Source organism: Rattus norvegicus, chromosome 4, assembly GCF_021556685.1.
Source record: "Rattus norvegicus strain SHRSP/BbbUtx chromosome 4, alternate assembly SHRSP_T2T, whole genome shotgun sequence".
Taxonomy (NCBI): domain Eukaryota; kingdom Metazoa; phylum Chordata; class Mammalia; order Rodentia; family Muridae; genus Rattus; species Rattus norvegicus.
In genome coordinates, this window is record NC_141537.1 from 98,162,934 (window position 1) to 98,235,022 (window position 72,089).

Below are 72,089 nucleotides of genomic sequence, written 5' to 3' on the forward strand. Positions count from 1 at the left end.
CATGCCATTAGGACCAACTCTATATTACTGCCCAGGCAAGTTACCTTGTCTGCTGTCCTGAGTGCTGCACCTGAAGAAGACAAGTCCCACTCGCTTGTTTATGATGTCAGCACAATGACCCCTGCTTGCCATAGGTGGTAATGTGTGAGGAGGGCCTTTCTCTCTCTCTCTCTCTCTCTCTCTCTCTCTCTCTCTCTCTCTCTTTCATTCATGCACTGCAGGATAATAGTGTTAAGTCAAGCTCTCTCATTCTTGCTTTTATCCTCTGTGCCAGATCACCAAAAACTCCTGCAATGCATAGACTTTGACTTTCCCAAGTACTGCTAGTGGCTAGGGTCAGGGTCAGCTTTCCTACTCTCATATCCCTATGACCATCTTTTTTGCAATGAGCAGGTGAGGGGCAGAGCCAGTTTTGTACTTCCCTCAGACATCAGCATGTTCCCAGGGCAGCAACTGAGTCTGGGTATGTCTATGTGGATTTTGATGGTAACTGACCCTGTTGCTATAGGGCAAAGAAGCCCTCTATGGTCCCAGGTGCATCCTCAGCTACTCCCATCATGCTGTTCCTCATAACTCTTGAGTCTCCAGTTTTGCCTTTCTTCTTTGTGTCCACATCCTTCTGCTTCTCTTTCTTTTAATTCCCCCTCCCCCCTCTGTTTCTCTTTCTTTTTCACTTCTCTACCACTTTTTTGCTTTTCTTAGCTCTGCCTGTGATCTCTGAGTATCTGGGGTTGTTTCAGCAGTGGTCTCAGGAGTGCTATTTCCTTCTCATATATTCTGGTTCTAGTCAGATATCATCTGAGGCATGATCTGTTTCCCAAGCTCCTCTTAGCTAGATTGGTGGTCATCTCAGTTTAGCTCCTTGTTTGGGCCCCATGTTGTCAGTGTGGTGGTCCTCCTGCACTTGCTCCTTGCTCTGTCTGCCAAAGCTTCCCCTTGAAAAGGTTGTCTTTTACTGCTGCCTATGGACGATAGTCCTACGTGTGGTTCTTCTAGTTTCTGTCTTCCTGTTATTGGAGACTATCTGGACCTGCCTGGCTTCAGTCTGATTGTCTTTTTAGGATTACTATTTTCAGGGAATGCTAGACTACTAATTATTCAGATGTTTATAGGTCAGAATACTGATTAGAGACATATCCTTTCTCTTCTGTGCCACCTACTCACACATTTCTTTTGTGGCACAAAAGAAATACATGCTATACCTGTAGGTGGTAGAAGTACACTGCAATCTTAATTAGTACAATTTATACAACAGAGAAGAATTAAGTAAGAAGATGTAAACTGCTTTTCTCAGCCTCATATTTTCTTACTTATGCTGTCATTTAACTTTCCACATAAATTCTAGACTGAGTTTACCAATGTTCAAAACTCTTTCAGACATATTATCGTCATTATAGTGAGTTTATTTGCACATTGGAGATAATATACATTTAAGTCATTTATGAGACTGGAGAGAATATCCAGTAGGTAAGAGCATTTCTGCTCTTGATAGGGGCTTGTAATTGATTCTTACCCACTACTGTCTTTATCTTCATTTCCAGAAATTTCAGTACCATCTTCTCTCCTTTGAGGGACAGTTACATAATGCCCTTACAAAATTGCACACAAAATATATATACATTTTTAAAGAACAATAGTCCACATTATGACCACAGATATATTCTCTATTCACTTCTGTGTCTTTTAATGTTCAAGGCATATATTGCTATTCTCAAAGGATATAAAGATTTCATAATATCTATTTTGAGGTTTTTCTCTATGAATTTGTATAATAATATTATTAGAAAACATGTCATTTCAATTTTCTGTTGGTCATTTCTTAGTACATTTATTGTATCTGGGGTTTTGTTTTTGATGCAAATGGCAAGAGAAGATATTTTGATCTTTTATGTAGTCTGAAACCTAAAATGTCCAACATTTTCACACTCAGTATATATATTTCCTGAGCTTTATAGACATCACATGAAACCAAGTTAGTTTTCTTGAATAGTAAAGAAGAACTATGATTTCTTCTTTATAGACTTTTTACTGCCATAGAAGTAATTGTTCAAATACTATAGAGATAATTACACAATGATTTTTTAATTGTCAAAAGGATCAACTATATGGATACAGTGTTTAATGTAAAGTGGTCACTGTCTTTTGAAATACATTCAACTTTATTATGGTGCCTCCCTGCAGGGGAGAAATAGATGTAGAAACTGGGGCAAATAGGAGATTAAGGGGGAAGATGTATGTATATTTAGAGTTTTCTGACATATTACACCATGAATAACCAAAACCTGTTAAACTCAAAAGAAAAAGAAAGAAGGAGCAGAGAATTTTTAGATTAAGTGATAGGAAGGCTTAAAGAGATGTCTCCACAGCTAAGATCACTGGCTGGACCTGGGTTCAGTTTTTAACATGCACAGGGTTGTTTGCAATCATTTACAAGTCCTGTTCTAGAGAATCTTTGAGTTATTCTGAGTTTCCTGGGCACAGACATGCATATTGTTTTATATAAATGAAATCAAAACATTCTTACACACAAAACAAAATAAAAGATTACTTAAAAAACAAAGAAAGCAGATTAGTAAGAGGAAGCTGACAAAGTAAAAAGTGGAAAACAATGTGTGACTCAAACTAGAGCTCTATTGGTGGGACACAGTGATGGGAGCACCATAGGCTGAAACAGACAGCTCTGTCATTCCTACCCACAGAAAAGGCCCACAATGCTTATAGTCCTTAACGCCATTGATGACATTTGATCTGTCAATTGTTCTTCTTGCTTGGGAGCATTGCATTTGAAGAGAAGCCTATATTATCACTGTACATATCAGAGATGAGTGTAGCCTGTATTTCTAGAAATAAGAAACAAAAATCAGGGAGCTAGAAGCACTCTCCACAGATTTTAGAATGCTATTTTCAAGCACCACATTATTTTACTATTATCTGTCATGATATAGAAGATATCTATACCTTTCTCTGAGACTTGGAGTCCTGATATGCCTACATGATGACTCTTTCTCCTATTTGTACTCTAGCAATAGCTTGGGTCTTTGGATATTGTTCCCTAGGGTGGAGTCATCCATTTTAGTTTGAGATAGAAGCTCAGTTGTCATGTTACAGTGACTGATCAGTATCCTGAGGCTGCCTCCTGAAAAATGAAGTTGTCTGTTAGGCTTTTAGTGCTGATGCTATTCAGGATTCCTGTTGAGGACAGAAAGAATTGAGAGAGGAGGATGAGTAGGGAGCATTAGCCCTGGGCCTCACTGTTGATCACATATGTTCTCTTTATGTATGAGAGGCATGGTCTTATCCTACATTACAGAACCTGTGAAGTTCATATCTGTGTGGAGGATCCAAATGGGTGATAATCTGTGATAAAATACAGATTATGGCATAGATGGACTCAATGGGATGTTTTTAGGGATGCCTACATGGCTCTTTTCATTTTTTGTTGTTGTTAATAGGGGAGTTTTAGTGTATTAGGAATTGTTTGTAAAAACAAACATCTCAAGAGAAAGAAACGTGGAGAAAGTAACAGCAAAGATTGATTACGAAGTGTGTCCATAACTATTCACTTCTCTCTCATAGTTTCGGCTTCCAGTGGTGAGGCTGTGATGACTCTAACAAACCTCTCCTTGCCTGTCAGCCTTGGAGATCAAGTCTCTATCTCTTGTAGGTCTAATCAGAGCCTCCTACATAGTAATGGATACACCTTTTGCATTGGAACGGGAAGAAGCCAGGAGAGTCTACACAGCTTCTGTCTACAAGGTTTTCAACCAATTTTCTGAGTTTCCAGACAAATTCAGTAGCAGTGGGCCAGGTATAGATTTCATATTCAAGATCAGCCGAATGCAGCCTGAGGACTTGGGAGATATTACAGCATGTAACATATTCGTGTTCCTCCCAGAGTGATGCAGACTTTAACTAAAACACCTTTCCTTTATGGGCCAGGTGTCAACTAAATTACTTCCTTTTGAAAGGGATATGTTCTAAGAAACTTCAGATTATTCTTACACCCGAGGGCTTTGGAATATGAGCTCTTTTTCTTTTTCTTTTTTCTTTTTTTTTATTAACTTGAGTATTTCTTATATACATTTCGAGTGTTATTCCCTTTCCCGGTATCCGGGCAAACATCCCCCTCCCTCCTCCCCTTCCTTATGGGTGTTCCCCTCCCGACCCTCCCCCCATTGCCGCACTCCCCCCACCAGTCTAGTTCACTGGGGGTTCAGTCTTAGCAGGACCCAGGGCTTCTCCTTCCACTGGTGCTCTTACTAGGATATTCATTGCTACCTATGAGGTCAGAGACCAGGGTCAGTCCATGTATAGTCTTTAGGTAGTGGCTTAGTCCCTGGAAGCTCTGGTTGCTTAGCATTGTTGTACATATGGGGTCTCAAGCCCCTTCAAGCTCTCCCAGTTCTTTCTCTGATTCCTTCAACGGGGGTCCTATTCTCAGTTCAGTGGTTTGCTGCTGGCATTCGCCTCTGTATTTGCTGTATTCTGGCTGTGTCTCTCAGGAGCGATCTACATCCGGCTCCTGTCGGTCTGCACTTCTTTGCTTCATCCATCTTGTCTAATTGGGTTGCTGTATATGTATGGGCCACAGGTGGGGCAGGCTCTGAATGGGTGTTCCTTCAGTCTCTGTTTTAATCTTTGCCTCTCTCTTCCCTGCCAAGGGTATTCTTGTTCCCCTTTTAAAGAAGGAGTGAAGCATTCACATTTTGATCATCCGTCTTGAGTTTCATTTGTTCTAGGCATCTAGGGTAATTCAAGCATTTGGGCTAATAGCCACTTATCAATGAGTGCATACCATGTATGTCTTTCTGTGATTGGGTTAGCTCACTCAGGATGATGTTTTCCAGTTCCAACCATTTGCCTACGAATTTCATAAAGTCGTTGTTTTTGATAGCTGAGTAATATTCCATTGTGTAGATGTACCACATTTTCTGTATCCATTCCTCTGTTGAAGGGCATCTGGGTTCTTTCCAGCTTCTGGCTATTATAAATAAGGCTGCAATGAACATAGTGGAGCACGTGTCTTTTTTATATGTTGGGGCATCATTTGGGTATATGCCCAAGAGAGGTATAGCTGGATCCTCAGGCAGTTCAATGTCCAATTTTCTGAGGATCCTCCAGACTGATTTCCAGAATGGTTTTACCAGTTTGCAATCCCACCAAAAATGGAGGAGTGTTCCTCTTTCTCCACATCCTCGCCAGCATCTGTTGTCCCCTGAGTTTTTGATCATAGCCATTCTCACTGGTGTGAGGTGAAATCTCAGGGTTGTTTTGATTTGCATTTCCCTTATGACTAAAGATGTTGAACATTTCTTTAGGTGTTTCTCAGCCATTTGGCATTCCTCAGCTGTGAATTCTTTGTTTAGCTCTGAACCCCATTTTTAATAGGGTTATTTGTTTCCCTGCGGTCTAACTTCTTGAGTTCTTTGTATATTTTGGATATAAGGCCTCTATCTGTTGTAGGATTGGTAAAGATCTTTTCCCAATCTTTTGGTTGCCGTTTTGTCCTAACCACAGTGTCCTTTGCCTTACAGAAGCTTTGCAGTTTTATGAGATCCCATTTGTCGATTCTTGATCTTAGAGCGTAAGCCATTGGTGTTTTGTTTAGGAAATTTTTTTCCAGTATGAGCTCTTTTTCTACTGTGTAAGTTTCATGCATTTCTGACCTCATCGGTTGCCATAACAATATTGCATCTACCTCAGGAGAATAGTGAACAGGTCCCTTGTCAACAACCAGCAATGATGGGGGTAAAGCTGATCCCACAGGTTTTGTTTGCCATTGTCACTCAGCACCCAGTAAAGAAGACAGGAAACTAAGACCCATTCCTTCATTAAAACTTAATAAATAAATTCAACATTTGTCACATTTTATCTTTTAATTTAAATTACAGTTTGTTTATATAAATATTGCAGGTCCTATTAACCTTTGCTTTCTGTTTGCATAAAGTATGACTCCTTAAGTTTCAGATTATGTCTTTATTCCTTAAGAAATGTATCTTTTCTGACAAGAAGCTGGTTCCTATTTTACTCTATCCTTTTCAAATAATATTGACTCCATGTTTTATTCCAAGTACACACACAGTTAACTTCTTATTATTTTCATGTTAATATTTTCTGATTGTTTTGAATAGTTTTTCCCACATCCCCATTTGTTTGAGGTTTGGTGTTTTTATATAATGATAATATTTTATTTTTTCCTTCACTTTTATAAATGCTAGTTAATTTAATGCAAATGTATTTTAAAGATAAATTATCTTAGAATCCAGAGAGTGATTATTTTGCTTTCATTTTTGATCTTTTCTGGTAATTAAATCTTTTTGTTTCAAAGGGAAATTTTACTTGTTATTTCTTGTTAGGGCATTGGCCATATGATTGATACTGTCCTTATTGTTATCTTATTAAGAAAGAAATTACTCTCATTGTCCTTCTGGTCTGACCATCCACCTTCCCCTGTGGCAGATCGGTTTGCTGAATCCCACACCTCACAGTCCTGCCTTTCTCCAAGAAGAATTGCTCTAACCAGGCACATTGGAGTTCTGCTCTATCCGGGGGGGGGGGGGGGGGGGGGGAAAGGAGGCCTCCCTAAGGCAGAGACAACACTGCTGCTTCCCAGGAAGCCTGCTCCAGTCTGAGAGTACCAGGCCAATTATCACCGCATATAACCAGATGGTAAAAGGCAAGTGGAAGAACATAAGCAACAGAAGTCAATGTAATTTGTGCACTGACAAGAGTTCACTTCTCCTACCATAGCAAGCCCTGGTTACTCTAACGTACCATCAGAGCAAGATTCTGACCTAAAATTCCACCTCTTGAAGATGAAAGCGACCTTTAAAGAGGAAATGCATAAACTCCTTAAAGAAATACAGGAAAAATAAAATCAAAATGTTGAAGTAATTGAACAAAAATATCCAAGATCTAAATATGGAAATAGAAACAATAATGAAATCACAAATGGAGGAACCACTGAAATTGAACACCTGGGAAAGACATCATGGGTTACAGATTTAAGCATCATGAACAGAACACAAGAGATGGAAAAGAGAATCTCAGGCAGAGAAGGTATCAACACCCCAGTCAAAGAAAACACAAAGTGTAAAAAGCTCCTAACGCAAAATGCCTAGGAGGTTTGGAGCACAATGAAAAGACAAATGTAAGAATAATAGGAATATAAGAAAATGAAGATTCCTACAACAAAGGGCCGGAAGCAATCTTCAACAAACTCACAGAAAAACACTTCTCTAATCTAACAAAAGATGGTCATAAACATATACGATGTCTATAGAACAACAAAGAGATTGGACCAGAAAAGAAATTCTTTCTCCACATAATAATCAAAAGATTAAATGCACAGAAAAATATTGAAAGTTGTAAGAGAAAAGGCCAAGTTTATATAAATGCAGACATATGGGTGTAGGATCAGACATCTCAACAGACTCTAAAAACTGGAAGATGTTGGACAGATCTCTTGCAGACCTGAAAATACTGCAGATGCCCGCTCAGATTACTCTACCCATCAAAAATATCAATTTCCATAAATGGAGAAAGCAAGATAGTTCCTGAAAAAACAAATGTAAACAATCTAAATCTTATGTATCTTTGCTGTTTTAAGCCATTTATGTACAGTCATGATTTTATTTCTGCAGATTATTTTGGTTTGGGTATTAGGTATACACATTTTCAGTGTTACTCTTCTTTTATTCCAATAGATCTGCTTTTTATTTTTATTTTTTTTATTGGATATTTTCTCTATTTACATTTCAAATATTTTATCCTTTCACAGTTTCCACTACTGAAATCCTCTATCCCATCTCCCTCCTCCTGGTTCTATGAGGATGCTTCCCAACCCACCCACATACTCCCTTCTGCCTCTGTGCCCTGGCATTCCCCTATACTGCAGCATCAAGCCTTCACAGGACTAAGTGCCTCTCCTCCCTTTGATGCACAACCAAGCCATCATCTGCTACATATGGTTCTGGAGCCATGAGTCTCTCCATGTGTACTCTTTGGTTGGTGGTTCAGTTCCTGGGAGCTCTTCTAATGAACACAAATTGCTTTACAATCATTCCATTCCTGATTTCTTCAAAATGTGCTTGAGAGTCTGCCTCAATTTACTCCATTAGAGGGAAGTACAGCTCTTGCTTCTTAACTACAGTGATTGCAACTCAGTCACAATTTCCATAAGGTCTTTTAATTATCTCTTTTCAATTAGTTATGTACTCATAGGTAGTTTCAAAAAGAAATAGACAGGAATTCTGTACTTTGCACACAATCTTCTTGGGTTGGTATCTTTTAAATAAAATTAATGAGGAATTGAAAGAATTTTCATATTACTAATGAACTGACTTGCATTTATTCGCTCCCAGTGCATGTCGTGTGGCATTTGCTGTGTCTCTAAGTATACTGGTCATGTAACTAGTCTGTGTGTTCAGAGCCATAATTATTTATTCACCTGCACTTCTACCACAGAACTCATTGGAGTCAGTACCCTTTCCCTATTCATAGCAAGGACTACAGAAAAAGCCTCACACAATATGTACAGTTTGCTATTGTTCTATTTTACTCTGTAGCATTGTCAAGCTGTGTGCGTGATGTATTAGCTTTTCTTTGCTTACAAGTAGCAGTCCATGGTATTGAAATACCCCACTTCATCGTGTTACTCGAGGAGGAACATTTAAGAGCTTACTTAGTTCTAGTTGCTTCTGGAAGAACTTTTTTTTGAAATTTATTTATTTATTTTTACACTCAAGATTTTATTCCCCTCCCAGTCCACCCCTGACTGTTCTACATCACATACCTCCTCCCCCTCCAACCCTCCACCCTCTTTCCTGTCTCTACAGGCTGTCCCCACTTCACCTAACCCACCAGACCTTTAAATGTCCTGGGGGCCTCCAGTCTCTGGAGGATTAGGTGCATCTTCTGTGACTGAACCCAGACCAGGGTGTCCTCTGCTGTATATGTGTTGGAGGTCTCATCTCACCCAGAGTATGCTGCCTGGTTGATGTTCTGGTGTCTGAGAGATCTTGGGGGTTCAGGTTAATTGAGACTGCTGGTCCTCCTACAAGGTTGCCCCCTACTCACCTTCCTCCAGCTTTTCCCTAATTTAACCAGAGAGGTTATCAGTTTCCATTTATTGGATGAGTACACATATCTGCATTTGAGTTAGGTGCTTGTTGGGTCTTTTGGAGGGTAGTCATGATAGGTACCTTTTTGTGCACACCCCAAAGCCTCAGTAATGGTATTAGATTTTGGGGGTTCCCCTTGAGGTGGATCCCACTTTGGGCCTATCCCTTGACCTACTTTTCCTCAGACATTTCTCCATTTTCATTCCTGTGTTTTGTTCAGACCAGAACAATTATGGATCAGAGCTTTGACCTGTGGGATAGCAACCCCATCCCTCACTTGATGCCCTGTCTTTCTGCTGGAGGTTGGTTCAGTAAGTTCGCTCTCTCTAATGTAGGGCATTTCATCCAGGCTCCCCCCATCCCTTGAGTCCTGAGGCTCTCTCACTTCCCAGGTTTCTGGTACATTCCAGAGTGACCTCCCAACCTCCTTCCTTCTGAGGTGTCCTGTTTGCATTCTGTCTACTAACCCAAAGAGATTCAGTCCTTTTCTCCCACCCAATACCAGATCAGGTTCTCTTCTCCCCCAACCCCCATCCTCTTTCTCTCCTCTGTCCCTCCCTCCCTCCCTCCCCTCTTTCTTCACTTTCACAAGTGGGACTGAGGTGCCCTCACTTGGAACCTTCAGCTTGTTGACATTTTGGAAGAACTCTCATCAAGCATTTTTTTACTTTTACTAGTTTTGGTGTGAAAATGAGTTTTCATTTCTCTGCAAAGGTCCCCAAGTTCTTTTTTTTTTAAACTTGAACTGTATAATAATTCTTCTTTTAGTGGTAGAAGCATTTGCGAAAGTACTTTTGAGTGTTATCACTTTATAGTCTCATTAAAAATATCTGATTATACACCTCTCTTGAATCCTTATAATCATAATGATTATAGTAAATTTTAAATCTTGCCATTCCATACGTAGCCTTAAAAAACTTTCTATACCAATCTATTATATTTTCCTTTTTAAAAAAATCTGAGTCTTCTTCATTTCTAATTCTGGTTGTTATCCATGCCTATACCTTTCTGTGTTTGGCTTAGACTCTTTATATTTTTAATGGTGTGATTTTATTCATTTTGAATTTTTTCTTTTTACATCCTAAAAAAATACCCCATTAATTTCTATGCATTGCATTTTAGGTTGTAATCCATCATTATACCCACTAGCTAAATTCTATTGTAGACTCAAATTTTTGAGGTCTAAAGAGGTAATATTTCCTCTTATGTAATTTCAATTAAGTCAGCAAATGACACAAAAATCAATTGATCATTATTTGTTTCCTTTCTGGCTCTATAAGTACATTTTCACTTACAAGCTATTATTTGATTAAATGGTAGATTTTAAGTATTGTCATTTTTGCTACAGTAAATAAGGACTTACATTTGTTTTAACTTATTATCTCTATACATCACTCTCTTGGAACATTTTATTAAATTAGTTATACGCTATCGAAATTATTGTGAATATATAATTTCATATAAAGTCAGGTTTCTTCTTGATATGTTTTCTTCTATTTTTCTTTCTTTTTGTAATTGCATGTTTTTTATTTACATTTCAAATGTTATTCCCTTTCCTGATTTCTTTTCTATAATTCCCTTATCTGATCCCCCCTCCCCATTTTTCTATGAGTGTGTTCTACCCAACCAAATCTCCTGTCCTGCTTCTCCCAATTTATTCCCCTAAACTGGAGATCCAGCCTTGGCAGGACCAAGGGCTTCTCCTTCCATTAGTGCCCAACAAGGCCATCCTGTGATACAGATGCTGTTGGAGCGATAGGTCTGCCTATGAGTAGTTTTTGGGTAGTGGTTTTTGTCCCTGGAAACTCTGGTTGGTTGGTGTTGTTGTTCTTATGGGATTGCAAACCTCTTCAGCTCCTTCAATCCTTACTCTAACCCCTCCAATGGGGACCCCTTTCTCAGGGCAATGGTTGGCTACTAGCATTCACCTTCGTGTTTGTCATGGCTCTGGTTGAGACCCTCAGGAGACAGCTATATCAGTCTCCTGACAGCATGTAGTTCTTGGCTTCGTCAATATTGTCTAGGTTTGGTGGCTATATATATATATATATATATATATATATATATATATATATATATATATATGGACTGTATATCCAGGTGGGACAGGCTCTGGTCATTGCTTTAGTCTGTGTTCTAAACATTGTCTTCATATATATTCCTATGAATATTTTTATTTCCCCAGTTAAGAAGGACTGAATTAGCTGCACTTTGGTCATCCTTCTTTATCTTCATTTGGTCTTTGAATTGTATCTTGGGTAATTCGAGGTTTGGACTAATAGCCACTTATCAGTGAGTATATAGCATGTGTCTGTTTTTGTTATTGGGTTACTTCCTTTAGGATGATATTTTCTTTTTTTTTCATTTTTTTATTATTTTTTTTATTAACTTGAGTATTTCTTATACACATTTCGAGTGTTATTCCCTTTCCCGGTTTCTGGGCAAACATCCCCCTCCCCCCTCCCCTTCTTTATGGGTGTTCCCCTCCCCACCCTCCCCCCATTGTCGCCCTCCCCCCCAAAATCTAGTTCACTGGGGGTTCAGTCTTAGCAGGACCCAGGGCTTCCCCTTCCACTGGTGCTCTTACTAGGATATTCATTGTTTCCTATGAGGTCAGAGTCCAGGGTCAGTCCATGTATAGTCTTTAAGTAGTGGCTTAGTCCCTGGAAGCTCTGGTTGCTTGGCATTGTTGTTCATAAGGGGTCTCGAGCCCCTTCATGCTCTTCCAGTTCTTTCTCTGATTCCTTCAACGGGGGTCCTATTCTCAGTTCAGTGGTTTGCTGCTGGCATTCGCCTCTGTGTTTGCTGTATTCTGGCTGTCTCTCTCAGGAGCGATCTACATCCGGCTCCTGTCGGTCTGCACTTCTTTGCTTCATCCATCTTGTCTAATTGGGTGGCTGTATATGTATGGGCCACATGTGGGGTAGGCTCTGAATGGGTGTTCCTTCTGTGTCTGTTTTAATCTTTGCCTCTCTATTCCCTGCCAAGGGTATTCTTGTTCCCCTTTTAATGAAGGAGTGAAGCATTCACATTTTGATCATCCGTCTTGAGTTTCATTTGATATTTTCTTGTTCATCCATTTGTCATAGAATTCAAGAAGTGATTGTTTTTGATAGCTGAATAGTACTCAACTGTTTAGATATACCACAATTTCTGTACCCATTCCTCTGTTGAAGGGCATCTGGGTTCTTTCCAGCTTCTGGCTATTATAAATAAGGCTGCTACAAACATAGTGGAACATGTGTCCTTGTTTTATGTTGGAGCATCATGTGGGTATATACCCAGGAGAGGTATATCTGGGTCCTCAGTTAATGCAATGTCCAATTTTCTGAGGAACCTCAATACTGATTTCCAGAGTGGTTGTACCAGTTTGTAATCCCACCAGCAGTAGAGGAGTGTTTGTCTTTACCACATCCTTGTGAGCATCTGTTGTCACCTGAGTTTTTTTCTCTTAGGCATTCTGACTTGTGTCAGGTAGAATCTCAGGGTTCTTTTGGTTGCATTTCCCTGATGACTTCGGATGTTGAACATTTCTTTAGATACTTCTCAGAAATTTGATAATCCTCAGCTGAGAATTCTTTGTTTACCTCTGTACCCCTATATTTAATAGGTTTATTTGAATCTCTGGAGTCTACCTTCTGGAGTTCTGTTTTTTTTTTATCTTGGATTTTAGCATGCTTTAAGATGTAGGGTAGGTAAAGGTCTTTTCCCAATCTGTTGCTTACTGTTTTGTCCTAATGACAGTGTCCTTTGCTTTACAAAAGCTTTGCAATTTTATGAGGTCCCATTTGTTGATTCTTGATCTGATTGCATGAGCCATTGGTGTGTTGTTCAGGAAATTGTCCCCAGTGCCCATGTGCTCAAGGCTCTTCCCCACTTTTCATTCTATTAGTTTGCGTCTATCTGTTTTTTTTGTCAAAGTCCTTGATCCACTTGGACTTCAGCTTTGTACAGGGCAATAGGAATGGGTCAATGTGCATTCTTCTACATGCTGACGTCCAGTTCAAACAACATCATTTATTGAAAATACTAATTTTCCATTGTATGATTTTAGCTCCTTTGTCAAAAATCAAGTGACCATAAGTGTTAGGTTCATTTCTGGGTCTTCAACTCTATTGATCTACCTTCCTGTCACTGTACCAATACCATACAGCTTTTATCACTATTGCTCTGTAATAAAGCTTGAAGTGAGGGACTGTGATTCCCCAGAACTTCTTTTAATGTTTAGGATAGTTTTGGTTATCCTGGGTTTTTCCCTATTCCAGATGTATTTGCAAATTGCTGTTTCTAACTCTGTGAAGAATTGATTTGGAAATTTGATGAAGATTGCATTGAATCTGTAAATTGATTTTTGGCAAAATGAACATTTTTACTATATTAATCCTGTCAATCCATTAGCATGGGGGGCCTTTCCTTCTTCTGAGATCTCCTTCAATTTCTTTCTTCAGAGACTTGAACTTCTTGTCATACAGATCTTTCACTTGTTTGTTTAGAGTAACAATTATCTATTTTATGTTATTTGTGACTATTGTGAAGGGTGTCATTTGCATAATTTCTTTTTCAGCCCATTTACCCTTTGAGTAGAGGAAGACTACTGATTTGATTGAGTTAATTTTCTACCCAGCCACTTTGCTTAAGTTGTCTATTAGGCTTAATAGTTCTCTTGTGGAAGTTTTGGGGTCACATAAGTATACTATCATGTCATCTGCAACAGTGATATTTTTAGTTTTTCCTTTCCAATTTTATTGCTTCGACCTCCTTTTGTTATCTGATTCCTTTGGCTAGGACGTTGAGTACTATATTGAATCAGTAGGGAGAGAATGGGCAGCCTTGTCTAGTCCTGGAATTTAGTGGCATTGCTTCACATTTCGTTCCATTTAGTTTGATGTTGGCTACTGGTTTGCTGTATATTCCTTTCACTATATTTAGTTATGGGCAGTGAATTCCTAATCTTACCAGCACTTTTAATATGAAGGGGTGTTGAATATTGTCAAATGCTTTCTCAGCATCTAATGAGATGTTCATGTGTTTATTTTTTTGTTTGTTTACGTAGTGGATGTTTCCTTGGATTGGGTTTGTGAGAATTTTTGAAGTATTTTTGCTCCTATATTCATAAGGGATATTGGTCTGAAGTTCTCTTTCTTTGTTGGGTTTTTGTGTGGTTTATGTGTAAGTGTAATTGTCACTTTATTGAAGGAATTTGGTAGGACTTCATCTGTTTCTATTTTGTGGAATAGTTTGGATACTATTGGTATGAAGTATACTATAAAGGTCTGATAGAAATCTGTACTAAGCACATCTTGTCCTCAACTGTTTGGTTTGGATTCATTTAATAACTGCTTCTACTACTTTGTATGAAAATGCTGGGTGTTCTTTATGCATCCAGTCTCTTTGCCTTGTCTTTTTACTGTGGAATTGAGTCCATTGATGTTAAGAGATATTAGGGAATAGCGATTGCTGTTTCATGTTATTTTGTTGTTAGAAATAGAATTATGTCTGTGTGTCTCTCTCCTTTTGGGTTTGTTGCACGAAGATGACTTTTTGATTTTTCTAGGGTATAGTCCCCCCACCTCTTGTGTTGGAATTTTCCATGTCTTATCCTTTGTAGGGCTGGGTTTGTGGAAAGATATTGTGTATTGATTTTTTCATGGAATATCTTGGTTTCTCCATCTATGTAAATTGAACGTTTTGCTGGATATAGTAGGGCTGGCATTTGCATTCTCTTAGGCTCTGCATGACATCTGCCCAGGATCTTCTGGGTTTCATAGTCTCTGATGTGAAGTCTGGTATAATTCTGTTAGGTCTGCCTTTATGTGTTACTTGACCTTTTCCCCTTGCTGGTTTTAATATTCTTTCTTGGTTTTGTGCATTTGGTGTTTGGATTATTATGTGATGGTAGGAATTTCTTTTCTGATCCAATCTATTTGGAGTTCTGTAGGGTTCTTGAATGATTTTGGACATTTCTTTCTTTAGGTTAGGGAAGTTTTCTGGTATAATTTTGTTGAAGATATTTACTGACCCTTTAAGTTGAAAGTCTTCCCTTTCTTCTATACCTTTTTTCCTTAGATTTAATCTTCTCCTGGATTTCCTGGATGTTTTGGGTTCCATCAGGGCCTTTTTATCTTTTACATTTTCTTTGACCATTGTGTCAATGCTTTCTGTGGTACATTCTGCCCTTGATGTTATCTCTTCTACTTGTATTCTGTTTGTGATGCTTTTGTCTACACCTTCTGATTTGTTTCCTAGGTTTTCTATCTCCAGGGTTGCCTCCCTTTGTGATATCTTTATTCTTTCTCTTTCCATTTTGAAATCCTTGAAGGATTTGTTCAATTCCATCACCTGTTTCGTTGTGTTTTCCTGTAATTTGTTAAGGTTTTTTTTTTTTTAATGTTGCCTCTTTAAGGACTTCTATTTGTCTACCTGTGCTTTCCTATATTGCTTTAAGGGAGTTATTTATGTCCTTCTTAAAGTCCTCTATCATCATCATGTGATGTGATTTTAAATCCAAATCTTGCTTTGCTAGTGTGTTTGGATATCCAATATTTGCTTTGATAGGAGAACTGGGCTCTGATGATGCCAAGTAGTCTTGGTTTCTGTTGCTTAGGTCCCTGTGCTTGCCTCTAACCATCAGGTTGTCTCTCGTATTAGGTTGTCTTGCTGTCTCTAACAGTGTGTTGACTCTCTTGTATGTCTGTATGTCAGCACTCCTGTAGAACTATTTTCTTACTGCTGGATCTGGGTAGGAAAAACTGTGGGACCAATTCAGCTCAGGGCACAGGCAGAAACTGGAAGGTTCCTTTTCAGTCTGCTACTGGGTTTTTGTGTCCTGATGCCTGAGATAGGTCACTCAGAGCAGAAGATTTGGTCTTAACTCTACCCTCCAGTGCGTCAGTGCTCCTTGTGACTGGCTTTTAGGTCTGGGTTCAGTCAGAAATTGGATGGTTCGTGCCTCTGACTTCACCAAGCTTCTCTTTGTGCAGATTTCTTATGATCTTATAGCTCAGGTCATTTCTGAGTTTCCAAGGATAATTTTGATTTCACTTTCTTTAAATTCAAGAGCTGTAATGATTATCAGAATCATAATTTGTCTCATGTATTATTTTATTTAAAAAGATGAAGATTTGTGGGCAGAGGAAGTAATGTTATAATTTGTATCTATAGTGTTCTCAGGTTCCCAGTTGAAAACTTATACTTTAGTATATTATACCATTAGGAAACATTAGGAAGTGGAAGAAAATAAGAGATTCCTTAGATCAAAAAGTAATTGTATAGTGTTTCTGAAGAAAATTTTTTTTGATTTTTCTTTTGTGATTTTCATTTTTTTTTGTACTTGTACTTTAATTGCTCATGGTCACTCTGTATCATTTTCATTCTTTCATTCTTTAACAAAGCCACTCTACTTATGTACCCTCTACCACCATGCTCTTTGTCAACTCAGGGCCAGAAGCAATACTTTGGAGTTATGATGGTTAGATATTTGATATTCTGTCAGAGAAAAGAACCATGTCATCCTTTAAACTTATTTCTAAAAATTGTCTCCCTAGAGATGTTCAAAGCTGACAATCAGTGTTTTATAGCAAAGAATAACTCTGAAACTTTCTCATCTTAAAGTTTTCACTTTGTAACCACCTGATAATAATTTGAGAAATGTTGGAATATTAAAGAAAACCACAGGCTTAGAGAAATCAAAGAAATCAAAGAGAAATCAATTGTCTCTCTGTTGCTAAGTGTCAGTGGACTCATAACTGATTAAAAATATAATTTCACAGACTGCTCCTGAGTTGCTGGTTCCTGAAGGATCCAGGCAGGTTCCTCTGAGCAGAAGTTGTGGTCTTACCTCTGCTCTCAGGAGTATTAGCACCCCTGGAGACTGGCTTTCAGCTCCAGGAACAGGCAGAAACCAGAAGAATCTTGTCTCTGACTGCTCCTAATATCCTGTGTGGAGAAGGGTCCAGCTGGGTTCCTCTTAGGACAGGAATATGAGCAGAAGTGGTGGTCTCTTCTGAGCTCTCAGGATTTTCCTCACTTTTGAGAGTCTAGCTCTCTCCCCCACAGGATCTTGGTATGGGGCCCCCATTGGAGGAGTTAGAGAAAGGATTGAAGGAGTTGAAGGGGTTTGCCATCCCATACGTAGAACAATACCAACAAATGAAAGCTCCCAGTCCTAAACCACCATCCAAAGAGTACACATGGTCATACCTATGGCTCCAGCCTCATATGTAGCAGAGGTCTTGTTGGGAACCAACGGGAGGAGAAGTCCTTGGTCCTGCCTAGGTTCAACCCCTGAGTGTAGGGGAATTTCAGGGCAGGGAGGCAGGAAGGAGTGGGTGGTTGGTTGGGGGTACACCCACATAGAGGAAGGAGGAGGGGGTAGGATAGGTGGTTTATGAACAGGAATCCAAGAAAGGGGATTAGATTTGAAATGTAAATAAAAAACATCTAATTAAAAAATATAACTTCCTTAAAGTTCTTGATGTTAACCATCTCCTGAATTAACCTCAAGTATAATGATATCTGTGGGTATCATCTAGACTCCACAGACCAGTGCCTAATGCTAACACTATTCTTACAAGAAAAATACTACTTTAGCCTGAACAATGAGCACTATTCCTCAAATTTTTTTCATTGTAGAAAACACTCCATATAACTTAACTATCTCTCTCTCTTTACTAGAAAAATAAACACATGTGATTATATTGATCAGTTGTGTATTTCAGAATGTTCATGTCATTTCAAACTCGTAACTATACCTCAAAAGTTCTTTTGCCATGTCAATTTCAACTTAAAACTTTTAGAGCCTAGACTTAGTTATAGAAACAAAGATGTTGTTGTAAAAATATAAAAAATAAAAGTACTATCTTTTATCCCCATTAGGCTTACTCACAGTGCCCCAAGATATCTGCTGGACATCTTAATTCTCAGTCATCAAATCCTCTCCCCTGCTTTGCTCCATCCCATATCACACTGCCAAAGGTGCCTCTCTGGGCCTGGCAGCAATCTCTCTACCTATCCATTTCCTAAGCCAGGTTTCCTTGCCAGAAGCACATATCCCAGTTCCATGGCAGCCCAAGATCTCTAGCCATTGCAAACTTTCCTACACTTAAATGGTGACATAAAGGAACACACAACACAATAACCTTTGACCCAATTGATAAGGTATTATTGCCCACCTAAATATACAAAGCACAGTACCAGCCATCCCTTAAGAACATTAACCCCAACCTGTAAATACACAGAGCGGAATCTTAATGTCACCTGCCATATTGTCCTGCCATGTCTTCTCTCTCTCCCTCCTGTCTCTTCCTCCTTTCTGTTCCAGTCTCCCCCTCTTCCTTCAGTCTTCTGTCCTGCCCATCATTCCTTCTCATCCAATGACAGGCCTCCTTCTATCCTGTACTTGCCCCTCACCTGTATTTTACATATTCAATTGGGTGAAATCACCTGAGTCCTGATTATGTGACTAGACAGCTGTCCGCAGGGCAGTAGAATTAGCATCAAAATTCAGATAACTCCAGGGCAAACTACAACATTTCCCCTTTTTTTGTCCAGTTAAAGGGTCTTTTCACTTATATATAAATTGAGTACAATTATTACCATTCTACAATTTATAAAACATACAATACACTCAACACCCAGTCCATCAATTTTGTCCATTACCTAAAGCACCTTGTCACCTATCCTAGAGGACTATAATTCTATACTTGACTTATATTCTGGTTTGAGATTGTACATCCTCTGAAAAAACACCCTTTCAAATTTATTATGCTTCTCAATGCTAAACAGCTTGGATTGTTAACAAGACTACGAGTCTTCAACTATGTCAGAAATCTTTGAATGACCAAATATCTATATACATAGGAAGTCTAACATGGTTTCCAGAACTGAGAGGTTGTAGAGACAAATCTCCACCAGCACAGTCCTCTGTTATAAACATGTGAGCACAAATCTTCAGCCTTCTGGCCCAAAATCAACTGACGGACTCTTAAAATGCAGATTTTTGAAGGACTGATCACCCTGTCCTGGCAGAGCTTATCAGTCAACTATTCTGCATAATTTGTCCTTTTCTGGACAGTATTAGTCTGCAGATGAAATAGGCAGTTTTGTTCAGTGGCTGCCTAGTCACAAAATATTGCCTCACCTGGAGGTAGAGATGTTCAAATTCTTCATTAATTCTGCCAAAGGGGAACTGTTAGGAGTAGATATGTCTCAACAAAAGATAAATAACTGTAAATCTCATATTTTGTGGATTTCTGACATTTTTGAAAACCATCTATCTATATAAGACAATCTGGAATGTGTATTTATATCTTAATATTATCTTGAAGCTACTCTCACAAAGTCAGCCATGAATTTGCTATTTGGGACTTAACTCACATGTGTAATCAACTCAGAAGTTTGTAATGACATCAATAGAAGGACTGGCTCTAAACGTTGTACTTTTAAACTCTTTTAACCAATAAATTCTATATCAAAGCAAAGATTGGATTTTAGCTTAGTTACCAAATGAGATTTTGACTATATAACTCAATTTAGCTAATTCCTCCCTGTTAAATTACAACCATTTCTGAATGCCTCATAAAAACAACTTTAGAATAACCTCTTTCAGCCCCCCAAAACTCCAGGGAATTGGGGTGATGATTCCTTCATAACTTCTTCAAGCTGTACAAGGGTGTTGAGATATCCTTGGTACTAGGGGGTGGGAAGAATGAAGGAAATGCTCTGATGTGTCCTGATTGGACCCAGCTGAAAGTCCTTGAAAGCAGGAATCCAAGTAGGCACATTCGGCAAAATACAACCTTCAAGAAAAAAGTTTAGAATCAAGATATCTTTTTGTTTTATTTTCCTGAATCAATTTTTTCAGGCAGTCTACCTCTATCAAATCTGATCAGTATGACTCTGTGAGGTTTCCAGAGCCTAATCACACTTTTTAAAAACACAAAGACAAAATCTTTCTCCTAAAATACTGTGTTCCATAGTCTATAACAAGAAAAGCTTGTATCTTGCACTCTCTCCCAGAATAATAATATAACCATAAAACTCAAAGTCACACCCATTATGAAGGTTAAACAATTTTTTTTTGTTCTTTTTTTCGGAGCTGGGGACCGAACCCAGGGCCTTGCGCTTCCTAGGCAAGCGCTCTACCACTGAGCTAAATCCCCAACCCCTAACAATTTTTAAAAAAGGAAGCAAGCTAATCAATGAGACTGATAGGCTTTTGTACTTTATGATATCAGGAAATAAACCCCAAATTCCTGTGGAGCCCACGTTAAGAAAATTTGATCTTCCTGTTGTGGTAAATGTCAAAAGTAACCACAAACCCTCATTAGTTGGCATCAATGAGCCATATGGACTTTAGTGGGGTAATTCATAAAACAAACTAAACACCTATCAATTCTAATACCAATAAGTAACATATCGAACCAGGACTTTAGTCAAAAATATATCCACCTGTTAAGCTCTCTAGACAGAGCCACAGATTTTTATTTAACCTTAATACCCTAAATATATATCTATCTGTTAAGCTCTCTACCCGGAGCCACAGATTTTTACTTAATCTTAATAACTTGTAAATATCACAATACTCTACTTGGAGTCAGTGACTAATTTTTCCCTAAGTTCCAATCCATGGATGAAAATCCCCGTGTGATTTGGGTAATCTCTTTACTCTCCTTAAAACAAACTTAAACACCTTCTATCAATTCTAATACCAATAAGCAATATATTGAACCAGGACTTTAGCCCAAAATATATCCATCTGTTAAGCTCTCTATCTGGAGCCACAGATTTTTATTTAACCTTAATAACTTCTAAAATACATGTCTGTATTCACTCTGTCTGGTGTTACAGACATTTATCACAACTCTTTACTTGGAGTTAGTGACTAATTTTTCCCTATCTAAGTTCCGAACCATGGATGAAAATCCCAACGTAATTAGGGTAATCTCTTTACTCTCTTCTTTCTAAAAATAAACTTAATCTCCTTTTAATAAACCTGTCATTAAGAAGTAGCTTGTCTAACTAGGATTTCAACCCAAAATTCCTGTGGAGCCCATGTTAGAAGGAATATGAGCATCTTGAAAGACTTTCTAAACACCTTTCTTTAAAAAGCAGTCTTTAATCTCTAACTCTTTGATCTGCCATTACTTATAACAGAGTAGGGGACCTACAGCCTGCCAGCCCAGGCTGCTTCCCTGTTTCTTTGTTTAAATTCCTGTGCTTGAGATATCACATGACTTAACATGGCACTGGCCTCCCCATACTTAGAAATTAAAATTTTCTCTCAACTCTTAGGATTACTAGTGGATTCTTGCCCCACATTGGGCAATATCTATTGTTGTAAAAATGCTGTCTTTTATCCCCACTAGGTCTACACCACAGTACCCCAAGATATCTGTTGGATATCTTAATTCTAAACAAAGTGTTTCACCTGCTTTGCTCCATCCCATATTGCACTGCTGAAGGCCTTTCTCTGAACATGGCAGCAGGTTCAGTGAGGTACATTATTCCCAATTAGCTCGTATTCTCTCCTCAAAACATGACCTTTTAAAAATCTGTTTTATTAATCAACTGAATAATGGGACACACAAACCTCAACAAGTACAGATATTTTTCAATATGTGTGAGTTAGACTATCTTAAGAAGCTGTTGAATGAGTGCACTCAGAAGCAAAGGCATCTTTGTACGGAATCTTGGCCAAGGATGGTTGTAGTAGTTCTGAGGTATGTGTGCATGTGGCTGTTGGGGTTTGGGGAGTCTCAACATTTACCATTTTCCTCTGAAGCATCTCGGGCTTGGAAATTTGTCATAGAAGCTTTTCTCATCTGCAGTTCAAACACTTTTCAGCAGGAATTTAGCTGAAGTTGAAGTAGCTATCTGGCATCTCAGATTGAACCAGGTTCTTTGCGTGCCAAGAACTCTTTCTCTTGGCAATGATGATGACCGTGATCTTTCAGAAATGATTCTCGGGTTGGCATCTTGACTGAGCAGAGCAAGCAGCCTGTCTTGGAATTTTGGAAGAAATGTGCTCAGCACATTGCTGTACCAAGAGGAAAAGTTGGACCTAGAGTTCTGAGGCTCCATAAACTATGAATTTTATAAATTGAGTTAAAACCATTGGGGTGAGGGTAAGGGGTTTCAGCAAAATGATCAGAAGCCACAGATCATTGCATGAAAAAAAAAAGAAGCTGTTGAATGTTTTCAGAAGGTAGCACTGCTCACTATTATAAGATCAGTGCTAACTATCCTAGGCAGGTATAATCCAAAACAAAGTTATGTAGTACTTAATACAATCTAAGGCCTATTTGGAAAGGAAAGTTGAATGTTTCTGGAATTCTTTTCATATTTGCACACAACATTAAAGGGTCTGTATAAGAATTCAGATCCCAGATGCCCAGTAAACCAGTGATTTACTTGTTGTTTTAGGTTAAGAAGAATTGTCATCCTCCTCTTACCATGAATTGAGATGTCTTGAGTGAATCTTGCTCGGATTTGGTTGCCATCATGTGAGAACTTAGACATGTCTTCCATGCTTCAAAAATCATAGAGAGACACAAGTACAATTATTATATTTCAGCAGAATAAGAGTTCAGAAGAGAGATGTAGACAGAGAGAAGGCATCATTACTAGTAATCCATCCAAAAACTGCTGCATGGCACTCCTAAGGTTGATAGTGCTTTGCATATTGAAGAAGCTGCCTTATGACTAGATATTTTTCCTCACATATCTCTTATCCCAGGGCCTTGGAAAATCAGCTTATTTAGACTCATGCTGCAATAATGTAGGGGCTGTCATAATTGGTTTCTGAAAGACACCAAGGATTACCTGTCTTGAGGACAAAATATTAAAGACTGGATATATTGTACTTCTCCTGATGATAAACAAAGTTGGACTGTTGAGACAAAGGCATAGATGTGTGATTTATGGTATTCAAATATTTGTGTTATAAAGATGCACAAATAATTCTGCATGGTAGTTGTTTGGAGACTTTGACCCACAAACAGAGAGTTCAGGGTAGAGACTGTATTACTATAAATCCCTCTCAAAGCTGCTGCATGATACTCCTGATGGGGATGGTGCTCTGTACATTGAAGGAACTGCATTATGACTAGGTTTTTGTTCTTACCCATTACTCACATTCAGGCCCTTAGAAAATCAGCATGTGGTGCCTTGCCTAATCAATATCTGAAAGACCCCAAGCGTTCCCTGGCCCCTGGACAAAGTATTGAAGACTAAATAGATTGTACTTCTGATGATCAATAAGGTTGGATGGTCACAATAAAGACATAGATATGTGATTTGAGATATTCAATATTTGTGTTATAGGGTACACAAACATTTCTGCATTTTAGCTTGTTTGGAGACTGGGAGCCAAATGCAGATGGTGAGGTTGCTGACTGAGTCGGGATAATTCTTCCAGCTACTTCTCAAGAAAAAAACTGAAAAGAGCAGTTTTCTGTTTTAATTCTTAATTCTATCAAGACTATTCAAACTTTTATGTTGAGGAACTATGGAAAATTATAGCAAATGTTAGAAAAAAGTAAATATGGAGAATGCCAAACTGTGCAAAATTGTACCCATTTAGTTGGTAAGTAAGAAAGTACCTGCATCTTCGCATGGAGTCAGAACTTCAAGTGACACAGGTTCTTGAGATCAGGGTATTATATGTGCACCTACTGTGTATTTCCTCTCTTTGAACTGTAGTTAGCAAACTTAAAACTGTAAAGTCTTATGTTTTAATTCAGTGAAAATTATGCTCAATTGTCCTTTCAATTTAAAGAAATGTCTACTACAAACAGTTCACAAAGTGAAGACATTAATTTTTTAACCAATCCAAATTATTTGAGTGAGTTAAATCTAATAGATTTTTGTTGTATATTCCCCGACAGCAGGATATTTCTTCTATATTACCCCAATATTTCTTTGAAATGTATTATTTAAGGTAATGATTACCTATATTAGAAGGGTTATCTATAATTATAAATGTTTAAAAGTACTCAACATGAACATGAGGATCCATGCTCAGTTTCCTGGGTTCTTTTTTTTTTTTTTTTTTTTTTTTTGGTTCTTTTTTTCGGAGCTGGGGACCGAACCCAGGGCCTTGCGCTTCCTAGGTAAGTGGTAAGCTCTACCACTGAGCTAAATCCCCAGCCCCAGTTTCCTGGGTTCTTGTTGCTATGGTTTCCAGGTAAAATACACAAAAATGGGAATTTCACTGATTAGTGTTGACTGGTATTTGGGCAACATCATCCTTTATAATGCTTAACTATGTGGATATTCATTATGTCTCAACTCCTAGGTACCAAATGTGACATCCAGATGACCCGGTCTCCATCCTCCATGTCTGCATCTCTGAGAGACAGAGTCACTCTTACTTGCTGTGCAAGTCAGAACATTAGGAATTATTTAAACTGGTACCAGCAGAAACCAGGAAAATCTCCTAAGCTCATGATTTATGATACAACCATCAAGGTTCAGTGGCAGTAGGTCTGGGTCAGATTATTCTCTCACCATCAGCAGCCTGGAGTCTGAAGATATGGCAGACTATCACTGTCTACAGTATTATGAGTATCCTCCTACAGTGATACAAGTCATAACATAAACCTCATGGGAGCTTAAGTGAGAAGCTTGGCTGCCCCATCTGCTTCTCCTCATGAATCACCCAGTCTAAGTATTTCTCAGATCTCACAGGACTTTCTAAGATTCTGGAGTCATGTCAGATGTAGTCTTATATGTGCTATGCCCTGCTCATGCATTATGGTCTCAGACTGGTGGTTTTAACAGGTTAGCTACCTGCTGGGCCTTATGGTAAATGCATGGTGACTCATTACCCATGTTGTCCACCTGAGTGGCCTCTTGAATGCATTGTCTGTCTCAGGCTCACTCATGGCCATGGCCCTGGTCATAGGCCAGGTTCCTTTAGTCTCTAGCTCCCCATCCTGGAAGACTTTCTGCTCTTGCATCATGACATTTAGTCTGTTATAGACTTACTTCTTTCAAGGAATGTTAGGCTACTAATAATTCAGACATTTGCAGGTCAGGACATCAGTGAGCTGAGCATCTGCATAGTTTTTCTCTTCTCTACCTCCTACTAACATACCTTCAATGCCTTTGGGAGGCAAGAATACACCACAGTCTGATTTTATACAATCATTCTGATTTTATACAACAAAGAAGAATAAAGTAAGAAGATAGAGTGCCACATTTATATGGTTCCAATTTTCCTAGTTCTCCTGTTTTTGACTATCAACACAAATTCTAGACTGAGTTTACAAACTTTTGAAATTCTTTGAGATATAGTATTTGTATTATATTGATTTTATTAGCAAACTGCAGATGAGATCCATTTAAATCTCATTCATGTGACTGGAGAGAAAACCCATGTTTAAGAGCATTTGTTTATCCTTAAAGTGACCTGAGATTGAATCTAAGCACCCATAAGGTGACCAACAAATATGTTGTTTATTATTTATTTATTTATTTATTTATTTATTTATTTATTTATATGAGTTCTTTGTGTCCACACAGACACACACACACACACACACACACACACACACACACAATACACCCAAAGAAGGAATCTGATATCATTACAGATGTTTGTGAATTATCATATGGGTGCTGGGAATGGAATTCAGGACCTCTGAACAAGCAGTCAGTGCTCTTAAGCACCTCACAGCTGTCTTAATTTCAGTTTCCCATACAATCTTCTGTCCTTTGATGGCACTAGACATGTATATAACGTTCTTAGGGACCTTCAAACAATGTATACCTTTTTTATCTTTTTTTAAAGGAGATATATTCTTTATTCACTTGTATGCCTTCAGTGTAAGGAGCTATTCTTCTATCCTCAGTATTTGTCTCTTTTATTGTAACCACTTTCAAATATCTACGTTAAATTTCCTTGATTTATGAATTTGTATACCAGTCTTTTATGCAAAACATTTTATTTAATTCATTTCATTGCTCATTTCTTACTCCCTTTCTTTTTTCTCTGCTATTGTTTTAGATAAAAATATCAACATTGGACATTTTTTGTCTTTTGTATAATCTGAAGCATAAATGCCCAATATTTCTCTACTGAATATTATATTATATTTGCCTATAAAGGCAGTAAGATATTTTGTGTCTATGCTTTCTTCTTTAAAGATTTAGAATGTAGATTTAATGAGTCTCATAGAAGTGATTTTAAGACACTATAGAAATAATTACACAATTCTTTTCCTTAATTGTCAAAAGGATGAACTATGTGGATTGATTATATAATATTAAATTGGCTATTTTCTTGGCAAATACATACACTTAGAGTACAGTGCCTTCCAAGAGGGAAACAAAGTGGTGAAGGTAGAGAATTGGAGGGGAAGAATTGGTCAAGGATCATGAGGAAGAGATACTAAACAAAATTTGCTTTATTCCTTTTGTCTACATCCCTGTCTCAAGTTACAACCCATTTAAACATCTTTATTAGAAAATTTTAAATAAAATAACAAAATTTCTTTATTATGTCAGAAGGTTTAGGGCTTATACCTGCTCATCTATAAGGGGCAATATTTTTGTTTCTGCTCACTGTATGCCTTCATTGTCGTCATTTACCATAACAACAAGAAGATCAAAGCACAAACCTGTTTCCTTCTAATGTTTCCATCTCAGTGAATATTTGATGTCTTCATTCCTCAGAACATATTTAATTTTTAAAGACAGTATGATGTTGTAGCCATCATGATAGCTATGATGTATATAGCTGTAAAGGTATATAAGCCTGGAGAAAACACAACTATTTATAAAGCTAGTGACCCTCAGATTTTAGGACTTTCAGTGTACATATGGTGAATAGATAGACTGACAGACAGAAAGGTAGATGATATGTAGATAATCTCTATGTGACTATCTATCCATCCCTAAAGCAAAACAGACCATTAATACTTGGAAAAGATCCCACGATTTCTATTCTCTTTTGCTCATGATATTATCTTATTCAATTTTTCATCCTTTAAGTACAGGATTATGACTTAAATTCATTAAGGAGATTGATGTGAGTTCTGGGGGAGAAGACATTTAGAGATTTCTGACATGTGATTCAATGAAAAGCCAAGATCACTAATTTGATCAGATCTGTGATTCATATACATACCTATTTTTATAACACATTGTGGTATAGCATTGTCTTTAACTGTGGTATACGGCAAAATCTAAGGTAATTGTTTGACAAAATAATTTTCTGTATAATCAGAGTGACAGTAGTCAGTTTTAAGGAATATAACCCATTGAGTCAACATTAGTGAAATGGTTAATGAGATAATAAAAAAGGTTAGTGAAGAGCGGATAATAATGTCCCACCCTTTCTTAAGGCAAGTTCGACAGTACATAAGAAAGGAAATACTTGAGGAAGTCCATTAGTGAAAGCATGGGGGATTTCCTAATTAAAGTAAATCTTTAGAATGATGAGAGCTCTGAACTTCACCTCATCCAGGAATCAAAGAGAGTTGAAGACTACAGAATAATACTCCAAAATAATGTATTTTCAGTTTTACAGAAGTAAAATTTGAAACCAAAGAGATTGAGGGGACTATTGGGGAAAAGTGGATGTTTAGAATTTTCTGAGTTGTGACACCATGGATGACCCAGGACAGTTAAATTAATAAGAAGACAGGAGAAAGAATATTGGAAATCTTGGAGGAGGTAATAAGAAGGGTTAGAGATATGAATACTGTTAGCAGCACTGGCTGTTATTGCAGAGGACCTGTGCTCAGTTCTTAGTGTGCACCTGGTGGTTCAAACCATTTATAACTCCAATTTTATGGGATATACTGACTACTTTTGACTTTCCTGGGCACAGCCATGCACATTGTCATGCATGAGTGCAAGCAAAACCACTCTCATCCATAAAATTAAAGAACCCTTAAAAACTGTGAAAGAAGATTAGCAAGAGGAAACTGAAAGAATACAGCGTAGAAAGTGGAAAACAGCTTCTAGTTCCCACGTGTGCCTGACAGAGCCCACACCCCAGTTGCAGCTCAACTCCTCAGGTATTCTGATACACCCAGCTTCACAGGATCACATGCTCACAGGAAGGACAGGCTCCAGTCAAAAAAGGAGGCCAGATAATGACCAGGGATAACCAGATGGCAAGAGCCAAGCATAAGAACATAGACAACACAAACCAGTTTATTTTGGCAACATTAGAACCCAGTTCTCCCACCACAGAAAGGTCTGGATACCCTAACACACTTCTGATGCAAGATTCAGATCTAAACTCTCATTTATGTCTCATAAAGGACACAGATAACTCTCTTAAAGAAATACAGAGAACAAAATCAAACAGGAAAAGGGATTGTACAAAATTGTCCAGGATTTAAAAATGGAAATAGAATCATAAAAGAAACCTCAAAGGGAGACAACCATCGAGAAGTAAAAGCCAGGAAAGAGAGAAGGAGTCACAGATACAACAGAATACCAACAGAATATAAGAGATAGGAGAGAGAATCTCAATGGCAGGGAGAGAATAGAGGACATTGTCACAACAGTTACGAAAAAATAAAAAAAGCAAAAAGCTCCTATCTCAAAACATTCATAAAATCCAAGGCAGAGTGAAAACACTGAACCTGTGAATAATAGGTATAACAGAGTTAAGATTCCCAACCCAAAGGACCAGTAAACATCTTTGACAGAATTAGAGAAGAAAACTTTTCCTAACCTAAAGAAAGCCAAAAACATACAAGAAGTCTACAGAACTCTGAATAGATGGGACCAGAAAAGAAATTGCTCTTTTCACACAATAATTTAAACAACACATACATAGAACAAAAAACAAATATTAGAATCACTAAGGGAAACAGGGCAAGTTACAAATAAAGAAAGACCTATTAGAATTACACTGGACTTCTCACCAGAGACTATAAAAGCCAGAAGACCATGGACAGATGTGATACAGATCCTAAGTGAACAAAAAAGCCAACACAGGCTACTAGATCCAACAAAATTTGCATGACTATATATAGAGAACACAAGATATTCTAAGAAAAAACAAATTTAAACATTATCTTTCCCCATACCAGCCCTACAGAGAGGATAATAGAAGAAAAAGTCCAACACAAGAAGGGTAACTACATCCAAGAAAAAGCAATAAATTAATCTTTGCATAACGAATCCAAAAGAAGGGAAATACACAAACATAAATCTAGCTCTCACAACAAAGATAACAGGAAGCAACAACCATTATTTCCTAACACCTCTTAACTTCAATGGACTCAATTCCCCAGTAAAGAGAAATAAACTGGATCCAGCATTTTGCAGCATGTTTTGTCTGTGTGAAAAAACATTTCAGAGACAAAGACACACAGTAACTCAAAGTAAAATGATGGGAAAAAATTTCCAAGCCTACAGTCCCAAGAAACAAACAGGAGTACCCACTCTAATATTCAACAAAATAGACTATCAACAGAAAGTTATCAAAAAAGATGGAGAAAGATATTACATACTCATCAAAGGAAAAATCCACCAAGACGACCTCTCAAATCTGAATATCTATGCCCCAAATGCAAAGACAACCACATTTGTAAATGAAATATTACTGAAGCTCAAAGCATACACTGAACCTCACACAATAATAGTAGGCGATTTGAACACCCCACTCTCATCAATGGACAACAAATCATGGAAAAAGAAACTAAATAGAGACACAGTATAGGAAGAAGTTATGAACCAAATGGCTTTAACAGATATCTATAGAACATTTTACCCTCATGGTACTTTCTCAAAAATTGGCCATGTACATGGACATAAAACAAAACTCAACATATACAAGAACATTGAATTAATCCTATGTATTCTATCAAACCACCACAGGCTAAATCTGGTCTTCAATAGCAACAAATGCAACATAAAATCAAGCCCACATACACATGGAAGCTGAACAACTATCTACTCAATAATAACTAAGTCAGTGAAGAAATAAGGAAAGAAATTAAAGATTTCTTAGAATTTAATGACAATGAAGGTACAACATACCCAAACTTTTGGGACACATGGAACGCAGTGCTAAGAGGACAACTCATAGCTCTGAGTGCCTCCAAAAAGAAACTGAGCATACATTAGCGGTTTAACAGCATACCTGAAAGCTCTAGAACAAAAAGAAGTAAATACAACTAAGAGGAGTAGATGGTAGGAGGAAATTGAACCCATGGCTGAAATCAACCAAGTAGAAACAAAAAGATCTATAAATAATCAAAAAAAAAAAAAGTGGGAAGTGGTTCTTTGAGAAAATCAACAAGATAGATAAACCCTTAACTAGGCTCACCAGAGGGCACTGAAAGCACATAAAAATTAAAATCAGAAATGAAAAGGGAGACATAACAACGGAATCTGAGGAAATAAAAAAAATCATCAGATCCTACTACAAAAGCCTATACTCAACAAAAGTGGAAAATCTGGAGGAAATGAACAATTATTTAGATAGATAGGAGGTACCAAAGTTAAATCAGGATCAGATAAACAATCTAAACTGTCATATAACCCCTAAAGGCATAGAAATATTCATTAAAAGCCTCTCAAGCAAGCAAACTAACTAACAGCACAGGACCAGATGGGTTTAGTGTAGAATTCTATCATACTTCCATAGAAGACCTAATCCAAGTACTCTTTTTTTTTGGGGGGGGGTGAAGAATCAATATGTTTTTACTCAGCTTTCAGGATACCACATGGATGATTTTACAATTTCATAAAAAGCGAAACAAAACAGGAAAACCTGTTCCCCAGGGATTCATATGTAGTTGGTATAAAAACTCCTTTGAGCCTAAAGGCTTAAAGTAATTCAAAGTATATTAATCCCTCCTGAGCCACACAAGGCTTTAGTTGATTTATTTAAAACCACCAGGGCTTTCTTGATGCTTACACAGTACACAATGTTAGTTGAGTTTAGCATCTTACCATTTTTCTGAATCCAGATTTAATTCATTTTAACATTTGAAAGTTCACTATTCATGCTGTGATTCTAAAATATCTTAGTACTAACATATAATCTTCCTTTGTATCCTTGTGCCCCTTACTGCCCTTCAACACAGCATGTCAGAAAATTTCAAATAAATAAAGGGAATGGCTTAAAGCAGATACAAATGTCCTAGCGTTATAAAACAATATGTAAAACAATTTATCTCAGAAACATCATAGGTGAATTACCTTATGGATTAAAATAAAAGCTTGAAACCACAAATACAGGTGACTTGACTAAATTATACTTTCAAATGAAAAGTAAATACACGTATATGAACATAGTTAAAGGTGTGATTCTGTAAATATCTTCTTAGAGTGAAGTCAAAATGTCATTTACGTCAGTAATTTTTGGTATACTGCTATAGCAAGTTTTCAGTAAAATAAAAGTTCTGTTTTATTTTATTTTTTTTGAGGTTTCATTTTTTTTTATTAACTTGAGTATTTCTTATATACATTTCGAGTGTTATTCCCTTTCCCGGTTTCCGGGCAAACATCCCCCTCCCCCCTCCCCTTCCTTATGGGTGTTCCCCTCCCCACCCTCCCCCCATTGCCGCCCTCCCCCCATAGACTAGTTCACTGGGGGTTCAGTCTTAGCAGGACCCAGGGCTTCCCCTTCCACTGGTGCTCTTACTAGGATATTCATTGCTACCTATGGGGTCAGAGTCCAGGGTCAGTCCATGTATAGTCTTTAGGTAGTGGCTTAGTCCCTGGAAGCTCTGGTTGCTTGGCATTGTTGTACTTTTGGGGTCTTGAGCCCCTTCAAGCTCTTCCAGTTCTTTCTCTGATTCCTTCAATAGGGGACCTATTCTCAGTTCAGTGGTTTGCTGCTGGCATTCGCCTCTGTGTTTGCTGTATTCTGGCTGTGTCTCTCAGGAGCGATCTACATCCGGCTCCTGTCGGTCTGCACTTCTTTGCTTCATCCATCTTGTCTAATTGGGTGGCTGTATATGTATGGGCCACATGTGGGGCAGGCTCTGAATGGGTGTTCCTTAAGTCTCTGTTTTAATCTTTGCCTCTCCCTTCCCTGCCAAGGGTATTCTTTTTCCTCATTTAAAGAAGGAGTGAAGCATTCACATTTTGATCATCCGTCTTGAGTTTCGTTTGTTCTAGGCATCTAGGGTAATTCAAGCATTTGGGCTAATAGCCACTTATCAATGAGTGCATACCATGTATGTCTTTCTGTGATTGGGTTAGCTCACTCAGGATGATGTTTTCCAGTTCCAACCATTTGCCTACGAATTTCATAAACTCGTTGTTTTTGATAGCTGAGTAATATTCCATTGTGTAGATGTACCACATTTTCTGTATCCATTCCTCTGTTGAAGGGCATCTGGGTTCTTTCCATTTTCTGGCTATTATAAATAAGGCTGCGATGAACATAGTGGAGCACGTGTCTCTTTTATATGTTGAGGCATCTTTTGGGTATATGCCCAAGAGAGGTATAGCTGGATCCTCAGGCAGTTCAATGTCCAATTTTCTGAGGAACCTCCAGACTGATTTCCAGAATGGTTTTACCAGTCTGCAATCCCACCAACAATGGAGGAGTGTTCCTCTTTCTCCACATCCTCGCCAGCATCTGCTGTCACCTGAGTTTTTGATCTTAGCCATTCTCACTGGTGTGAGGTGAAATCTCAGGGTTGTTTTGATTTGCATTTCCCTTATGACTAAAGATGTTGAACATTTCTTTAGGTGTTTCTCAGCCATTCGGCATTCCTCAGCTGTGAATTCTTTGTTTAGCTCTGAACCCCATTTTTTAATAGGGTTATTTGTTTCCCTGCAGTCTAACTTCTTGAGTTCTTTGTATATTTTGGATATAAGGCCTCTATCTGTTGTAGGATTGGTAAAGATCTTTTCCCAATCTGTTGGTTGCCGTTTTGTCCTAACCACAGTGTCCTTTGCCTTACAGAAGCTTTGCAGTTTTATGAGATCCCATTTGTCGATTCTTGATCTTAGAGCATAAGCCATTGGTGTTTTGTTCAGGAAATTTTTTCCAGTGCCCATGTGTTCCAGATGTTTCCCTAGTTTTTCTTCTATTAGTTTGAGTGTGTCTGGTTTGATGTGGAGGTCCTTGATCCACTTGGACTTAAGCTTTGTACAGGGTGATAAGCATGGATCGATCTGCATTCTTCTACATGTTGCCCTCCAGTTGAACCAGCACCATTTGCTGAAAATGCTATCTTTTTTCCATTGGATGGTTTTGGCTCCTTTGTCAAAAATCAAGTGACCATAGGTGTGTGGGTTCATTTCTGGGTCTTCAATTCTATTCCATTGGTCTATCTGTCTGTCACTGTACCAATACCATGCAGTTTTTATCACTATTGCTCTGTAATACTGCTTGAGTTCAGGGATAGTGATTCCCCCTGAAGTCCTTTTATTGTTGAGGATAGCTTTAGCTATCCTGGGTTTTTTGTTATTCCAGATGAATTTACAAATTGTTCTGTCTAACTCTTTGAAGAATTGGATTGGTATTTTAATGGGGATTGCATTGAATCTGTAGATTGCTTTTGGTAAAATGGCCATTTTTACTATATTAATCCTGCCAATCCATGAGCATGGGAGATCTTTCCATCTTCTGAGGTCTTCTTCAATTTCTTTCCTCAGTGTCTTGAAGTTCTTATTGTACAGATCTTTTACTTGCTTGGTTTAAGTCACACCGAGGTACTTTATATTATTTGGGTCTATTATGAAGGGTGTCGTTTCCCTAATTTCTTTCTCGGCTTGTTTCTCTTTTGTATAGAGGAAGGCAACTGATTTATTTGAGTTAATTTTATACCCAGCCACTTTGCTGAAGTTGTTTATCAGCTTTAGTAGTTCTCTGGTGGAACTTTTGGGATCACTTAAATATACTATCATGTCATCTGCAAATAGTGATATTTTGACCTCTTCTTTTCCGATCTGTATCCCTTTGATCTCCTTTTGTTGTCTGATTGCTCTGGCTAGAACATCAAGAACTATATTGAATAAGTAGGGAGAGAGTGGGCAGCCTTGTCTAGTCCCTGATTTTAGTGGGATTGCTTCAAGTTTCTCTCCATTTAGTTTAATGTTAGCAACTGGTTTGCTGTATATGGCTTTTACTATGTTTAGGTATGGGCCTTCAATTCCTATTCTTTCCAGGACTTTTATCATGAAGGGGTGTTGAATTTTGTCAAATGCTTTCTCAGCATCTAATGAAATGATCATGTGGTTCTGTTCTTTCAGTTTGTTTATATAATGGATCACGTTGATGGTTTTCCGTATATTAAACCATCCCTGCATGCCTGGGATGAAGCTTACTTGATCATGGTGGATGATTGTTTTGATGTGCTCTTGAATTCAGTTTGCCAGAATTTTATTGAGTATTTTTGCGTCGATATTCATAAGGGAAATTGGTCTGAAGTTTTCTTTCTTTGTTGTGTCTTTGTGTGGTTTAGGTATAAGAGTAATTGTGGCTTCGTAGAAGGAATTCGGTAGGGCTCCATCTGTTTCAATTTTGTGGAATAGTTTGGATAATATTGGTATGAGGTCTTCTATGAAGGTTTGGTAGAATTCTGAACTAAACCCGTCTGGACCTGGGCTCTTTTTGGTTGGGAGACCTTTAATGACTGCTTCTATTTCCTTAGGAGTTATGGGTAATCCAAGTACTCTTAGTTCTATCCAGAGAAGATGGCAGATACTTTCAAGTTCAATCCATTTGCCTATGAATTTCGTGAAGTTATTGATTTTGATAGCTGAGTAGTAGTCCATTGTATAGATGTACCACATTTTCTGTATCCATCTCTGGTTTTGGGCTGATATCCACTTATCAGTGAGTGCATACCATGTGTGTTTTTTTGTATTTTGGTTACCTCACTCAGGAAGATATTTTATAGTTCAATTTCTTTGCCTATGAATTGCATGAAATTTTTGATTTTGATCACTGAGTAGTAACCCATTGCATAGATGTGCCATATTTCTGTAATTTTTTCTGTTGAAGGACATCTGGGTTATTTCCAGCTTCTGACTATTATAATTAAGGCTTCTATGGATATAGTGGAGCCTGTGTCTTTGCTGTGTGTTGGAGAATATTTTAGATATTTGCCTAGGAGTGGTATAGCTGGGTCCTCAGTTAGTGCAATGTCCAAATTTCTGAGAAACCTCCAGATTGATTTCCAAAGTGGTTGTACCAGTTTGTAATTCCTACAACAATGGAGGAGTGTTCCTCTTTTTCCACATCCTCACCAGCAACTGTTGTCACCTGAATTTTTTATCTTAACCATTCTGACTTGTGTGAGGTAGAATCTCAGTGTTTTGATTTGCATTTGCCTGATGACTAAAAATATTGAGCATTTCTTTAGGTACTTATCAGCCATTCAATATTTCTCAACTGATAATTCTTTGTTCAGCTCTGTACCCCATATTTTAATAGGGTTATTTATCTCTCTGGAGCCTAACTTCTTGAGTTCTTTTTATATTTTGGATATTTGACTTCTATCAGATATAGGATTGGTAAAGATCTTTGCCCAATCTGTTGTTTGCTGTTTTGTCTTAATGATAGTGCATTTTGCCTTACAGAAGCTTTGCAATTTTACAAGGTCCCATTTGTTGATTCTTGATCTTAGAGCATAAGTCATTGGTGTTTTGATAAGCAAATTTTCCCTAGTGCCCATGTGATTGAGACACTTCCCACTTTTTCTTCTATTAGTTTGTGTGTATTGGGTTTGATTTGGGGGTCCTTGATCCAATAGGACTTGAGCTTTGTACGGGGCAATAAGAATGGCTCAATTTGCATTCTTCCACAAGCTGACATTTTGTTGAACAAGCACCATTCATTGAAAATCCTATTTTTTCCATTAGATTATTTTAACTCCTTTGTCAAATATCAAGCAACCATAGGTGTGTGGGTTCATTTCTGGGTCTTCAATTCTATTCCACTGATCTACCTGCCCATCTCTGTACCAAAACCATACAGTTTTTGTCACCATTGCTCTGTAACACTGCTTGAGGTCAGGAATGGTGATTTCCTCAGAAGTTCTTTTATTGTTGAGTATTGTTTTCACTATCCTGGTTTATATGGTATTACAAAGGAATTTGCAAATTGCTCTTTCTAACTCTGTGAAGAATTGAGTTGCTATTTTGATGGGGATTGCATTAAATCTATAGACTGCTTTTGGCAAAATGACCATTTTTTTACTTATTAATCCTGCCAGTCCATGGGCATGGGGGGTCGTTCCATCTTCTGAGTTCTTCAATTTCTTTCTTCAGAGTCTTCAAGTACTTGTCATACAGATCTTTAACTTGCTTGGGTAGAGTCGCACCGAGGTATTTTATTATATTTGTAGGAGAAATGGGGCCTGATGATGCCAAGTAGTCTTGGTTTCTGTTGCTTAGGTTCTTGTTCTTGCCTCCTGCCATCTGGTCATCTGTGGTCTTAAATGGTCTTGCTGTCTTCTCAGTGGCTTGTCCCTCCTGTAAGGTTGTGTGTCAGCAGTCCTGGAGAATGGCTTTCTCCAAGCAGGATCTGGGTAGAGAGTTTTGTGACACAGGGTCAGCACAAGATGGAGGCAGAATTTAGGAGGATCCTGTCCCAGACTCCAACTTGGTTTTTGTGTCCAGAGGGCTCCAGGTGGGTTTCTCTTGGGCCAGGATTTTTGCAGGAGTGGTGCTCTCACCTCTCCTGTTAGGTTTCTCAGCACATCATTGAGTCCTGTTTTCTTACCTCATTTGATTTGGGTCCAGAGAGCTGTGGGACCGAGTCAGGTCTGTGCACAGGTGGAAACTGGACAGATCCTTCTTCCTAATCTTCTTACTTTGGCTTTAGTTTGCAATAATGCTTCACCACTATGGGATGTCCCAGGAACCAATACAAATTCACAAGTCAATCTTCAAAAATTGAAGATATAGATTACCCTGTATCTAAATATGAGTGACCCTGGTTTGGGAAGACAGATATAAGTTATCACTCTTTCCATGTTCCAACTGTGTAACAGATACATACTTCGTATGGTAACAGAACAAGGAAATTAATGACCTGAGCATTTTAATGCATTGGTAGAAATATTGATAGGACAATTAAATTGAAATGGTGTAATCAGTGATGTAGTCCTCAGATGTGGACAGTATTCTTATTTAGCATGCTGATTGGTGGTACCTTATAGTCTATAAATAATACCTTTTACCTGTTAGTTACAAGGATATTAGGTCAGACAAAGAAGTGGATGAAGAAGAGTGGTTGTTATAGTCTCTAAAAGTTGCCTAAGATAAATTGTAATTAGTCCCTGAACCTGTGACTTTTCTACTTCTACACCACCAGTCAAGATTTCATAAGGTAATCAGCTTAGCAGAATGTTCAGTGGAAGTCATGATTTTTTTCAGGAACATATAGCCATACAGCCCTAGCTCCCACTGTCTAATTATGTGTTACATAAGTGCATAGTACATAGTCTTTGATATGATGCTTTTTATAAATGGGGGTTGAAAGTATGAAACAGTGGTCAGGAACATTTTCTGCTCCTACAGAGGATCTATGTTTCATTCCTAGCCACCACATCAATAGGCTCACAACTATTTCTTCCTTACTCCTCTTTCACATGCCTGAATACAATGCACATAAACTCACTTAGGCACAAACACATCGCACATTAAAAAATATCAGTTAAAAGCACAAATGTTTTTAAATGACACGTGTCATGTTTTACCATCTTAATAACAACTTTGTACATAGGTGGTATTGTTTGTCCTTTTATTAAAGTATATAATTTGATTTTTAAATATTACATATTCCGTGTATTTTGGGGATCGAGTCTTAATGGAGGTTTGGCTGGCTCTCTATAGGATCTTTGCTTTTGAGATACATTAATCAAATAGGTGACCCGAGCCTATAGATGCTAGAAAAGATAAAACCAGATTTAGAAAAATGCAAAAATTTAAAATTTTTGGTGTATGCCATCTATTGTCTTCGAACCTGTGACATTTCTACTTCTATACCACCAGTGAATATTTTATAAGGTAGTCAGCTTAGCAGAAGGTTCATTTGAAGTCATGACTTTTTTCAGGAATATATGTTCATACAATCTTAGCTCCCCTGTCTAATTATGTGTTACATAACTGCATAATACATAGTCCTCGATAAGACTCATGGAAAAATGGGGGTTCAAAGTTTGAAACAGCAGTCAGGAACATTTTGTACTCCTACAGAAGACATGTGTTTCATTCCTAGTCACCACATCAGAAGGCTCACAACTTTCTCCTTTACTCCTCTTTCACCTGCCTGCATACAATACACATAAACTCACTCAGGCACAAGTACATTGCACACTGAAAAAATCATTTAATAAGACATAAATGTTTTTAAATGACACTCTCCATGTTCTACCATCTTATTAAAAAACTGTATATTTGTGCTACTGTTTGTCCTTTTATTAAAGTAAATAAATTGATTTTTAAATATTCCATGTTCCGTGGGTTTTTGGGATTGTGTCTGTATGGAGGTCTCCCTGACTTTCTATAGGTTCTTCGTTTTAGAGACACATTTATCAAATAGGTGATTCAAGCCTATAGATGCTAGAGAAGATAAAACCAGATTTATAAAAAGGCAAAAATTTCATTTTTTGCCATGTGCCATATATTGAATCCCTCATTAGACCAGTCTATAAAATTTGAATATCTTGTTTCTTCACAAACTAGAAATGAAGCTAATTCAGGACTGGTGACATGGCACACCTCATATTATCCTAGTATGGCTACTTTCTTTCATTTAAATCTCTGACTCATCTCCTATTAGGAGATGCTAAAAATTTAATATTTCTGAAATGGAAAAAAATAAAGGAAGAAAGAAAGCACAAGTGGAATTGAGAGGAAATTATTTTGAAATAATTTAATAATGTATGAATAAATATCATCAAATAACACCATATCAATTTTTATAGATTCAATAATAAAAAAAGAATACATTGGTCTTCTCCATAATATTAGCATTTAGATTCTCACCTACCCAGATATCAGGAATATAATAGAAGTATTAAATTCAAGATTTGCCATTCAGGTGTGTCCTCTGTCCCAGGTTTGTGGATAGAAGAATCTTCCTCAGGTGATGTTGGTTTTGGAATGTGTGGTATCTGAAGGAAGATGACTGAGTTGGATTGTATAACCATGGGGGAATATTTCTGTGCAATGCTTGTGTCCTCACTCTCTGGTTCACTCACATACTTGCCTCCTGTCTCTCAGGACAGGGTCGGAAATTTTGTAAAACTACAGAATCACTGTCGTGTGTTGCTGGTTTTTCAGAAATGGTGAGTGGAGCAAATTTGGTGTCATGAAGGTCTCTCACAAAATCTCATAGAAAAGTCCTTGAGACTGGCCAGTGCATGGCATTTTTGAAATCTCTGTAGGTTCATTCTGAAGGCAATGGTTTGATTTCTGATAATGATGCAAAGTATACACAAGATCTTGGAAGAAATTGTTGCCAAGAACCTGGAATGTATTTGCAAAACAGAGTAGACTAAATATGATGCCAACCCAAGATAGAAAACTTGGCTATAAAGGACAAAGTTATAGATTTATGGCTGCCAAAACTTGTGTGATTTCCTGTCAGCATCTTTATTCTCTGCAGGATAGCCATGGTGCCACATGACATATTCTTTACACTGTTTGGTTATGGCCTTACTTTTGTTCAGTTGTTGCTTTGGATTTTTTATATGTCCTTCTAAAATGGGAATGTTCACCATGGTCTATTGTTCATTGGAAATTTATAACTCATTTTCTGCTTTTCTTATTTTCTTCCTTTTTGAAACATGATATCTATGTGTTCAACAGACTGAATTTCCACCGAATATCTTTCTCAATATGTCACAAATCCTACCATTACAGATATTTAATATATTAATCACCTTCTTTTGTGCAAATTTTATATTATCTTATCACTAATATCATTTATTTGATCTCCATGGGCTTATGATGTCACTTTTGAAAATGCAGCATCTGCAAGTACTGGCAGAGCCATAAATAGTCTCAATGTATTTTTTAATCTTAAGATTATTTGGGTGCTAGAGAAATAATATTATAATTTGGACCTACAGCATTTCCCTCAGTGACTATGTTGAAATCTTAAGCCTTAGTACAGTGTGCAATTAGGAAGTGCAAGAAACTGTGAGATTGCCTGTAGTCAGAAACAAAAGGTAACTGCAAGTGTCTCTAAAGAAAAGTTTTTTGTTTTGTTCTTTTGTTTTTGCTTTTGTTCCTAGCACTTGGACTAAAGTGCTATAAGTCACTCTATCTATTTCATTCTTTGAACCAAGCTCCTCTCCTTCATATATGCTCTACTGTCAGGTGAATTCACCACATTCACAGGAACAATGGGCACTCTCTACCAGAGTTCTCTTTTCCATTGTAACAACTCTGTATACTCAACTCCCTCTCTCCCTGTACGAAAAACATATGTGAGTATAGTAGTTTCGCCCATATATTTCAGAGTTTCTATATCATCTTAAACTTGTAAGCCAATTATACCTGAAAGGGCATTTTGGCATGTCAATTTTAATTTTGAAGTTTTAAACTTAGACTTCCATAGTTATAGGAAGTTACTGAGAAGCCAATTATTCCTCAACTATTAGGCAGTACCTTTTCCTCAAAATTTGACCTTTAAAAGTCTGAAAAGAAAAACAGAAGGCATGTTTATTAAGCAACTGATTAGGAACACACACAAATCTTAAGGTGTAAACTGTTTTTTCAAGTTCATTAGTTAGTTGAATGTTGTTAGAAGGTAGCAATGCTGAGTACTGTATCATCAACACATACTTTCATATGTAGTTATAATCCAAACCCAAAATCATCTGTTACTTAATCCAATCTAAAGTAAAGGAAAGTTGAATGTTTCCAGAATTTTGTGATATTTTCATATATCACTAAAGGAGGTATGGTAAGGACTGAGATCCATAATGTGCTGCAAACTAATTGTTCACTTGCTGTTTGAAATTGAGAGGCACTATCATAATTATTTGAGTGAGTTAAAGATCTAATATTTTCTTCTTTGTTGTGTATTCTCTGACTGGAGGATACTCTTCTTTATAACCCCAGTATATCTTTAAATTGTATTATATAAAATAGAGCTTACATACATTAGAAAGGCCATCTCTAACTTTAAATCATTGAATAGAAATACCATTCTCTTTCTCCATCTCTCTCTCTCTTTGTCCCTCTCTGATTCTCTGTCTGTCTGCCTCTGTCTATCTGTCTCTGTATACACACACACACACACACACACACACACACACACACACACACACACACACACAGAGTCTTACTTTGGACCCTCGGACTTAAGCTAAGTGCTGACACGAGTAAGCCTTGCAGCTGTGATGACTGCTAAGTGGTTCCCAATTATTTGCTTATACTCACTGCACAGCTTTTGGGACTTCAAGATAGCTGTTACACCGTGCCAGTATGATTGCATTCAGTATCAGCCTGGACATGAGACCTCTGCTCAGTTTCTTGGGTTCATGTTGTTCCAGTTTCCAGGTAAAATAAATTTAAATGTCAAATTCACAGTTACACGGGCATTTGGGAAATATCCTTTTTTTGTCTAGTTTAACTATGTGCATATTTGACATGTCTCCACTCCTAGGTGCCAGATGTGACATCCAGATGACTCAGTCCCCATCCTCCATGTCTGCATCTCTGGAAGACAGAATGACTATGAGTTGCTGGGCAAGTCATAGCACTAGTAGTAATTTAATATTCTTCCAGCAGAAATCAGGGAAATCTAAGCACCTGATCTATCTTGCAACCAGTTTGGCAGATGGTGTCCAATCAAGGTTCAGTGGCACTGTACGAGGGTCAGATAATTCTGTCACCTACAGCAGCATGGAGTCTGAAGATATAGAAATCTATTATTGTCTATAGTATAAAGAGTCTCCTCTCACAGTGATACAAGTCATTACATAAATCCCCATGGAAGCAGAAGTGAGAGACTAGGCTGTCCCAGCTGCTTCTCCTCTTGAGGGACCCTCTGAAACTCTTTCTCAGATGTCACAGTTCTTTAGCAAAGGTAACAAAGAGTCATTTATTTGTCTAGATAAAGCTAAATCACTCACTTGGACCCTAATTTTCAGTCTTTTAATCTTCAGCAATATAGAGCACCAAATATCTTTTCTGCCTTAACAGAGAACCCTGTCTTTCCTTTTACAGAGTTGTAACATAAGCTGGGACTCATAAAGAACAATTGAAGTTTCTACTGACTTTCCAAGGGCATATTATTAAATAAAAAGTTTGGTTTGTAATTGTCAGTATTTAAGGGTCAGGGAAATATTACCTAGAGAAGCTGGCAGTGGAAAGGAATCTTTGTTTTTCTCAGAAATCCTGGAACCCAAGTGTCAGGGAAAAGGAAGACTGCTTGGCCATCATCTGTGCTGTGTCTTGAAATTCCAGAAGCTGGTACTGATGCTCCCCGCAGTCTGTATCCCTTCACATAGGATTTTTCTGTCTCTTATTTTCAAAGCTCTGCTTACATCAAACAAATACCATTAAGTCATACTCATATGACTTCTTATACCATGGCATGGAGTGGAATTCCTATTTGCCTATATGAAATCATAGATAATAAAGGGTTGTCTTAAAGATGATTCTAGAAATTGTATTATTGAACAGTCGCTATACTGGAGCATAGTTTTAAAACAATCAAAACACCAACACAGGAACAGATTTCTATACTTTACTTACTCATTTCTTTGAAATTGTGTCTGTGTAAGATCTATTTTCTATTTCTTTATGATATCCCATCTATATATCCACCTCTCTGTGTACCTACAGTACACTCAGTCTCTGTTCTCTCTCTCTCTCTCTCTCTCTCTCTCTCTCTCTCTCTCTCTCTCTCTCTCTGTGTGTGTGTGTGTATTTGAAAATGACTCTTTCCCTACTTCCTTTCCTCTCAGCCTCTCTTAGGCTAAATGTTATTTATTTATTTATTAATTTTTCATAATTTTCACACATGTTCTCTAAACACATAACCTGTCCCACCATTTATACCTGTAACCCTTCACCCTTGCACACTATCACCTACCTGATCAGAGAAAAATATCTTGTCATGGAAACTGTAGTGTTTCACAGTGTACTCTACAGTATGCACTTTTGTGTATACTTCAAAGCTTGCAAATCTTCATTGCAATGACTCATTGGCCTGGTTCAAGAGGACCCTGGCTTCTGTTTCTCTATCAGTATTGCCACTTCACTGGGACTTCTACTGGATACCCTGTTGTTGTCCTGTGGAAATCCTGTAGTTTTGATTTATAGGACTTGCTCCATTATGCACTTCAGAAACACATCGATGGGGTAGATGTTGTGGTGGGACAATTCAAAACCCTGACCTAGGCCTGAGGTTATCTTTTCTGTTCAATCCTGCTGTCCACCCTCATGCTCTTGGTGTAGGCTCACCACAACCTCCATAATCAGTGTCAGATCTATCTTGCTGTCCAGGTGAGGTACAGGGCTAATTCTTTCTAAGGATGCAGCTCGTGATAGACATGACCTGTTCTTCCACTCTAATGGCCTTAGGAGCAGTGGAGAAGTGGTGAGAGAGAGAGTAGGAAGGTATGTCTTCCTTGTCTTCACTATTTACAGCTGACAAGAGGTAGGGTCAGCTGTATTGTCCTCAGGCTTTAGGGGCTGGCTCACCTGCATCCTGAATAGGTAGGGTCAGGTCTAATGTGCTGCCCAGGTTAGATGCAGGGCTTTCTGTCTAAAGTGCTGTGGGAACTGAGGGTCAGAGACAGTTTTCCTGTTCTCATAACCACATTGAGGCCAACTCTCCTGTCCTCTTCCAGAAGCAAGGGCAAAATGGAGAGGATGTGATTTCTCTCTCCCACTGCACAGCAGCAGTGTCAGGGCCAGCTCCTCCACACTCATGCCCTCAAGACTAACTCCCTTACAATCTTCCCATCCAGGGTCAGCTCTGCTATGCTGTCCAGGTGAGATTCAAGGTCTAGTCTCTGGAATGCTGCAGCAGATAAGAGACAGAACTCAAACTACAATATCCTCGGAGCTGGACTTTCTGCCTGTTGTAGGTGGTCAAAGTTGAGAAGGGACATCTCTCCATTGTGTATGTCACCACATGTCAGAGAAGTGGCAGAGCCAGCTTTCTCATGTCCAGCTCCTCTGTCCCCTGCCATCAGGACCAGCTCTATACTGCTGCTTAGGCAAGTTGCCCGGTATGCTGTCCTGATTTATGCACCTGAAGAAGGCAAATCCCACTCTCCTGTTTTCATGATGGCAGCAAAATGTCTCCTGCTTGCCAAAGGTGGTAGTGTGTGAGGAGCACCTCTCTCTCTCTCTCTCTCTCTCTCTCTCTCTCTCTCTCTCTCTCTTTCTCTCTCTCTTACCTCTGTCTTTCATTCTTGCCCTGCAGAAGAAAAGTGCTAAGGCAAGCTATCTCATGCTTGTTTCTATCTTCTGGGCCCTATCACACACACTTCCTACAATGTGTGAACTCTGATTTTCCCAAGTACTACATGTGGCTAGGACCAGGGTCAGCTTTCCTACTCCCATGTCCCTATGACCAGCTGTACTACAATGAGCAGGTGAGGGGTAGAGCCAGTTTTGCACTGCCCTCAGACATCAATATGTCCCCAGGGCAGCAGCTCAGTCCATCTCTGTCTACTTGGACTTTGATGGTAACTGACCCTGCTGCTACAGGACCAAGAACCCTTTCTTGGTCTCAGGTGCATCCTCAGCTACACCCATCATCTGTTCCTCATAACTCTTGAGTCTCCAGTTCTGCCTCTCTTCTCTGTGCCCACATCCTTCTGCTTCTCCTTTCTCACTTCTCTACCCATTTTTTGCTTCTCTTAGCTCTGCCTATGGTATCTGAGTATCTGATGTTGTCAGAAGGAGTGGTGTAAGGAGTGCTATGTCCTTTTTGGTTATTTTGGTTCTAGGCGGGGATCATCTGAGGCATGGTCTGTTTCTCAGGCCTCTGTTCAGCTAGACTGGTGGTCATCTAATTTTAGTTCCTTTTTTGGGCCCCATGTTGTCAGTGTGGTGGTCATCTTGTGCTTGCTCTTTGCTGTTTGCCAGAGTTGTCCATTTCACTCCTGCCTAGGGATGATGGTCCTAAGTGTGGTTCTTCTAGTTTCTGTCTTTCTGTTATTGGATACAGTCTGGGCCTGCCTGGCTCCATTCTGGTTGTCTTTTTGGGATTTCTGTTTTCAGGGAATGCTAGACTACTAGTAATTCAGATATGTCAGAATACTGATCAGAGACACATCCTCTCTCTTTTATGCCACCTACTGACACATGTGTGGCACAAAAAACAAACAAACAAACAAAAAACAAAACAAAAAACAAAACAAAACAAAACAAAACACCACCAATAACAACAACAACAACAACAACAAAAAACCCCTGCTATACCTGTAGGTGGCAGAAGTACACTACAATTGAAATTAGTGCAATTTTAATACAACCAAGAAGAATAAAGTGAGAAGATATAATACCGATTTTCTAGTCCTCATATTTTTTGCTGTCATTTAACTTTCCACATAAATTCTAGACTGAATTTACCAGCATTTAAAACTCTTACATGCATATTATTGGCATTACATTGAGTTTATTTGCAAATTGGAGATGATATACTTTTAAAAGCCATTTATGAGACTGGAGAGAACATCCAGTGGGTAAGAGCATTTGTGCTCTTGATAGGGGCCTGTGATTGATTCTTACACATTAGGTGACCCAATACTGTCTTTATCTTCATTTCAAGAGAATTCAGTACCATCTTATGTTCTTTGAGGGACAGTTACATAATGCCTTTACAAAATCATAAGCAAACGTATATAAGTTTTTAAAGAACAGAAGTCCTCATTATGACCACAGATATATTCTGTGTTCACTTCTGTGTCCCTTAATGTTCAAGGGATATTTTGCTACCCTCAAAGTCTATAGAGAAAAATTCCTCCCTTTAGGAAATACAGAAAATACAGGCAAATAGAAGGAAGCACTTAAAGAGGAAACACATAAATGCCTTAAAGAAATACAAGAAAATACAATCAAATAGGTGAAGTAATTGACCAAAAACCCAAGATCTAAAAATGGAAATAAAAACAATAGTGAAATCACAAATGGAGGAACCAAGGAGATGGAAAACCTAGGAAAGACATCAGAAGCTACAGATTCAAGCATCTCGAAAAGTTCACAGGGCATTGAAAAGACAATCTTAGACATAGAAAATATCAACGCCTCAGTCAAGGAAATAGAAAGTGTAAAAAGCTCCTAACCCAAATCATTTAGGACATTTGGAGCACAAGGAAAAGACCAAATCTAAGCATAATAGGAATAGAAGACAGTGAAGATTCCTACAACAAAAGGCTAGAAAGCATCTTCAACAAACTCATAGAAAAAAAAAACCTTTCTTAACCTTAAAAAAGATGGCCATAAACATAAAAGAGGCCTACAGAACCACAAAGAAATTGGACCAGAAAAGAAAATTCTTTCTCCATGTAATTATAAAAACACTAAATTCAACAGAAAGAATATTAAAAGTTGTAAGGGAAAAGGCCAAGTTCATATAAATGCAGATATATGGGTGTAAGATCAGACATCTCAACAGACACTCAAAACTATAAGATGTTGGGCAGATCACTTACAGACCTGAAAATAACACAGATGCCAGCTCAGTTTACTCTACCCATCAAAAATATCAATTACCATAAATGGAGAAACTAAAATATTTCATGACAAAACAAATGTAAACAGACTAAATCTAAAGTATCTTTGCTATTTTGTGTCATATAAGTACTGTCATGATTTTATTTTATTTTATTTCTGTAGATTACTTGGGTTTGGGTATTAGGTATACACATTTTCAGTGTGACTTTTTTTCTAATAAATATATTTTTTTATTTTTTATTATATATTTCCTTTTTTTGCATATCAAATATTTTCCTCTTTGATGATTTCCTCTCCGGAAACTGTCTATCTCATCTCCCTATTCCTGCTTCTATGAGGATGCTTTCCCATCCACCCACCTACTCCATTCTGCCTCCAGGCTCTGGCAATTCCCTATATCCAGCCTTCACAGGACCACATATGCTGTTGTAGCCGTGGGTCTCTCCACGTGTCCTCCTTGGTTGTTGGTTTAGTCCCTGGGAGCTCTTCTAATGAACACAAATTGCTTTATAATCATTCCATTCCTGATTCCTTCCAAATGTGCTAGAGAGTCTTCCTCCATTTCCTCCATTAGAGGGAGGAATAGCTCTTGCTTTTTTACTACAGTGATCGCAACTCAGGCTCTATTTCCATAAGGTCTTTAATTTTCTATTTTCAAATAGTTGTGCTCTCATAGGTAGTTTCAAAAAGTAATAAACAGGAATTCTGTACCTTGTACACAACTTTCTTGGGTTGATATTCTTTTAAATAGAATAAATGAGGAAATTGAAAGAATTTTCATATTACTAATGAACTCACTTGCATTTATTTGCTCCCAGTGCATGTCGTGTGACATTTGTTGTGTCTCTAAGTATACTGGTCATGTAACTAGTCTGTGTTTTCAGAGCCATAATTATTTATTCACCTGTACTTCTACCACAGAACTCATTGGAGTCAGTAACCTTTTCCCTATTCATAGCAAGGGCTACAGAAAAAGCCTCACACAATATGTACAATTTGCTATTGGTCTATTTTACTCTGGAGCCTTGCCAAGCTGTGTGCACGAAGAATTAGCTTTTCTTTGCTTACAAGTAGCAGTCCATGGTATTGAAATACACCACTTCATCATGTTACTAGAGGAGGAACATTTAAGAACTTACCTAGTTCTAGCTGCTTCTGGAAGAACTTTCTTTTTATTTTGCATTTATTTATTTATTTATTTATTTATTTATTTATTTATTTATTTATTTATTTATTTATTTATTTATTTTTACACTTCAGATTTTATTCCCCTCCCTGTGCACCCCCAGTTCCACATCACATACCTCCAATTCCTCCACACTTCCACCCCCACCCCTGTCTGCACAAGGCTGTCCCTACCCCACCTACCCCATTAGAACTCTAAATGTCCTGGGGCCTCCAGTCTCTTGAAGATTCGGTGCATCTTCTCTGACTGAACCCAAACCAGCAGAACTCCTCTGCTGTTCATGTGTTGGAGGCCTCATCTCAGCTGGAGTATGCTGCCTGGTTGGTGATCCATTGTCTGAGAGATATCGGGAGTTCAGGTTAATTGAGACAACTCTCTCTGGGTTGCCCCCTCTTCAGTTTCCTCCAGCTTTTCCCTAATCTAAGCAGATGGGTCAGCTACTTCCGTTCATTGGATGAGTGCACATATCTGCATCTGACTCAGCTCCTTTTTGGGTCTTTTGGAGAGCAGTAATGATAGGTCCCTTTTTTGTGAGAACCCTGTAGCCTCAGTAATGGTGTCAGATCTTGGGGCTTCCCCTTGATCTGGATCCCACTTTGGGCCTGTCGCTGGACCTTCTTTTCCATAGGCTCTTCTCCATTTCCATTCCCGCATTTCTTTCAGACACGAACATACGGATCAGAGCTTTGACCTATGGGATAGCAAACCCATCCCTCACTTGATTCCCTGTGTTACTGCCGGAGGATGGTTCAATAAGTCCCCTCTCCCCACTGTGGGCCATTTCATCTACGGTCCCCCCTTGAGTTCTGAGGATATCTCACTTCTCAGTTCTCTGGTACATTCTAGAGTGGCTTCCCAACTTCCTTCCTCCTTAGGTGGCCTGTTTCCATTTTGCCTGCTGACCCTCAGGGCTTCAGTCCTTCTTTCCCACCCCATACCAGATCACATCCTCCTCTCCTGCCACCCCATCCCCTTTTCCTCCTCTGTTCCTCCCTCCTTCCCTCCCCATTTCTGGTTCCTTTCTTCTCTTTTCCAAGTGGGACTGATGTGCCCTCATTTGGACTCTTCAGCTTGTTGACATTTTGGAAGAACTCTTGTCAAGCACTTTTTACTTTTACTAATTTGGATGTGAAAATGAGTTTTCATTTCTCTGCAATAGACCCAAGTTCTTTTTTAAAACTTGAATTATATAATAATTATTCTTTTAGTGGTAGAAATATTTGCAAAATACTTTGGAGTGTTATCACTTTATAATCTCATTAAAAATATTTGATTATCCACTTCTCTTGATTCCTTACAATCATGATGCTAATACTATATTTTAAATTTTCCCATTACATCTGTAGATTTAAAAAGATTTTCTATACTAAGTTATGTTATTTAACTTTTTTTTTTTTAAAAATCAGTGTCTTCTTTATATCTTATTCAGGGAATTATTTATGCCTACATTTTCCAGTGTTTGGATTAGACTATATTGTTAATGCTGTGATTTTATTCATTTTGATTTTTTTTTCTTTTTTACATCCTAAATAAAAGACCACAGTTGAATCCATAATTTCTGTGCATTGCATTTCAGGATGTAATCCATCATTACGCCCACCAGCTAAATTCTATTGTAGACTCAAATTTTTGAGGTCTAAAGAATTAATATCTCCTCTTATGTATTTGCAATTATGTCAGCAAACCACACAAAATCAACTCATCATTATTTGCATCTTTTTGGCTCTATAAGCACATTTTCACTTACAGGCTATTATTTGATTAAATTGTGGATTTTAAGTAATGTCATTTTTGCTACAGTAAATAAGCACTTACATGTATTTTAACTTATTCTCTCTACACACCACTCTCTTGGAACATTTTATTGAATTAATTATACTCTATCAAAATTATTATGAATATATAATTTCATATAAAGTTGGATTTCTTCTTGATGTGTTTTCCTTGATTTTTCTTTCTTTTTATAATTGGGTTTTTTATATTTTCATTTCAAATGTTATTCCCTTTCCTGGTTTCCCTTCCTATCTGATCCCCCCTCCCCATTCTTCTATGAGGGTGTTCAACCTCGCAAACCACCCCCTTCCTACCGCCCCCCTGACATTCCCCTATTCTGAAGGTCCAGCCTTGGCAGGACCAAGGACTTTTCCTCCCACTGGTGCCCAACAAGGCCATCCTATGATACATATGCAGTTTGAGCGATGGGTCTGTCCATGAGTATCCTTTGGGTAGAGGTTTTGTCCTTGGGAGTTCTGGTTGGGTGGTATTATAGTTCTTATGGGGTTGAAAGCTGCTTCAGATCCTTCAAACCTTATTCTAACTCCTCCAATGGTGTCCACATTCTCACTTCAATGGTTGGTTGCTAGCATTCACTTTGTATTTGTCATGCTCTGGTTGAGATTCTCAGGAGAATCTCATATATATATGGACTGGATATCCAGGTACCAGGTTGGGCAGGGCCTGGTCATTGCTGCAGCCTGTGCTCCAAATTTTGTCTCCATATCTCCTCCTAGGAATAATTTTATTTCCCTTTTAAAGAGGACTGCAGTCTATGGATTGTATCTTGGGTAATTCGAGGTTGGGTGCTAATATCCACTTAAAAGTGAGTATATACCATGTGTGGTTTTGGTGATTAGGATACCTCACTCAGGATGATATTTTTCTAGCTCATCCATTTGGCATAGAATTCAAGAAGTCATTGTTTTGATAGCTGAGTAGTACTCCATTTTGTAGATATACCACAATTTCGGTATCCTTTACCCCGTTGAAGGGTATCTGTTTTTTTTTACCAGCTTCTAGCTATTATAAATAAGGCTGTTATCAACATAGTGGAGTATGTGTCCTTGTTCAATGTTGGAACATCATTTCGGTATATGTCCAGGAGAGGTATAGCTGGGTCCTCAGGTACTACTATATCTAATTTTCTGAGGAACCTCTAGACTGATTTCCAGAGTGGTTGTACCAGCTTGTAATCACACAAACAACGTAGGAGTTTTCCTCATTCTCCACATCCTTGCCAGCATCTGTTGTCACCTGAGTTTTTGATCTCAGTCATTCTGACTGGTGTGAGGTGGAATATCAGGGTTGTTTTGATTTGCATTTCCCTGATGACTAAGGATGTTGAACATTTCTTAGGTACTTCTCAGAAATTTGATAATCCTTAGGTGAGAATTCCTTCTAAGACTATACCCCAATATTTAATAGGGTTATTTGATTCTCTGGAGTATACCTTCTTTATTTCTTTGTGTATATTGGATATTATCCCTCTATCGGATGTAGGGTAGGTAAAGATCTTTTCCCAATCTGTTGGTTGCCGTTTTGTCCTAATGACAGAGATTTGCCTAGCAGAAGCTTTGCAATATTCTGAGGTTCCATTTGTTTATTTTTGATCTTATTGCATAAGCCATTGGTTGTTTTTTTTTTCAGGACAATTTCTGCAATGCCCATGTGTTCAAGGCTCTTCCCAATTTTTCCTTCTATTAGTTTGAGTATATCTGGTTTTATGTGAAAGTTCTTGATCCACTTAGACTTAAGCTTTGTACAGGGCATTAAGAATGGGTCAATTTGCATTCTTCTACATGCTGACCTCTAGTTCAACTAGCATCATTTGTTGAATATAATATCATTTTTTCCATTAGATGGTTTTAGCTCCTTTGTCAAAGATCAAGTAATCATAAATGTGTGGGTTCATTTCTGGGACTTCAATTCTATTCCATTGATCTACCTTACTGTCTGTGTCCAATACCAAAGTTTTTAATAAATATTGTTCTCTAATACAGCTTGAGGTCAGGGATGGTGATTACCCACAAACTTCTTTTATTGTTGGGGATTGTTTTAGCTATCCTGGGTTTTTTCTTATTTCACATGAATTTGCAAATTGCTGTATCTAATTCTATGAAGAAATGAATTGGAATTTTGAATGGGATTGCATTTACTTTGTAGATTGATTTTGGCAAAATGACAATTTTTACTGTGTTAATTCTGCCAAACCATGAGCATGAGAGGTCTTTCCATCTTCTGAGATCTTCTTCAGTTTCTTTCTTCAAAGACTTGAAATTCTTGCCATACATATTTTTCACTTGCTTGGTTAGAGTTATACACTGATCTATTTTATGTTATTTGTGACTATTGTGAAGGGTGTCATTTCCCTAATTTCTTTTTCAGCCCATTTATCCTTTGAATAGAGGAAGGCTACTGATTTCTTTGAGTTAATTTTATACCCAGACACTTTGCTGAAGTTGTTCATCAGGTTTAGTAGTTCTCTGGTTGAAATTTTGTGGTCACTTAAGTATACTATGTTGTCATCTGCAACAGTGATATTTTTACTTTTTCCTTTCCAATTTTATTGCTTTTACTTCCTTCTGTTGCCTAATTGCTTTGCCTTGGATTTTGAGTACTATATTGAATAAGTAGGGAGAGAGTGGATAGCCTTGTCTAGTCCCTGAATTCAGTGGGATTGCTTCAAGTTTCTCTCCATTTAGTTTGATGTTGGCTACTGGTTTGCTGTATATTGCTTTCACTGTGTTTAGGCATCGGCCTTGAATTCCTGACCTTACCACGATTTTTAACATGAAGGAGTGTTGAAAATTGTCAATTGCCTTTTCATCATCTAACGAGGTGGTCATATGCTTTATTTCTTTGAGTTTGTATACACAGTGGATTATGTTGATGGATTTCTATATATTGAACCATACCTGCATCCCTGTGATGAAGCCTATTTGAGGATGATGGATAATAGTTTTGATGTCTTCTTGGATTCAGATTTCAAGAATTTTATGGAGTATTTTTGCGTCAATATTCATAAGGAAAATTGGTCTGAATTTCTCTTTGTTGGATCTTTGTGTGCTTTATGTGTAAGCATAATTATGGATTCATAGAAGGAATTTGGTAGTGACCCTCCCATTTCTATTTTGTGGAAAAGTTTGGACAGTACTGGTATTAGGTCTTCTATGAATTCCTGATAGAATTCTGCAGTAAACACATGTGGTCCTTGACTATTTTTGGTTTGTAGACTTTTAATAACTACTACTTCTTTAGGAGTTACAGAACTGTTTAGATGGTTTATCTGATCTAGATTTTACTTTGTTACATGTTCTCTGTCTAGGAAATTGTCCACTTCATACAAATTTTCCTGTTTCATATGAATATGCTTTTGTAGTAGGATTTGAGATTTTTTGAAATTTCCTCAGATTCTGTTTTTATGTTTCCTGTTTCATTTCTGATTTCACTAAGTTGCATACCCTCTCTGTGACCTCTGGTTAGTCTGGCTAAGTGTTTATCTATCTTGTTGATTTTCTCAAAGAAACACCTCCTGGTCTTGATGATTCTTTATATAGTTCTTTTTGTTTCTACTTGGTTGATTTCAGCCCTGAGTTTGCTTATACCCTCTGATCTATTCCTTTTGGGTGTATTTCCTTCTTTTTGTTCTAGTGCTTTTTTTTTTTCAGTTTTTTTTCTTTTTTTTTCCAGTTTTCTTTTTTTTTTTATTAACTTGAGTGTTTCTTATTTACATTTCGAGTGTTATTCCCTTTCCTGGTTTCCAGGCAAACATCCCCCTAATCCCTCCCCCTCCCCTTCTTTATGGGTGTTCTAGTGCTTTTAGGTGTGCTGTCGAGCTGCTAGTGTATGCTTTCTCCAGTTTCTTTTTGCAGGCACTTAGAGCTATGAGTTTTCCTCTTAGCACTGCTTTCATTGTGACACTTCACAATGTGCCTTCATTTTCACCAAATCTTAAAAACTCTTTAAATATTTTATTTCTTCCTTGAACTTGCTTTATCATTAATTAGTGCATTGTTCAATTTCCATATGTATGTGGGTCTTCTGTCTTTTTTGTTGTTATTGATGACCAGCCTTAATCCGTTGTTATCTGATAGGATACATGGGATTTTTTCAATCATCTAGTATCTGTTGAGGCCTGTTTTGTGACCAATTATTTGGTCAGTATTGGACAAAGAATCATTAGGTGCTGAGAACAATGTATATCCTTTTTTTTAGGATGAAATGTTCTATAAATATCAGTTAAAATCTTTTGGTTCATAACTTCTGTAAGTTTCTCTATATCTCTCTTTAGTTTCCACTTCCATTATCTTTCCATTGATGGGAATGGGTTGGTGAAATCTCCCACTATTATTGGGTGAGATGTAATGTGTACTTTGTGCTTTAGTAAGGTGTCTTTTATGAATGTAGGTGCCCTTGCATTTGGAGCATAGATATTCAGGATGGAGAGTTCATCTTGGTTGATTTTTCCTTTGATGAACATGAAGTGTCTTTCCTTATCTTTTTTGATTAAGTTTGGCAAAAAGTTGATTTTATTACATATTAGAGTGGCTACCCCTGCTTATTTTGTTGGACTCTTTTCTTGGAAAATTCTTTTCCAGTCTTTTACTTTGTGGCATTGTCTGTCTTTGTCACTGAGGTATATTTTCTTCGTGCATAAAACATTGGGTTCTCTTTACGTATCCAGTCTCTTTGTCTTATCATTTTATTGGGTAATGAGTCCATTGATGTTAAGTGATATTAGGGAATAATGATTGTTGTTCCATGTTATTTTTGTTGTTAGAGGTGGAATTATGGTTTTTTTGTCTCTCTCCTTTTGTGTTTTTTGCAAGAAGATGACTTTGTTGCTTTTTCTAGGGTATAGTCTCCCTGTGTTGGAGTTTTCCTTGTCTTATTCTTTGTAGTGCTAGGTTTGTGGAAAGATATTGTGTAAATTGGTTTTTTTCATGGAATATTTTGGTTTTTCCATCTATGTTAATGGAAGTTTTGCTGGATATAGTAGCCTGGACTGACATTTGTGTTCTCTTAGGTTCCGTATGACATCTGTCCAGGATCTTCTGGATTTCATATTCTCTGGTGAGAAGTCTTGTGTGATTCTGATAGATCTGCCTTTATATGTTAATTGACCTTTTCCCTTTCCTGGTTTTAATATTCTTTCTTTGGTTTGTGCATTTGGTGTTTTGATTATTATATGAAAGGAGGAATTTCTTTTCTGTTCCAATCTATTTGGAATTCCATAGGCTTCTTGTATGATTATGGGTATCTCTTTCTTTAGGTTAGGGAATTTTTCTCCTATAATTTTGTTGAAAATACTTTCTGGCCCTTTAAGTTGGTAGACTTCACTCTCTTCTCTACCTTTTATCCTTACAATTGGTCTTCTTCTTGTGTCCTGGATTTCCTGGGTGTTTTGGGTTAGGGGCTTTTTACTTTTTACCTTTTCTTTGACCATTCTGTCAGTGTATTCTATGGTATCTCTCTGATGTTCTCTCTTCTCTCTATTGTATTCCATTGGTGATGCTTTTGCCTACGACTACTGATTTATTTCCTATATTTCCTATTTTCTAGTTTGTCTCCTTTTGTGATATTTTTATTTGTTCTCTTTCTATTTTTAAATCCTGAATGGATTTGTTCAATTCCTTCACCTATTTTGCTGTGTTTTCCTGTAATTCTTTAAGGGATTTTTTTGTGTTTCTTCTTTAAGGGCTTCCTTTTGTTTACCTGTGCTGTCCTGTATTTCTTTAAGGGAGTTATTGATGTCCTTCTTAAAGGTCTCTATCATCATCATGAGACGTGATTTTAAATCCAAATCTTGCTTTTCTGGAGTGTTTTGATATCCAATATATGCTTTGGTGGGCAAACTGGGCTCTGATGATGCCAAGTATTTTTTGTTTCTGTTGCTTAGTTTCCTGTGCTTGCATCCCACCATCAGGTTGCCTCTGGTGTTAGCTTGTCTTGCTGTCTCTGACAGTAGCTTGACCCTCTTCTATGCCTGTGTGTCAGCACTCCTGTGGGCCTGTTTTCTTATAGCTGGATATGGCTACAAAAGCTGTAGGACCAGGCAAGTTCAGGAAACAGGCAGAAGTCAGAAGGCCCCTTTTCATTCTGCTCCTGGGTTTGTGTGTCAGATCCCTCAGAGCAGAAGAGTTGGTTTTACCTCTGCTCTCAGGTGTGTCAGTGCTCCTCCTGGTGACTGGCTTTCACCTTTGGGTGCAGTCAGAAACTGAATGGTTCCTGCCTCTGACTTAAGCAAGCTTCTGTTTGTATTGGTTTTATATGATCTTATAGCTAAAGTCATTTCTAAGTTCCAGGATGCTTTTGACTTCACTTTTTTTTAAATTCAAGAGCTGTAATGATTGACAGGTTCATAATTTGTTTCAATATATTTTTTTATTTAGTAAAATGATGAAGATTTGTGGGCAGTGGAAATAATGTTATAATTTGAATCTACAGTGTTCTCAAATGCCCAGTTGAAAGCTTAATCTTTAGTGGATTATACAATTAGGAAACATTAGGAGATGGAAGAAAATAAGAGATTCCTTAGATCAAAAAGTAACTGCATAGTGTTTCTGAAGAAAAGTTATTTTTTGATTTTTCTTTTTGGATTTTCATTTTGCTTTTGCACTTGTACTTTAGTCTTTCATGGTCACTCTGTATCATTTTCATTCTTTCACTCTTTAACAAAGCTACTCTCTTTGTGTACCCTCTGCCAACATTCTTTTTGTCTACTCAGGTCCAGAAGCAATACTTTGGAGTTAAGATGGGTAGATATTTGAGATTCTGTCAGAGAAAAGACCCCTGTTCTCCTTTGAACTTATCTTTTAAGATTTTCTTCCCAGTGATGTTCATAGCTGACAATCAGTATTTTATAGCAATGAATAACTCTGAAACTCTCTCCTCTGAAAGTTTTCACATTGTAACCACCTGATAACAATGTGAGAAATGTTGGAATATTAAGGAAAGTCACAGGTTTAGAGAAATCAAAGAAAGTGTTTTCAAATGGCACTCTATGGCTAAATTTCAATGACTTCATAAATGATTAAAAATAGAATTTCCCAGATTATTCCTGAGTTGATTAAACTTGAAGGCTCCAGGCAGGTTCCTCTGAGCAGAAGTGGCGGTGTTAACTCTGCTCTCAGGTGTATCAGCATTCCTGGAGTCTGGCTTTCAGCACCAGGCACAGGGAGAAACAAGAAAGTTCCCGTTTCTGACTGCTCCTGAGTTTCTGTTTAGAGAGGAGTCCAGGTGGGTCCTCTTAGGACAGGAATATGAACAGAAGGGGTTGTCTCTTCTGAGCTGTGTGAGTTATCTTAAGAAGCTCTTGAATGTTTTCAGAAGTTAGCACTTTTCACTATTTTACTATTAGTGCAAACTGTCCTAGGCAGGTAAAATCCAAAACAAAGTTATGTAGTTCTTAATGCAATCTAAGGTCGATTTGGAAAGAAAAGCTGGATGTTTCTGGAATTCTTTTCATATTTGCACATAACATTAAAGTGGCTGTATAAGAATGCAGATTCCACATTCCCTATAAACCAATAAAACTTGTTTTAGGTTAAGATGAATTGTCATCGTCCTCTTATCGTGAATTGAGAGTGTTCTGAGAGAATCTTGCTCGATTTTATTGCTATCAGGTGAATACTCAGACATATCTTCCATGCCTCAAAATCATAGAAAGAAACGTGTAAAATTATTAGATATTAGCAGATAAGAGTGCAGAACAGAGATGGAGACAGTGAATTCAACATTACTATTAATCCATACAAAAACTGCTGCATGGCACTCCTGAGGGTGATAGTGTTTTGCATATTGAAGAACCTGCCTTATGACTAGGTATTTCTTCTCACATATCACTCATGTCCAGGCCCTTGGAAAATCAGCTTATTCAGACTCATGCTACAACATTGTAGGGCCTTTCATAGTTGGTTCCCAAAAGACCCTAAGGATTCCCTTGCTTGAGGACAAAATATTAAAGACTGGATATATTGTACTTCTCCTGATGATAAATAAAGTTGGATGGTTGAGACAAAGGCATAGATGTGTGATCTATAGTATTCAAATATTTATGTTATAAGGATGCACAAATATTTCTGCATAGTAGCTTGTTTAGAGACTTTGACCCACAAACACAAAGAGAGTGCAGGGTAGAGGCCACATTACTATCTCCAAGCTGGTGCATGGTACTTCTGATCGGATGGTGCTATGAACATTGAAGGAACTGCCTTATGATTAGGTGTTTGTTCTCACCCATTGCTAAAGTCCAGGCTGTTTGAAAATCAGTGTGTGGGACCTTGCATAGGTAATTTCTGAAAGACCCCAAAGATTCCCTGGCCCATGGACAAAGTTTTGAAGACTAAACAGAATGTACTTCTGATGATCAATAAGGTTGGATGGTCATAATAAAGACATAGAGGTGTGATTTGTGATATTCAATACTTGTGTTATAAGATACACAAACATTTCTGCATTTTAGCTTGACTGCAAGCCAAACTCCAATGGTAAGGTTACTGGCTGAGTCAGAACAATTCTTCCAGTTACTTCTCAGGAAAAAACTGTGAAAATAGCAATTTCCTGTTTCAGTTCTTAATTCTATCATCACTATTCAAAACCTTATTCTATGGAACTATGGAAAAATATTAGCAAATGTTAGAAAAAAGTAAATTATGGAGAATGCCAAACTGTGCAAAAGTTGTACCCCTTTAGATTGTGAGTAAGAAAGTACCTGCATCTTTACATGGAGTCAGGACTTCAAGTGACACGGGTCCTTGAGATCAAGGTGTTATATCTGTACTGTGTATTTCCTCTCTTTGAATTGTATTTAGCAAACTTAAAACTGTAAAGTCTTATGTTATAAATTAGTGAAAATGGTTATGATCAATTGTCCTTTCAATTTCAAGAAATGTCCACTAAAAACAGTTCACAAAGGGAAGACATTAATTTTTAACCAATCAAAATTATATGAATGAGTTAAAGATCTAATAGTTTCGCTTTGTTGCATATTCCCTGACAGCAGGATATTCTTCTATATTACCCCAATATTTCTTTGAAATGTATTATTTAAAATAGAGACTACCTATAGTAGAGAGGTCATATATAATTATGAATGTTTAAAAAGAAATGCATTCTTTTAAGACTTACACATGGTTTGACCTCAGGCAACTGGGGAGGCTGATCTTGTGCTAAGTGCTGAGATGAGTAAGCCTTGCACCTGTTTCCAGCAATAAGTGGTTCCTAGTAATTTGCATGCTCTAATTTCACAGCTTTGGGGACTTCTTCATATACCAGTCGCACCATGTACCATTTTCATTGCAGTGAGGACTCAACATGGACATGAGGGCCCATGCTCAGTTTCTTGGGTTCTTGTTGCTGTGGTTTCCAGGTAAAATGAACTAAAATGGGAATTTCACTGATTAGTGTTGACTGGCATTTGGGCGATGCCATCCTTTATAATGCATAACTATGTGGATATTCATTATGTCTCCACTCCTAGGTGCCAGATGCGACATCCAGATGACCCAGTCTCCATCCTCCATGTCTGCATCTCTGGGAGACACAGTCACTATTAATTGCCTGGCAAGTCAGGACATTGGGAACTATTTAAGCTGGTACCAGCAGAAACCAGGAAAATCTCCTAAGCTCATGATTTATGGTGCAACCAACTTGGAAGATGGGGTCCCATCAAGGTTCAGTGGCAGTAGGTCTGGGTCAGATTATTCTCTCACCATCAATAGCCTGGGGTATGATGATGAAGGAATCTATCACTGTCATCAATATTATGAGTATCCTCCCACAGTGAAACAAGTCATAACATAAACCCCTGTGGAAGCAGAAGTGAGACACTTGGCTGCCCCATCTGCTTCTCCTCATGAACCACCTACTCTTGTTTTCAGATGTCACAAACAAAATTTGACACTAAACCAAGAAATACTTGAGAAAGTCCATTGCTGAAAGTCTGGGGGATTTGGATTTGCTAATTAAAGCAAAATCATTACAATGATGAGAGGTCTGAACTTTACCACAGCTAGGAATGAGAGATACTTGAAAACTACAGAATACCCCAAAATAACTACTTTGCTTCATAGCAGTAAACTTTGAAGCAAAAGGAGATTAAGGCAACTCCTGGGAAAACATAGATATTTAGAGCTTTCTGACTTGTGACACTATGGATGTCCCAGGACAGTTAAGTTCAAACAAAAAAGGGAGAAAGAACATTGGAAATCTTGGAAAAGGTACTAGGAAGGGCTAGAGAGATGGCAAAACAATTAGGAATACCAGGTGATCTTACAGAAGACCTGTGTTCAGTTCTGACAATTCGTGTGGTGGTTCAAAAACCATTTATATCTCCAGTTTTATGAAATCTACTGACTACTTCTGACTTTCCTTGACACAGGCATGTACATTGTCATGCATAAATGCAAGTAGAACTACTCTTTCCATAACATTAAATAAAAGAACCCTTAAATACTATGAAATCAGATTATCAAGAGAAAGCTGAAAGAATGCAGAGTAGAAAGTGGAAACCAACCTATGACTCAAGCAAGAGGTTTAGTGGTGGGACTTAGTGATGGGAGCACTACAGGATAAAACATATAACTCTTTCATTCGCACACCCAGAAAAAGCCTACAATGTTTATAATTGTTAAAACCATTGATAGCTTTTAATATATCAGTGATTTTTCTTGCTCGTTAGGCTGGCATTTAAGGAGAAGCTCATTCTGTCACAGGGTATGTAAGAGACTAGTCCAGTCTATAGACCTAGAAATATGAAACGAATACAAATCAGGGAGCCAGAAGCAACTTCCACAGATGTTTTCCAGGACAGTAAGGGTAGATGTAGAGATGCTGAAAAGTAGTGTCCGCGGGAGGATCACATCATAAGCAACATAGAGGTCAGGGGCATCATGAACCCTGAAGAAGATTAAATACTATTATTGAGAATGAGGGTCGAGAACAATAGCCTAATTTCAATGAACTGCTTAGCTTCTACTGCTCCATCACAGTGGTGTGCTCTCTTCTGGAATATTATTCCAAGTATAGAAAAATTACTTGATTTCTGCAAAATCATCTTTTCTGTAATGTACTATAATCTCAGGAAAGCTTTGTCAGCTTTGAGACCCCATGTCACATTTGTAGGCACATTAACATACACAAATCCAGTGTAGATATTTTTCTGAACTTATACCCCAAATCTTTGAACTGAGTAGGGTGTGTGTGTGTCTGGCTCGCTCTTTCTCTCTCTCTCTCTCTCTCTCTCTCTCTCTCTCTCTCTCTCTCTCTCTTTCTCTCTCTCCCCCTCGTGTGTGTGTGTGTGTGTGTGTGTGTGTGTGTGTGTGTATCAAATTGTGGGAGGAAATTGTGTGTAGTAAACACAGTGTGTGAGACAGCAGACTCTTCACTGATCAGATCTCAGGAACACCTCGAATGATGAAAAGGTAAGGGTTTTTAAAAAGTTCATCAACTCCAACCATGGAAGATTCCACTTAGAAGACTTGAGAAAATTGATTTTAAAATTATGTCTGTTTTTATTCTTTTTAAAAATATATTTTAATATTTTATTTACCTTTTTGTCAGGAGCCATAACAGGACAAGCTAACAACTAGCAGGTGATCATCTTAAGATGGCCTGCCTAGGATTATTATATAATCTGTGACTGGTTCTCCCTTCTTAAGCAAGGCTGAAAGGGATTAATTTTAGGAAAGATTCCTGCTATTAAAATGCTTTTCCTGTTGTAATTATTAAACATATATAACAATCATTATGTAATAGTACACCCCTTTGGAGCAGATCTCTGCAGATCTACAAAGAAGTACTGTCTTGTAGTGATGCTATATTGACAAATAGATGACTTCTTAAGTCTTAATAATGATCCTACAAGAATTCCTAAAACTGTAACAGTGATTATTAAGCTCTTTTAAAGTGGGACTGCTATTAAGTCTTTTTCTGATAGTCGAAATTGCAGTGAGAACTCTGCCAGTCTCCCAATTGTCACCAATTAACTGTTCTTAGATGGTAACCAGACCATATTCCAGGAGGTTGTAAAACAATTAACCAAAGGTCACAAAAACAGAACTAGCAATTTATTATAGGTGCTAGGACAGAGGATAAAATGTCAACTGGGTTTATCTACACAAAACTTCATTAATAACTTAGTTATGGTTTTAAACCTTCATTGAGCGTGTGGAGCTGTTTAACCAGATAATTACTCCTAATAGATATGCATAGGAACATTCTCTGTTGTAAACTTCTATTTCAATTTATGATTTGATTTTTTGTGTGAACTTGTGATGAACTCTGATACATGTGATCATGTATTCTGAAAGATGTTTAAGTGCTGAGGACAAAGAGAAGACTCAGAACTGAGGCCAGAAAAACTGAGCTGAGCAGAACTGAGCTGAGCATATCTGAGCTGAGAAGAACTGATCTGAGAGAGGAACTGAGCTGAGGAGAAGTATTTAGACAGAACACTTCTTAGACAGGACTGAACTCAAGAAGAACTTAGTAGTATAGGTATAGCATTGGGAGAAAAGGCATTGAGAATAAGAGCATTATTACAACACCAGAGCATGAAGAGAGAGAAAGATTAGAAGGAGAATGCAGAGTGGAATAACTCAGAGACTCTAGGTAACATAAAAGAGCAATGTGCAGAGTGCAGGGGGAAAGAGGAAAAAAGAAGAAGCCGCAGAGAGCAGAAGGAGCAGGCAGTCTTCTCCTTAACCATGGGGCAGAACAGGTCATTTCTTAATATCAAGGCAGACTTAGTCTTATTAAAAGGAACAAGCTTCTTTCTTGCAAACTTGAGTTTAATTCATTTAGCATTACAAGGGTAGAAGCTTTTCTTTCTCTATGCAATAAAGATTGGAGCTAATTTTTCATCCAGAATGAGTGAGTTTTTTCTGCACTGGTACTTGCCTTTTGCTCCATACACATATGTAAGTATGTAATGGTAAGGATGTATGCATGTGTACCTGTAAGAATATAATTGTGAGAATACATGTAAGTTGGGCCCAACTGGTGTGAATGGAAATGTATAAAAGGCATTCACAAATCTGTATATGAACTTATATAAGTTTACTCATATTTGCCTATGTAGAAGTTTTTCCTTCTGCAAGTGCTAGTCACTTCTCTTGGTTCAATAGAACTTTATTTTTCCAAAGTACCCAATAACCTGACAAGCAAGAGACATAGGGACAAAAGGGAAAAAGGGGTCTAGCAAGGAATCCTTTACTTTATCTCCTTCCTGCTGCTTTTGAATGAGGTGCTAAGTGAAAGAGACTGAAGTTTCTGACCTCAGGGGAACACAGAAGGCAGGTAAGCTACAGTACCATAGTAACTTAGACATAGATAAGTAAACATTTTATTATTATACTGCAATCCCAAATATCTTGTAAGATCAAGTCTAACCCTCTGCCGATACTGTTCTCCCTCCACTGCCTCAAGAACTAACAAGAAAGAAGACCCCTCTTCCAGGGATGCCCTCCCCCTCCACCATCCAGCACTTTTTTAGTGCTAGCCTTTTTCTTTTTTATTCTCTCATGCAATGTATCCCAAGTACATTTTCCTTCCCCTCCCACTTCCTGGTTTTTCTACTGACCCTCTCTTCTATATCTACTACTTCTCCATTTTCTTCAGTGAAGAGCAGCACCAACCACGAGATATCAACCAAAAATGGCACAATAAAATGCCATAAGTCTAGGTACAATCTATCGTATGAATGCAGGGTGAGGCAATTGAGTAGGAGGAAAAGTGTCTTAAGTGTAGGCAAATGGGTCAGAGATACCCACACTATGATTGTTTGGAGTCCTACAATACTCCAAGCTAAATAATCATAACATATGTAAAGGATCTAGTGCAGACATCTATTCAGGTTTTGTGACTGCTGCTTCATTTCCATGAGCCCCTCTGAAGCCCTGCTTATTTGCTTCTGTGGGCCTTGCTCTCTGGATTCCTTGCCACTCTGGCTTCTGCAATCCTTTCTCTCCTGCTTCTGCTGGGTTCCCCAAGTTCTGTATAATGTTTGGCTTTGGTCCTATCAGCTGCCATAAGAAATCTCTCTAATGACAAGAGGCTATGCACAGACATATGAGTATAGCAGAATATCATTAGGAATAATTTCATTTACACTTTCTTTTAGACCAGTATTGTTTGGTTCTGTGCTACGTCTCTGGACTATCCAGCTATAATTTCATGGCATTCCTGACACTATTGGTTATGGTATTCCCTCCTGTGGCATTGGCGTCAAGGGAGACCAGTCCATAGTTGGTCACTCTCACAACTTCGAAGCCATCAGTTCTTCTGCATATTTTGTAGTTAGGACAGGTTTTAGGTCAAATATTTTGTGGAGGGTTGGTGTCTCAGCTTTACCTCGTGCTTTACAGAAGATGGTTCATTCAAGCTCCATATTGTCCATTCCAAGGAGTCCTTGCTAGGACTTATAGGTTCCAGAAAGTTTCATGTGCATTAGATTTCTACATGGCCTACCAAAGATGTGGGGGTGTAGTTTCTATTTGCTTGAAAGTTTCATGCTGCTGCTTTATTTTTCTGTTCTTTTTTTTTCTTGGATATTTTTATTTGCATTTCTTTTTCTCCTTTTATTGGATTTTTCATTTATATTTCTCCTTTATTGGATATTTTTTGTTTATATTTCAAATGTTATTCCCTTTCCCAGTTTCCTGGACATAAGACCCTATCCCATTCCCCTCTCCTTCTTCTATTTGGTTGTTCCCCTCCCCAACCACTGCCCTATTTAAGGTCCCACATTTCCCTACAATGAAGGTCCAACCCTTGAAGGATCAAGGGCTTCTCCTTCCATGGGTGCCCTACAAGACCATCTTCTGCTACATATGCAGCTGAAGCCATGGGTCATTCCATGTACAGCCTTTGGGTAGTGGTTTAGTCTCTGGGAGCTCTGTTTGGCTGTCTCATCCTGAAGGACAGTCAATGAGGGTGCAGAGGGTACCTGGAAGAGAATGGGGGACAAGAGAGACGAAGAAGGACACAAAGACAAGAGTCTGATCAAGGTGACAATTTTACTTTTTCCCAAGGTTGAATTTATATCATAACAGGAATAACAGAGAGAGGGGAGAAGTGGAAAACATTTAGCAGTCCAAGGACACAGCTTTCTTGTGGTCAACTGATGTCAATAGGATGTTGGTTTTTCAGAAAGGTTACAGGTTTGTCAGATCATTAGTCAGCAGGATGTTGATTTCTTAGAAAGGTTGCAGATCATCACATTGGGTATCTTAACATCAGATGTATTTCTCAGCAAGGTCACAATGTTATCATATCATTATTCATTCTGACCACTAGATTTGTATTAGTCTTCTGTAGCTGGCTGGGGATTTTCCATGAACCCAGTTATACTTAATTCTAACTATACTCTTAACATCATTAATGGAGGGTTTTAAGGGCATTACTCCTAACAGCATTTTTTTTTTCTTATGGGGTTGCAAGCCCCTTCATCTCTTTCAATCCTTTCTCTAATTCCTCCAACGGGGGTCCTCTTCTGAGTTCAATGGTTAGCTGGTAGCATTCAGCTCTGTATTTGACATGCTCTGGCTGTGTTGCTAAGGAGACATATATATCCAGCTCCTGTCAGCATGCACTTTCTTAGGTCCATCAATATTATCTAGTTTGGTGGCTGAATATCTATGGGATATGTGTGGGGCAAGCTCTGAGAGGCTCTTCCTTCAGTCTCTACTCCAAACTTTGTCTCCATATACCCGCCTATGAATATTTTTTGTTTCCCCTTTTAAAAAGGAGTAAAGCACACACACTTTGGTAATCTTTCTTCTTTAGCTACCTGTAGTCTGTGGATTGTATCTTGGGTAATTCTAGCTTTTGGGGTAATATTCACTTACCAGTGAGTGCATACTATGTGTGATTTTTCTATGATTGGGTTACCTCACTCAGGATGATACTTTCTAGTTCTATCCATTTGCCTCTGCATTTTATGAAATCATTGTTTATGATAGCTGAATAGTACTTCATTGTGTAGATGTACTAAATTTTCTGTATCCATTCCTTTCTTGGGGGCATCTGGGTTCTTTCCACCTTCTGGCTATTCTAAATAAGGCTGCTATGAGCATTGTGGAGCATGTGTCTTTGTTGTATGTTGTAACTTCTTTTGGGCAAATGCCTAGGAGGGGTATAGCTGGGTCCTCAGGCAGTGCAATGTCCAATTTTCTGAGGACACTCCAGACTGATGTCTAGAGTGATTTTACCAGTTTGCCATTCCACTAAAAGGGGATGTTATGTCTCCCCTTTCAATTCTGAACTTGTTAATTTGTATTTGCTCTCTGTGCCCTCTGGTTAGTCTCACTAAGGACATGTCTATCTTGCTGATTTTCTCAAAGAACCTACTCCTGGTTTTATTGATTCTTTGTATTATCCTTTTTGTTTCTATTTGTTTGATTTTAGCCCTGGGTTTTGATTATATACTGCCTTCTACTACCGTTGGGTGTATTTGTTTCTTTTTGTTCTAGAGCTTTTAGTTTTGTTGTCAAGCTGATGACATATGCTCTCTCCAGTATTTTTGTTTGTTTGGTTGATTGATTTTTTGTTTTTTGGAGGCCCTCAGAGCTATGAGTTTTCCTCTTAGCACTGCTTTCATTGTGTCCCATAAATTTGGTTATTTTGTTCCTTCATTTTCATGAAATTCTAAAAAGTCTTCAATTTATCCCTTTCTTTCTTCCTTGTCCAAGTAATCATTGAGTAGAGAGATGTTCAACATCCATGCATATGTGTGCTTTCTGTTGTTTTTGTTGTAATTGAGGACCAGCCTTATTCTGTGATGATCTGATAAGAAGTATGGTATTATTTCCATTTTCCTGTATTCTGTTGAGGCCTGTTTTGTGGCAGGTCCCATGGTCAATTTTGTGGAAGGTACCTTGAGGTGCTGAGAAGAAGCCATGCCCTATTTTGTCTTATGATGAAATGTTTTATAAACATCTGTTAATTCCATTTGGTTCATTTGTTCTGTTAGTTTCTCTATGTCTTGATTTAATGTCTGTTTCCATGACAAGAGTGGAGTGTTGAAATCTCCTACTCTTATTGTGTGAGAAAAATCTGCGATTTGAGCTTAGTAAGGTTTCTTTTATGAATGTAGGTGCCCTTGCATTTGAAGCAGAGTTATTTAGGATTGAAGTTCATCTTGGTGGATTTTTTTTGATGAATACAAAGTGTCCTTCTTTATCTTTTCTGATGACTATTTATTAATTGTTGATATTAGTGTATATGCTATAGGTGTTGTATTTAGACACTTAACTCCTGTGCTGATTCATTCAGGGTATGCCCTATTTTCTCCTCTGTAAGTTTCAGTATATATAAAAGAAATATATGAAAAATAATGTTTTACTCACTCCATCCTCCTGTTTATAGGAAACACACAATATAACTTTGTATTCATTCAAGGTAATCCCATATTTTGTTCATTCTGTTTTGTTTTTATTTATGATATACTCTGGGAATTTAGAAATGATAATTCTTTTATATTTTCTTTACATTCCTAATTCTCATCTTCCCTAAACACTGAAACTATTACTCTTAACAACCCTTTTCATCTGCAATTTTTAAATTTGTCTCATTAATTTAATTTCTGTGCTTTCATGAACATGAGTTAGGCATATATCACTCTGGTGCATCAAATCTGTGCATAGTTCAGCATAAATGCTGAACCCACAGCATTGTGATAATCCCACAATGAGGTCAGACAGGGCATTCCAGCTAGGAGAATGGCTTCCTCTTATAGGCAACAGCTTACGACGGGACAGCATCTGTTCAAAATTTTTGAGAGACTCACATGAAGACTAAGTTGAAGACTGAGGTACACATTTCCTACATATTGCCCCATACCATTCTTTTGTGTGGTATTTGGTTGAGGTCTTAGTCTCTGAAAGCCCTCTAGGGTCCAGGTTAGTTCCTGTAGAGTTTGTATCTCCTTTGAGGATCCTACCATTCTTTCTTCAACTTCTTTAGAGTCCCCAAACTCTGTCTAATATTAAGCTGTGATTCTCTGCATCTGTTTCAGTCAACTACTGGGTAGAGCCTCTCAGAGGGCAGTTATGCTAGGTTCTGCTCTGTAAGCACAGCAGAGTAACATAAAGGGGTTGATGTTGCCCATGTGATGGGTCTCAAGTTGACCAGGTTATTGGTTGGCCCTTCCCTCAGTCTCTGCTCTAACTTTGGCCATGTTTTTCTTGTAGTCAGGGCAAATTTTGCATCAAAATTATTTTCATGCTCCCATAGAGACAAATTCAGTGAATCACAAGGAACAAAGCCCTTAACTGCTACATATAACATTCAGAAAATGACAGCTATTTTCCTTTAAATTGTTGAAAAGAAAAAAAAAACATAGTTGGTCAGGTTGAAGAGAACAATTGCACACATATGTCTGTGTTTTCATTCCTTCCTGAGTTTCTGTAATACGGCACTTATAAAGTGTATGTTGTTGTCAAGATTGACAGAGTTTAGCATGTTCTTTTTCCACCAAACAGCACACATTGTTTTACTAATGTCTCCTCTGATATAGGTGATATTTTCTGTGAATTTGGGATCATGAGAAGCCTGCATGACTCTTATTCTATATCTACTGTATCACCAACTTAGGCCTTTGTATATTTCTCCCTCAGGGAGACTCACCTGTATCAGTTCAAGATAAAAGCTCAGTTGTTATCTTGTATAGATTGATCAGTCTCCTTAGGCTGCATCCTCAAAATGAAATTGCTGGTTTTGCTGTTGGTGCTGGTATTTTTCTTGATTTTTAGTGAGATGAAAGGGAAGTGAGGACTAAGAATGAATAGGGAGGATGAACCCTGTGTTCTGTTGCTCACTACATGTGTTTGTCTATGTTGGAGAAGACAGTTCTTATTCACTAGCATGAGGCCTATGATAGTTATGTCTTTGTGAGGGACATTCCAGAGAGGAGATAACTTGTGATATAATGAAAAGTATGATATAAGTGGAACAGGATCATATAATTGCTCCCAAGCTCCTCAGGCCATTACTCCCACTTGACTCATTAAAAGGGGATTTTTAGTGTATAAAGAATTGTATGGACACTTCCGGTTTTTAGCAGGATTCCCAACTTTGCTGATACCTGCCTGCAGCTAACTGCTCCCAAAACCCTTGGGAGAGAGAACTCACCGCACGGACAGGTGGGCACTTCTGAGACTGCAGAGCGGAAGAGACCACCAATACTGCCCACCCCTGCCCGCATCCCTGGCCCAAGAGAAAACTGTATACGTCCTTTGGAATCTGGTAGATTAAAGAACTGGAGCTGCAGGTCCCCTGCATCGAGACACCGCCGGAACCTGAAGGGACCGAGCAGATCAACAGATCTCTGCACCCATATCCCGTGGGAGGGAGAGCTAAACCTTCAGAGAGGCAGACACACCTGGGAAGCCAGAAGAGACAACACTCTGCCCACATTTCTGACTCGAGAGGGAAACACCAAATGCCGTCTAGGACCCTGGTGCATGGGAGCTCCCGGAAAGGGCTTCTCAGGTCCTCCTTGTTGCTGCGCTCGTGGAGAGCTTATAAGCAATACTGCACGAGCAAACTTGAGCCTCAGGACCACAGGTAAGACCAACTTTTCTGCTCCAAGTGACCTTCCTGGTGAACTCAGGACACAGGCCCACAGGAACAGCTGAAGACCTGTAGATAGGAAAAACTATACGCCCGAAAGAAGAACACTCTGTTCCCGTAACTGGCTGAAAGAAAACAGGAAAAAGGTGTACAGCACTCCTGACACACAGGCTTATAGAACAGTCTAGCCACTGTCAGAAATAGCAGAACAAAATAACACCAGAGATAATCTGATAGCAAGAGGCAAGCACAGGAACCCAAGCAACAGAAACCAAGACTACATGGCATCATCGGAGCCCAATTTTCCCACCAAAGCAAATACGGAATATCCAAACACACCAGAAAAGCAAGATCTAGATTCAAAATCATATTTGATCATGATGTTGGAGGACTTCAAGAAAGACATGAAGAATTCCCTTAGAGAAATGCAGGAAAACATAAATAAAAACGTAGAAGCCTATAGACAGGAATCACAAAAATCCCTGAAAGAATTCCAGGAAAACACAATCAAACAGTTGAAGGAATTAAAAATGGAAATAGAAGCAATCAAGAAAGGACACAGGGAAACAACCCTTGATATAGAAAACCAAAGGAAGAGACAAGGAGCTGTAGATACAAGCATCACCAACAGAATACAAGAGATAGAAGAGAGAATCTCGGGGACAGAAGATTCCATAGAAATCATCGACACAACTGTCAAAGATAATGTAAAACGGAAAAAGCTACTGGTCCAAAACATGCAGGAAATCCAGGACTCAGTGAGTAGATCAAACCTAAGGATAATAGGTATAGAGAGAGTAAAGACTCCCAGCTCAAAGGACCAGTAAATATCTTCACCAAAATCATAGAAGAAAACTTCCCTAACCTAAAGAAAGTGATGCCCATAAGCATAAAAGAAGCCTACAGAACTCCAAATAGATTGGACCAGAAAAGAAACTCCTCATGTCACATAATAGTCAAAACACCTAATGCACAAAATAAAGAAAGAATATTAAAAGCAATAAGGGAAAAAGGTCAAGTAACATATAAAGGCAGACCTATGAGAATCACACCAGACTTCTCGCCAGAAACTATGAAAGCCAGAACATCCTGGACAGATGTCCTACAGACCCTAAGAGAACACAAATGCCAGTCCAGGTTATTGTATCTTGCCAAACTCTCAATTAACATAGATGGAGAAACCAAGATATTCCATGACAAAAACAAATTTACACAATATCTTTCTACAAATCCAGCGCTACAAAGGAAAATAAATAGTAAAGCCCAACATAAGGAGGCAAGCTAAACCCTAGAAAAAGCCAGAAACTAATTGTCTTGGCAACAAAACAAAGAGAAGAAAAGCACACAAACATAACCTCACATTCAAATATGAATATAACATGAAGCAATAATCACTATTCCTTAATATCTCTCAACATCACTGGTCTCAACTCCCCAATAAAAAGTCATAGATTAACAAACTGGATATGCAATGAGGACCCTGCATTGTGCTGCCTACAAGAAACACACTTTAGAGACAAAGACAGACACTACCTCAGAGTGAAAGTCTGGAAAACAAATTTCCAAGCAAATGGTCGAAAGATGCAAGCTGGAGTAGCTATTCTAATATCGAATAAAATCAATTTTCAAATAAAAGTCATCAAAAACTTATAAGGAAGGACACTTCATATTCATCAAAGGAAAAATCCACCAAGATGAACGCTCAATCCTAAATATCTATGCTCCAAATACAAGAGCACCTACATACGTAAAAGAAACCTTACTAAAGCTCAAAACACACATTGTACCTCACACAATAATAGTAGGAGATTTCAACAACCCACTCTCATCAATGGACAGGTCATGGAAACAGAAATTAAACAGAGACATAGACAGACTAAGAGAAGTCATGAACCAAATGGACTTAACAGATATTTATAGAGCATTCTATCCTAAAGCAAAAGGATATACATTCTTCTCCACTCCTCATGGTACTTTCTACAAAATTGACCATATAATTGGTCAAAAAACAGGCTTCAACAGGTACAGAAAGATAGAAATAATCCCATGCATCCTATCAGACCACCATGGCTTAAAGCTGGTCTTCAATAAAAAATAAGGGAAGAACGCCCACATATACGTGGAAGTTGAACAATGCTCTACTCAACAATAACCTTGTGAAGGAAGAAATATAGAAAGAAATTAAAGACATCTTAGAATTTAATGAAAAGGAAGGTACAACATACCCAAAGTTATGGGACACAATGAAAGCTGTGCTAATAGGAAAACTCATAGGTCTGAGTGCCTGCAGAAAGAAACAGGAGAGAGCATATGTCACCAGCTTGACAGCACGACTAAAAGCTCTCGAACAAAAAGAAGCAAATATACCCAGGAGGAGTAGAAGGCATGAAATAATCAAACTCAGAGCTGAAATCAACTAAGTAGAAACAAAAGGCCCATAGAAAGAATCAACAGGACCAAAAGTTGGTTCTTTGAGAAAATCAACAAGATAGATAAATCCTTAGCCAGACTAATGAGAGGACACAGAGAGTGTGTCCAAATTAACAAAATCAGAAATGAAAAGGGAGACATAACTACAATATCAGAGGAAATTCAAAAAATCATCAGATCTTCCTACTAAATATGATATTCAACGAAACTTGAAAATCTGCAGGAAATGGACAATTTCCTAGATGGATACCAGGTCCCGAATTTAAATCAGGAACAGATAAACCATTTAAACAACCCCATAACTCCTAAAGAAGTGGAAGCGGACATTAAAGATCTCCCAACGAAAAAGAGCCCAGGTCTAGATGGGATTAGTGCAGAATTCTATCAGACCTTCATATAAGACCTCA

At 38.0% G+C, this 72,089-nt stretch overlaps 1 non-coding gene, 2 pseudogenes and 1 gene segment (V, D, J or C); 1 reads left to right on the forward strand and 3 right to left on the reverse strand.

The window, feature by feature from the left end:
- Window positions 1-1,078: 1,078 nt before the first annotated feature.
- On the reverse strand, window positions 1,079-1,216 carry LOC120102696 (small nucleolar RNA SNORA17). Its single transcript, XR_015687383.1, has one exon. It is a non-coding gene; the product is annotated as a small nucleolar RNA SNORA17 (small nucleolar RNA).
- A 23,904-nt stretch (window positions 1,217-25,120) lies between these two features.
- Window positions 25,121-25,241, reverse strand: LOC120102732 (small nucleolar RNA SNORA17; annotated as a pseudogene).
- Window positions 25,242-45,265: 20,024 nt separating this feature from the next.
- Window positions 45,266-45,359, reverse strand: LOC120102736 (small nucleolar RNA SNORA17; annotated as a pseudogene).
- Window positions 45,360-58,995: 13,636 nt separating this feature from the next.
- Window positions 58,996-59,484, forward strand: LOC102556118 (Ig kappa chain V-V region L6-like). The segment is given in 2 exon segments: window positions 58,996-59,050; window positions 59,162-59,484. Coding segments are annotated over 2 exon segments (378 nt in total).
- The last annotated feature ends 12,605 nt before the right edge of the window (window positions 59,485-72,089 follow it).